At 38.3% G+C, this 72,089-nt stretch overlaps 3 protein-coding genes and 2 long non-coding RNA genes across 8 annotated transcripts in view; 3 read left to right on the top strand and 2 right to left on the bottom strand.

The window, feature by feature from the left end:
- Positions 1-2,121, top strand: part of LOC132126776 (uncharacterized) — a 7,792-nt gene extending 5,671 nt beyond the window's left edge. Inside the window, exons 2-3 of the long non-coding RNA XR_009427453.1 lie at positions 1-205; positions 1,788-2,121. The exon at positions 1-205 is cut by the window's left edge and continues 208 nt beyond it. This is a non-coding gene — a long non-coding RNA (uncharacterized LOC132126776). The remainder of the gene's footprint in view (positions 206-1,787) is intronic.
- Positions 2,122-34,935: 32,814 nt separating this feature from the next.
- Positions 34,936-36,527, top strand: LOC132126199 (proline rich transmembrane protein 1B-like). Its single transcript, XM_059537333.1, has 2 exons — positions 34,936-35,334; positions 36,124-36,527. The coding sequence occupies exons 1-2, from the start codon at positions 34,936-34,938 to the stop codon at positions 36,259-36,261; spliced, it is 537 nt and encodes a 178-aa protein (XP_059393316.1). The 3' UTR covers positions 36,262-36,527.
- Positions 36,528-36,839: 312 nt separating this feature from the next.
- On the bottom strand, positions 36,840-47,301 carry LOC132126763 (uncharacterized). Of its 3 annotated transcripts, none has more exons than XR_009427446.1 (4): positions 47,217-47,301; positions 43,374-43,432; positions 43,125-43,282; positions 42,873-42,963 (listed from the first exon to the last, which is right to left on the bottom strand). It is a non-coding gene; the product is annotated as an uncharacterized LOC132126763 (long non-coding RNA). The 3 variants fall into 3 exon arrangements; XR_009427448.1 differs by having other exon boundaries at positions 43,374-43,472; positions 47,217-47,253; XR_009427447.1 differs by lacking the exons at positions 42,873-42,963; positions 43,125-43,282; positions 43,374-43,432 and adding an exon at positions 36,840-37,572.
- A 740-nt stretch (positions 47,302-48,041) lies between these two features.
- Positions 48,042-56,230, bottom strand: ralbb (v-ral simian leukemia viral oncogene homolog Bb (ras related)). 2 transcript variants are annotated; one of them, XM_059537796.1, is made up of 5 exons: positions 56,092-56,230; positions 55,235-55,380; positions 50,618-50,826; positions 48,940-49,117; positions 48,042-48,858 (listed from the first exon to the last, which is right to left on the bottom strand). In XM_059537796.1, exons 2-5 carry the CDS (start codon positions 55,346-55,348, stop codon positions 48,739-48,741), a joined length of 621 nt encoding a protein of 206 aa, XP_059393779.1. In that variant the 5' UTR covers positions 55,349-55,380; positions 56,092-56,230; the 3' UTR covers positions 48,042-48,738. The 2 variants fall into 2 exon arrangements, with proteins under 2 accessions (XP_059393779.1, XP_059393780.1); XM_059537797.1 differs by lacking the exon at positions 56,092-56,230 and adding an exon at positions 55,671-55,793.
- A 1,072-nt stretch (positions 56,231-57,302) lies between these two features.
- On the top strand, positions 57,303-67,294 carry LOC132126676 (inhibin beta B chain). Its single transcript, XM_059538099.1, has 2 exons — positions 57,303-58,357; positions 66,144-67,294. The coding sequence occupies exons 1-2, from the start codon at positions 57,973-57,975 to the stop codon at positions 66,917-66,919; spliced, it is 1,161 nt and encodes a 386-aa protein (XP_059394082.1). The 5' UTR covers positions 57,303-57,972; the 3' UTR covers positions 66,920-67,294.
- Positions 67,295-72,089: the final 4,795 nt, after the last annotated feature.

Genomic DNA, 72,089 nt, shown 5'->3' with positions numbered 1-72,089 from the left:
TGCTGTATCAGTGTTTCAGCCTGCTGTAACAGTGTTTCAGCCTGCTGTAACAGTCGTTCAGCCCGCTGTACCATTGGTTCAGCCAACTGTGGTCATGACTCAAATGCCAGTTGCTAATGTACCACATTACATGTGCTACTCCATCTTTACCATGCTGTGCTGCTGTTTCCCTCTGGGCATCGTTGCTATCATCTTCTCATGCAATGTAAGTCTTCATTCATTTTCAGTTTCATATCTGTGTACCTCATTCAAACAATCCTATAAATCAAGCAATTCAACTGTCTGTTGCATGAAAGAATTACAATATTTATTGAATTGGCCACATGCATTTAGTCTAAAACCCTGATGCAATTTTATATATTTATTTAACTTTCTTTCCTGACTATATATATGTATATATATATATATGCAGTGGGTAAAACAAGTATTGAGCACATCACCATTATTCTCAGTAAATATATTTCTAAAGTTGCTGTTGATTTGAAATTTTCACCAAATATCAAAATGCTAAATGTTAACTATTTTACCAACATAGGAGGGATTGTACAAATTCATGTTATTATGAATCCCTTGTTTGTCCTGAACAGTTGAACTGCCTGCTGTTCTTCAGAAAAATCCTTCAGATCTTACAAATTCCGTGGTTTTACAGCATTTTTGTGTATTTTAACCCTTTCCTAGAGAAGTTCTAAGCGGTCATGCATTATCATTTTTTTCCTTCTTGTTTTCTCGTTATAACGACTTAATTTTCTCGATATCTCGACATAACGAGAGTTGTTTTCTCATTATAATGACTTAATTACCTCGTGATTTCGACATAACGAGAGTTGTTCTCTAAGAAGTTACAAAACTGCGCCAACCGGTGGAATATAACTGATGGGGTGTTGTATACCATCCACCTTTTTGTACACTTTGGAATAGAATATGACCTTCCTCGTGATCGCTATAATTTGTGCAGTATATAATGACTACTAAAAATGACAAATTATATATAATTTTATTTCAAATAAAGGGAAAATTAAAAATGAATTTTTAATCCAAGCAGCTCTGAAAGATCTTAGAATAGTTCTGCATTCTTCTGAATGCGCTCCGCCTCTGTTTGTGGTGTTGCTTTGATCATTTAAACATGTTAATTACAAAAACAAGTTTAGTGCACTGTCTCTGGAAATATCAACAGTGACTGATCAGCCTTTATTTATGTATTGTAGACGTATTACTAGGCGAAGCAAAATTTACCGAAATATAGGCTACAGTTAGTGCGCCCGGTTGTCCATCTGATGTGTGTCAAAGTTGAGTTTGTTACTATAGCAACAGTAGATAAATTAATCATTGTAAAAAAAAAAATCATTGCGTTATGTCGAGATAACGAAAAAATTAATTTGTTATAATGAAAAAACAACTTTTGTTATAATGAGATGAGAAAATTAAATCGTTATAATGAGAAAAAACCATGCCTTAAGAGACTTATAACACTTCACCACAATTTAGCACTTAAAACATATAAAATGTATTGAAAATAATATTTTCTAACTGGATGTTTCATAAAATGAACTACCGTATGTAAGCCAAATTCAATGATGAAAGATTTGGTTAAATCTAATTTACTTTTATTACATTTAATTTGCTAAATGTTAAAATTGGCAGCTATTTAATTTCTTTAACATTTCATTTTATAATAGGCTATAATTACATGGAATGAAATCTGTTAAACCAGCTTTTGGATAGGAGTTTTTTTTTTTCAAGGTTTTTTCAAAATCACTTTAATAAGCTTGACATTTGTGTTTTCACAGGCTCGAGATGCTAAATTTTCTGGACAGCGAGACTTAGCGATGAGCCACTCCAGAGTGGCATTTATCCTGAACAATGTGTCTGTCGGTATCGGCCTCGCAATCATTACAGCGATCCTTATCATTTATTTTAAATATATGTGATAATAACATCTTTGAACAGATGTTTTATTCTGCTTCAAATGCATCTACTCATTCTGGCAATGATACTGTCAACTCAAGTCAATGATTTTGCAGAAGAAATGAAAAATATTTTCCAGACCCTCTGAGGGAATGATCTAATGAACGCTTATGTTTTATTTCTTTTTGTATTTAATGCTGGCAGACTGATCTGTTTGATTAGAAAGGAAATGCTTCACTGCTTTTTTTTTTTTTTTTTGTAAATTACACCGTAAAATACAGCATTGCACTAATTACATTAATTGTTCTGGTCAGGGGCTTTCACACTGGAGGAACCTTCTCATAGTTCCTAGAACTATTGGCGGAAAAATTATTATATTTAGGTGTATTACAACCTTGTTGTTTTAGGATCTCTGTTTTGGGGAGTTAAATAAGGGTCTCACCGCTTCCGGTTCAAGCTTTTTGCATGTGCTTTTTTAAATATGAAGTTTTTTTACTCAAGATTCCTTCAAAAGTAGATAAAAATAAATGTCCATCACATGTAAGGATTTATTTCAAAAAGTTGTTTAGTTTTATTCTTTTGACTAACAATTAAATATACAAATGTAATAAAATGTTGACAATAACTATATAAAACTGATTACCTTAAAAATCGATAGATTTAGCCATTATTTAATACAGCTGTTAACACGTTTTCTGAGACCTATGGCTTGACCGGTGCGTAAGGATGAAAGAAACTCAGATAGACTTAGATCTACATTTATTCATTTAGCTGATGCATTCATCCAAAGCGACTTACAGTTGCTATATATATATGTCAGAGGTTGCACACCTCTAGAACAACTAGGGGTTAAGTGTCTTGCTCAGGGACACATTGGATTCGAACCCAGGTCTCTCACACCAAAGGCATGTGTCTTATCCACTGCGCCAACACCACCCCATTGGATCTACAGAGAAACAGACAATTCAAACATACACAGGCATTTTCAAGACATCCCACAGAGTGGAGGTGTAGGAGACCTCCTTCCCTTCTGTCCATTTGTTTCATTTTAAATCAATTCACCCATGCTTCCTTCTACTCAACCTGCTCAAAATGATTACATGAAAGTCAATGCAAGTGAACTAACACTCATGTCTGGTATCATTTGAAATGTCTCAGTGCAACTGTTAAAATGGTCTCAATCTTACAAAAGTAGACTTAAATATAATACAGATCCGAAGAGTTAAGAGATATTTTGAGAATGAGCCCACAGCATGAAGTACATCTTACTCTTAAATTCATCTTTGAGAATTTAATGTCTTGTATTGATTTGATATCCCTGAATTGGCTATGTAATTGGCATAATACATATTTACCTGACTGTTAATAAATTGCTACATTTGATTTAATCTGACTTCCTCTGAAATTATTTTCTCAAGTAGATTAAGTGAAGGTGTATGTTACCGAAAATCTGCGTTCAGTGCATTAACTGTGGGGGGCTAGACAAAATACTATTGAGTATTAGCATGATTTGGGCATACAGCATTTCATAGTACTAACCATAACCTCTGGTTATTGTCTCACTATATTCAAGTTGTTATATTAATTATAGGGGCTAGGTAAAACACAACTGGACTAGCATATTTCACAGTGCTAGCCATAACCTCTGATTATTGTTTGAGCTTTAACTAAGTTGTTACATAGGTGACTGTAGGGGCTAAACAGAACCACTATTTAAAGAATGACAAGCATGAGGTGGTCTATTAAATAGTCAAGTCAAGTCAAGTCACCTTTATTTATATAGCGCTTTAAACAAAATACATTGCGTCAAAGCAACTGAACAACATTCATTAGGAAAAGAGTGTGTAAATAATGCAAAATGATAGTTAAAGGCAGTTCATCATTGAATTCAGTGATGTCATCTCTGTTCAGTTTAAATAGTGTCTGTGCATTTATTTGCAATCAAGTCAACGATATCGCTGTAGATGAAGTGACCCCAACTAAGCAAGCCAGAGGCGACAGCGGCAAGGAACCGAAACTCCATCGGTGACAGAATGGAGAAAAAAACCTTGGGAGAAACCAGGCTCAGTTGGGGGGCCAGTTCTCCTCTGACCAGACGAAACCAGTAGTTCAATTCCAGGCTGCAGCAAAGTCAGATTGTGCAGAAGAATCATCTGTTTCCTGTGGTCTTGTCCTGGTGCTCCTCTGAGACAAGGTATTTACAGGGGATCTGTATCTGGGGCTCTAGTTGTCCTGGTCTCCGCTGTCTTTCAGGGATGTAGAGGTCCTTTCTAGGTGCTGATCCACCATCTGGTCTGGATACGTACTGGATCCGGGTGACTGCAGTGACCCTCTGATCTGGACACAGATTGGATCTGGTGGCTACGGTGACCTCGGAAAAAGAGAGAAACAGACTAATATTAGCGTAGATGCCATTCTTCTAGTGATGTAGCAAGTACATCGGGTGTTATGGGAAGTGTTCCCGGTTCAGGTTTACCTAATTAATGCAGCCTAAAAATCCTTTAACGGATTTGGATATTAAAAGCATATTAGTATGTTATGTGTATGCCAGGTTAAAGCGATGGGTCTTTAATCTAGATTTAAACTGCAAGACTGTGTCTGCCTCCCGAACAATGTTAGGTAGGTTATTCCAGAGTTTAGGCGCCAAATAGGAAAAGGATCTGCCGCCCGCAGTTGATTTTAATATTCTAGGTATTAACAAATTGCCAAAATTATCAAATTATCAAAATTGAGTTTTGAGAACGTAGCGGACGTAGAGGATTATAATGTAAAAGGAGCTCATTCAAATACTGAGGTGCTAAACCATTCAGGGCTTTATAAGTAATAAGCAATATTTTAAAATGTATATGATGTTTGATAGGGAGCCAGTGCAATGTTGACAGGACCGGGCTTATATGGTCATACTTCCTGGTTCTAGAAAGAACTCTTGCTGCTGCATTTTGGACTAGCTGTAGTTTGTTTACCAAGCGTGCAGAACAATCACCCAATAAAACATTACAACAATCTAACCTTGAGGTCATAAATGCATGGATTAACATTTCTGCATTTAACATTGAGAGCATAGGCCGTAATTTAGATATATTTTTGAGATGGAAAAATGCAGTTTTACAAATGCTAGAAACGTGGCTTTCTAAGGAAAGATTGCGATCAAATTGCACACCTAGGTTCCTAACAGATGACGAAGAATTAATCAGAGCAACCATCAAGTCTTAGACAGTGTTCTAGGTTATTACATGCAGAGTTTTTAGGTCCTATAATTAACACCTCTGTTTTTTTCCGAATTTAGCAGTAAGAAATTACTCGTCATCCAGTTTTTTATATCGACTATGCATTCCATTAGTTTTTCAAATTGGTGTGTTTCACCGGGCCGCGAAGAAATATAGAGCTGAGTATCATCAGCATAACAGTGAAAGCTAACACCATGTTTTCTGATGATATCTCCCAAGGGTAACATATAAAGCGTAAAGAGTAGCGGCCCTAGTACTGAGCCTTGAGGTACTCCATACTGCACTTGTGATCGATATGATACATCTTCATTCACTGCTACGAACTGATGGCGGTCATATAAGTAAGATTTAAACCATGCTAATGCACTTCCATTAATGCCAACAAAGTGTTCAAGTCTATGCAAAAGAATGTTGTGGTCAATTGTGTCAAACGCAGCACTAAGATCCAATAAAACTAATAGAGAGATTCAACCACGATCAGATGATAAGAGCAGATCATTTGTAACTCTAAGGAGAGCAGTCTCAGTACTATGATAAAGTCTAAATACTGACTGGAATTCCTCACATATACCATTTTTCTCTTAGAAGGAATATAATTGTGAGGATACCACCTTTTCTAGTATCTTGGACAGAAAAGGGAGATTCGGGATTGGTCTATAATTAACTAGTTCTTTGGGGTCAAGTTGTGGTTTTTTGATGAGAGGCTTAATAACAGCCAGTTTGAAGGTTTTGGGGACAAATCCTAATGACAATGAGGAATTAATAATAGTCAGAAGAGGATCTATGACTTCTGGAAGCACCTCTTTTAGTAGCTTAGATGGTATAGGGTCTAACATACATGTTGTTGGTTTAGATGATTTAACAAGTTTATACAATTCTTCCTCTCCTATAGTAGAGAATGAGTGGAACTGTTCCTCAGGGGGTCAATAGTGCACTGTCTGATGCGATACTGTAGCTGACGGCTGAATGGTTGCAATTTTATCTCTAATAGTATCGATTTTAGAAGTAAAGTAGTTCATAAAGTCATTACTGCTGTGGTGTTGGGAAATGTCAACACTGGTTGATGCTTTATTTGTCGATAATTTAGCCACTGTATTGAATAAATACCTGGGGTTATGTTTGTTTTCTTCTAAAAGAGAAGAAAAGTAATCAGTTCTAGCAGTTTTTAATGCTTTTCTGTAAGATAGGTTACTTTCCCGCCAAGCAATACGAAATAACTCTAGTTTTGTTTTCCTCCAGTGGCGCTCCATTTTTCGGGCTGCTCTCTTTAGGGTGCGAGTATGCTCATTATACCATGGTGTCATACTGGTTTCCTTAACCTTCCTTAAGCGTTAAGGAGCAACTTTATTTAAGATGTTAGAAAAGAGAAGAGTCCATAGTTTCTGTTACATCATCAAGTTGTTCTGAGATTTGGATATGCTAAGGAATTTGGATACATCAAGAAGATAACTTAAAAGCAGTCTTTTGTGGTAGAAGTGATGGTTCTTCCATACTTGTAACAAGAAGTAGAATTTACAATTTTGGCTATATGAAGTTTGCACAAAACTAAATAATAATCTGAGATATCATCACTTGGCTGCATAATTTCAACACTATCAACATCAATTCCATGTGACAGTATTAAATCTAGAGTATTTCGACAATGAGTAGGTCCTGAAACGTGTTGTCTAATCCCAATAGAGTTCAGAATGTCTATAAATGCTGATCCCAATACATCTTTTTCATTATCACCATGGATATTAAAATCACCAACTATTAAAAAACCTTATCTGCAGCCAGAACTAACTCGGATGTAAAATCACCAAACTCTTTAATAAAGTCTGTATGGTGCCCTGGTGGCCTGTATACAGTAGCCAGTACAAACATAACAGGGGATTTATCATTAACATTAAATAGTTAGTCATAACCTCTGAGTAATGATCAGACTGGAGAGTTTGTGATCGTGGGGTACATGTACATCGGCTGGCATGATACACCCTGACCGACATAGATTCCTAATGAACAAGTAAATATAAAGTAACCTAACATAATCAAATGTCAGAAGAAGAAGAAGAAAAATCGAACAATTTGCCTTTCAAACTAAATTCGAGGTCATACTAAAATGGAGTCCGCTGAAAAGATCGAACACACAGGAAACCTTCAGTCAGCATTGGATACCATCCTTGGACCGAGTGTGCGGACCTTACAAATGGTAATTGGCGATGCGATTTCCTAACAGGTGAGTGACATATGTATTTGTATCGAACAGGAGGTTTGTCCGTCTCCTTCTCTTTCTCCAGCTGCTGTGGTAAGTCATTACATATTTGAATTTTAAGAATATTGAGGAAAAGACAGACGCATCCCATACAAACATATTTGTAGAATGAGACGGGATACTTGTATTGTTAGACTGGAGACCAGATCGGGTGGGTTTGAGAATTACATAATAGCAGCAGCGTAGACGAGGAATGACATTACTTGCTCTGAAATAGACATATCTCTTTGTTTGCCTAAGCAACAAGAGATGAAATTTAACATTGGAATACCATCATCCAAATTATATTCTGGTACTCAACAGAGAGTCACAAAACAGAACCTAAAGCTTTAATCAGCAAACTGCATTGTATATTGTTTTATTTGGTTCATTGCAACAAATGAGCAACATTTTAATGAGAATGAGCAAACAGAATTAAAATGCTAAATTATAAACAATTGGAAAACTTGTGATTGGATAAGGGAAGACAATTTAAGTTGATACATTTGAATATGAAAAGGAAGTTGATCAAAACAAAGTGATAAAATCACAACACAGATAAAAGAGCTTCAAAGAAAGCTTAATTGAGGCTGAAATGATACCTAAACTCTTGAGGACTAACTACTACAAAGCAAAAATTATCCTGACTGCAGTCAAACAATAGATGATAAAATTAAACAATCTGAATCTGATACAGAGATTGAAAGTGATGATTTTATAAAACAAATTACTTTGTTTCTGAGAGTGGATCAAAGCACTCACTCATGTTTCTCTCCCTGTTGAATGGGAGGTGTTTATGGCCAAATAGTAACACACAATTAAACATATTTACATTTGGCCGACGCTTTTATCTAAAGCGACTTACACTTGCTATATATGTCAGAGGTCACACACCTCTGGAGCAACTAGGGGTTAAGTGTCTTGCTCAGGGACAAATTGGTGTCTCACAGTGGATTCGAACCCGGGTCTCTCACACCAAAGGCATGTGTCTTATCCACTGAGCCAACACCACACCCTCATATCACACCTTATATCAAGCAAATGGCTACTGAGCCTTCATATAGTCTTTAAACAAACTGTAAACCTAAACTTGAGACCTAAAAACAATGATTTTGCATTGCATCAGCCCTGAGCTTGCCAGGCTCCTCAAAACCTTTTCATATTGAAATGAATTGACATGAGACTGCAATTTGTGACAACTTAGAACTTATTGCAGATGGAAAATTCCTGACAAGTTGTGATTTGACCATGTTCTTCAAGTATGCGTGCAGTCATTGGAGGTTAACAACTTCAGAGTCTCTCATTGGCTTTAAGAAGGACTAGTTGTTATACATACAATGTACATGTGCCTACAACTGTGAGTACAGGGCCAAATCACAAGGTCTTCTCCAAGATGAACAAATTGACAGTTATATTATTCCAAAGACTATCCAGAGATCAGAAATAATATTATTTTAATATGTGCTTTTTAAATATTTTATCATTTATTATAAATAAATGTATAATGTACATTATAAGCTTAGGCCGCGCCACAGGGGCCTATTGTGCACTACCCCAGCTCCTCAAAAAAAAAAAAAAAACATTTTTACTAAAGGCCATAGGCCATAATGACTATAATGTTATATTAAAATGTTCATGTTGAAAAATTTAGGATGCACTAGGCTACCTGTTTCAGCCGCATATATGCGGCTCATTGAAAATGAACGCATTTTAGTACAATGCAAAGAGATATGATGACTAGTTGCTATAAGTATTGTAATGAGGCATGTCATCAATAACCTTTAATGGAATGTAAATGTACATCCAAGCTTAGCTGCAGGAATCTGCGAGTGCAATGGACAAGAAAATTGGTGCAGGTTTAGTAACAATTACCCTTGTATGGTTGTCTATTTACAATAAACATTAGTGGTGTCAGAATTAATGAATTATCCAAGTGATTAATCAAAAAATAAAAATGAAAAATAGCTCATAATCCTGATACCTTCTTGATTGATACCTTCCTGTATTCGCTGCATACGTCTGCTATGTTCAGTGTGTGTGTGTGTGGGGGGGGGGGGGGGGGTAATGAGTTACAAAGTTGGTTAGTATAGCCTACTTTTCACCACTTTTTACGTTGTCAATTGCAAATGCTAATTTACTCAAATGTCTCGCTATTGAACTACCTACTGTAGCTTGGTTTGCGGAGGAAGAAGAGATGGCACCCATTTGATAAATGAGCCAGTAGTTGAGAAATAATAACTTTTAAGAAATATATTTTTTGATAAACACCTTTGGTTTTACAACATAGTACGAAAGAGTTAATATTTAATCTCATGTACTGCATCGAAACGAGAATGGCGCAGGGTGTCTGGGGTTGTTTGATTACTGATGAGGTCATATCAGTGTACTGTATTTCAAAAGGCTATAAAACATCTAAAGGTTTTCTGGGTTTGTAACTCATTTGCAAACTAATGAGTTTTGAGGGAACTGGCATTGCGAACTTTGGTGTTGTGTGTCAGTTATAGTTCAATGATCAAAAAAGATCATGTTCAGTGATCAAAGGGTATCAATTTAAAAACAATTTTATGATATACAGCTGTGAGTGTGCACTTTGCCAAAGTTTAGCCAAAATTAAATGACTGGTCAAAAGGATGTGAAACCTATTGAACCTTTTTATTGACAAACATCTGCTGTATTGTTAGATAAAGAGAGTGTATTTAACAAGACAGTCTATGCTGTAGGAATTTTTTTTTTTTTTTTTTTTTTAGTTAATTTTCCTTGGTTTTGATATTATTATTCACACCTATATTTTTCAAGCCTTAACACACAAGCATACACTGCAAATGCAAACAAGTACACAAGAACAAACATACAATCACAGACACAAACACACACACACACACACACACACACACACACAAACGTAAACATATAGAAATCAAACATACATGCAAACAAACACAAACATACAAATGCAAACATACTGTACAAACAAACATACGTAATAAAACTTACAAACCAACACAAATATACCCCCAAACTCACTCACTCACACACCCACAGATTCATCAGAATCAGAATCAGAATCAGAATGAGCTTTATTGCCAGGTATGTTCACACATACGAGGAATTTGTTTTCGTGACAGAGCTCCGCAGTGCAACTTAACAGCGACAGAACAAAAAACACAATAAGGAATAAAAAATACAAAAAAATACAAATAGGTGGGTAAGGATTGACAATATACAAATTGACAATGTATGGCAGGTATATTAAAAAGAGCATTTATGTATGTACATGTATATTATGTGGAAAAATTGTAACTGTACGCTAAGTATGTGTGTTTGGATAAATAAGTGTATGTGTATATAAATATAAATATAAGTAGTATAGTGTGTTCCATGTATGTACATGTATATTATGTGCAAAAGATTTACGTGTACGCTAAGTATGTGTGTTGGATAAAAAGTGTAGTGTATATAAATATAAATAGTGTAGTGTGTCCCACAGTTATTATCAGCTGTTCATAAGATGGATTGCCTGAGGGAAGAAACTGTTCCTGTGTCTGGTCGTTCTGGTACTCAGTGCTCTGTAGCGTCGACCAGATGGCAACAGTTCAAAGAGGGAGTGTGCTGGATGTGAGGGGTCCAGAGTGATTTTAACAGCCCTTTTGCTCACTCTGGATAAGTACAGTTCTTGAATAGATGGGAGGGTTGTACCGATAATTCGCTCAGCAGTCCGGACTACCCTCTGTAGTCTTCTGAGGTCCGATTTAGAAGCTGAGCTGAACCAGACAGTTACTGAAGTGCAGAGGATGGATTCGATGATGGTGGAGTAGAACTGTTTCAGCAGATCCTGTGGCAGGTTAAACTTCCTCAGCTGGCGAAGGAAGTACAACCTCTGCTGGGCCTTTTTCACAATGGAGTCAATGTGAATGTCCCACTTCAGGTCCTGAGAGATAGTGGTGCCCAGGAACCTGAATGACTCCACTGCAGTCACAGTGCTGTTCATGATGGTGAGTGGGGGGAGTGCAGGGGGGTTTCTCCTGAAGTCCACGATCATCTCCACTGTTTTGAGCGTGTTAAGCTCCAGGTTGTTGAGACTGCACCAGACAGCCAGCTCTTTAACCTCCTGTCTGTAAGCAGACTCGTCACCGTCCTGAATGAGGCCGATGAGTGTGGTGTCATCTGCAAACTTCAGGAGCTTGACAGAGGGGTCCTTAGATGTGCAGTCATTAGTGTACAGGGAGAAGAGCAGTGGGGAGAGAACACAGCCCTGGGGAGCTCCGGTGCTGATTGTACGGGTGCTGGATGTGTATTTTCCCAGCCTCACTAGCTGCTGCCTGTCTGTCAGGAAGCTGTTGATCCACTGACAGACGGAGGTGGGCACGGAGAGCTGAGTTAGTTTGGGCAGGAGGAGGTTTGGGATGATCGTGTTGAAGGCAGAGCTGAAGTCCACAAACAGGATCCTCACATAGGTCCCCGGTCTGTCTAGGTGTTGCAGAACATAATGCAGTCCGATGTTTACTGCATCGTCCACAGACCTGTTTGCTCTGTAGGCAAACTGAAGAGGATCCAGCAAGGGTCCAGTGATGTCCTTCAGGTGGGCCAGCACCAGTTTTTCAAATGACTTCATGACTACAGACGTTAGAGCCACAGGCCTGTAGTCATTTAGTCCTGTAATTTTGGATTTCTTTGGGATGGGGATGATGGTGGAGCGTTTGAAGCATGAAGGGACTTCGCACAGCTCCAGCGATCTGTTGAAGATCTGTGTGAAGATGGGGCCAGCTGGTCAGCACAGGATTTCAGACAGGCTGGTGTAACACAATCTGGGCCTGGTGCTTTTTTCCTTTTCTGCTTCCTGAAGACCTGGCGCACCGCATCCTCGCTGATCTGTAGGTGTGGGGGAGAGGGGGGATGCAGGAGGTGTGAATGGTGAGAGCGCTTGATTGGAGAGGTGTTCAGGGTTGGTTGCAGGAGTTGTTATTGGTGAGAGCGGTTGATTGGAGAGGTGATCAGGATGGGTTGCAGGAGCTGTTAATGGTGTGAACAGTTGTTTGGAGAGGCATTCAGGGTTGGTTGCAGGAGTTGTGAATGGTGAGAGCGGTTGATTGGAGAGGTGATCAGGATGGGTTGCAGGAGCTGTTAATGGTGTGAACGGTTGTGTGGAGAGGCATTCAGGGTTGGTTGCAGGAGCTGTGAATGGTGTGAACGTTTGTTTGGAGAGGCATTCAGGGTTGGTTGCAGGAGTTGTGAATGGTGTGAACGGTTGTGTGGAGAGGTGTTCAGGGCAGGTGATGGGTGTTCTTTCAAACCTGCAGTAAAACTCGTTCAGATCGTCTGCCAGTCGTTGATTTTCCACAGTGCTGGGGGGTGGTGTCTTGTAATTGGTGATCTTCTTTAGGCTTTTCCACACTGATGCGGAGTCGTTCGAAGTGAACTGAGTCCTTATTTTTTCAGAATAATTCCTCTTTGCCACTTTGATCTCCTTTTCCAGTGTGTATTTAGCCTGTTTATACAAGACATTGTCCCCCTTCCTGTAAGCATCTTCTTTGGCCTGACGGAGCTGTCTGAGTTTTGCAGTGAACCACGGTTTGTCATTGTTGTAATTTAGTTGAGTCTTGGTAGGAATACACATATCCTCACAGAAACTGATATATGATGTTACGGTCTCTGTGAGTTCGTCCAGATCGGTGGCAGCAGCTTCAAAAACACTCCAATCAGTGAGGTCAAAACAAGATTGTAAATCCTGCTCTGCTTCATTAGTCCATCTTTTTACAGTCCTTAATACAGGTTTAGCTGATTTTAGTTTCTGCCTGTAGGTCGGTATAAGATGAACCAGAAGGTGATCAGAATGTCCCAAAGCTGCTCGTGGAACAGAGTGAAATGCATCCTTTATTGTTGTGTAACAGTGATCCAATATATTACTGTCTCTTGTGGGACAAGTAACATGCTGTCTGTATTTTGGCAGTTCACGGGAGAGATTGGCTTTATTAAAGTCCCCAAGAATGATTAAAACAGAGTCCGGGTGTTGTTGTTCTGTCTCTGTGATCTGCTCAGCGAGTTTCTGTAAAGCTGAGCTCACGTGCGCTTGAGGAGGGATGTAAACACTAACCAGAATGAACGAATGAAACTCCCGCGGCGAATAGAACGGCTTGCAGTTAATGAAGAGCGTTTCGAGATTTGAGCAGCACGTCTTCTTTAACACAGTTACATCTGTACACCACCGTTCATTGATGTAAAAGCATGTCCCGCCGCCGCGCGATTTCCCCGTTGATTCTGCGTCGCGATCCGCTCTAAACAGCTGAAAGCCCGGCAGATGGAGCGCGCTGTCCGGTATGGTGTCATTCAGCCAAGTTTCCGTGAAACACAGAGCAGCAGAGTGGGAGAAATCTTTATTTGTCCGAGAGAGCAGAAGCAGTTCGTCCGTTTTGTTGGGTAGAGAGCGGAGATTTGCCAGATGGATGCTAGGCAACGGCGTTCGAAATCCGCGTTTTCTGAGTCTCACGAGCGCTCCCGCTCGCTTTCCCCGCCTGCGCGTCCTCTTGAAGCGTGTGATCAGGGCAGCCGCTCCGCCGACAAGAATGTCCAGCAAAACATCAGAATAGTCGAAAACCGGTGAAATATCGGGAGATGTGTGTTGCCGAATATCCAGCAATTCTGGTGAAACTGATTGCAGGAATATAACTAAAGACAGGACAAACTAACAAAAACACAAAAACAACTGCAGAGCACGTCACGGAGGCAGCCATCCTGTATCGGCGCCACTCAGAATCAGAATCAGAATCAGATTCATGATGTAGCCTAAATAGTTTACAATACATTGGGTGAGATAAATAAACAGATATCCTAGCTTAGATTTTTCAGTGTAAACCTCATCGCTTTCAAACACTCTTAAATATTGGTATATCTTCCCCGAAATGAAAGACAGTGTCTACACACCAGGATATGTAATAAAGACCAGAAAGTCTCTGATGTAGATCGTGACACTAATATCACCCCACGTTAAGTCGGATCGAGATCAAGTAAGTTATGGTGTTGTCAGAATTCAGCAGTTATACAGTATTACAGCAAGATGGTACTAATGAATTATCCAAGTGATTAATCAAAAAATAAAAATGAAAAATAGCTCATAATCCTGATACCTTCTTGATTGATACCTTCCTGTATTCGCTGCATACGTCTGCTATGTTCAGCGTGGGGGGGGGGGGGTAATGAGTTACAAAGTTGGTTAGTATAGCCTACTTTTCACCACTTTTTACGTTGTCAATTGCAAATGCTAATTTACTCAAATGTCTCGCTATTGAACTACCTACTGTAGCTTGGTTTACAGAGGAAGAAGAGATGGCACCCATTTGATAAATGAGCCAGTAGTTGAGAAATAATAACTTTTAAGAAATATATTTTTTGATAAACACCTTTGGTTTTACAACATAGTACGAAAGAGTTAATATTTAATCTCATGTACTGCATCGAAACGAGAATGGCGCAGGGTGTCTGGGGTTGTTTGATTACTGATGAGGTCATATCAGTGTACTGTATTTCAAAAGGCTATAAAACATCTAAAGGTTTTCTGGGTTTGTAACTCATTTGCAAACTAATGAGTTTTGAGGGAACTGGCATTGCGAACTTTGGTGTTGTGTGTCAGTTATAGTTCAATGATCAAAAAAGATCATGTTCAGTGATCAAAGGGTATCAATTTAAAAACAATTTTATGATATACAGCTGTGAGTGTGCACTTTGCCAAAGTTTAGCCAAAATTAAATGACTGGTCAAAAGGATGTGAAACCTATTGAACCTTTTTATTGACAAACATCTGCTGTATTGTTAGATAAAAAGAGTGTATTTAACAAGACAGTCTATGCTGTAGGAATTTTTTTTTTTTTTTAGTTAATTTTCCTTGGTTTTGATATTATTATTCACACCTATATTTTTCAAGCCTTAACACACAAGCATACACTGCAAATGCAAACAAGTACACAAGAACAAACATACAATCACAGACACAAACACACACACACACACACACACACAAACGTAAACATATAGAAATCAAACATACATGCAAACAAACACAAACATACAAATGCAAACATACTGTACAAACAAACATACGTAATAAAACTTACAAACCAACACAAATATACCCCCAAACTCACTCACTCACACACCCACAGATTCATGATGTAGCCTAAATAGTTTACAATACATTGGGTGAGATAAATAAACAGATATCCTAGCTTAGATTTTTCAGTGTAAACCTCATCGCTTTCAAACACTCTTAAATATTGGTATATCTTCCCCGAAATGAAAGACAGTGTCTACACACCAGGATATGTAATAAAGACCAGAAAGTCTCTGATGTAGATCGTGACACTAATATCACCCCACGTTAAGTCGGATCGAGATCAAGTAAGTTATGGTGTTGTCAGAATTCAGCAGTTATACAGTATTACAGCAAGATGGTACTAATGAATTATCCAAGTGATTAATCAAAAAATAAAAATGAAAAATAGCTCATAATCCTGATACCTTCTTGATTGATACCTTCCTGTATTCGCTGCATACGTCTGCTATGTTCAGCGTGGGGGGGGGGTAATGAGTTACAAAGTTGGTTAGTATAGCCTACTTTTCACCACTTTTTACGTTGTCAATTGCAAATGCTAATTTACTCAAATGTCTCGCTATTGAACTACCTACTGTAGCTTGGTTTACAGAGGAAGAAGAGATGGCACCCATTTGATAAATGAGCCAGTAGTTGAGAAATAATAACTTTTAAGAAATATATTTTTTGATAAACACCTTTGGTTTTACAACATAGTACGAAAGAGTTAATATTTAATCTCATGTACTGCATCGAAACGAGAATGGCGCAGGGTGTCTGGGGTTGTTTGATTACTGATGAGGTCATATCAGTGTACTGTATTTCAAAAGGCTATAAAACATCTAAAGGTTTTCTGGGTTTGTAACTCATTTGCAAACTAATGAGTTTTGAGGGAACTGGCATTGCGAACTTTGGTGTTGTGTGTCAGTTATAGTTCAATGATCAAAAAAGATCATGTTCAGTGATCAAAGGGTATCAATTTAAAAACAATTTTATGACATACAGCTGTGAGTGTGCACTTTGCCAAAGTTTAGCCAAAAGTTAAATGACTGGTCAAAAGGATGTGAAACCTATTGAACCTTTTTATTGACAAACATCTGCTGTATTGTTAGATAAAAAGAGTGTATTTAACAAGACAGTCTATGCTGTAGGAATTTTTTTTTTTTTTTAGTTAATTTTCCTTGGTTTTGATATTATTATTCACACCTATATTTTTCAAGCCTTAACACACAAGCATACACTGCAAATGCAAACAAGTACACAAGAACAAACATACAATCACAGACACAAACACACACACACACACACACACACACACACACACACACACAAACGTAAACATATAGAAATCAAACATACATGCAAACAAACACAAACATACAAATGCAAACATACTGTACAAACAAACATACGTAATAAAACTTACAAACCAACACAAATATACCCCCAAACTCACTCACTCACACACCCACAGATTCATGATGTAGCCTAAATAGTTTACAATACATTGGGTGAGATAAATAAACAGATATCCTAGCTTAGATTTTTCAGTGTAAACCTCATCGCTTTCAAACACTCTTAAATATTGGTATATCTTCCCCGAAATGAAAGACAGTGTCTACACACCAGGATATGTAATAAAGACCAGACAGTCTCTGATGTAGATCGTGACACTAATATCACCCCACGTTAAGTCGGATCGAGATCAAGTAAGTTATGGTGTTGTCAGAATTCAGCAGTTATACAGTATTACAGCAAGATGGTAATTCCAGAATAATACATTTTACTGTAATTTCCTATGTAAGAGTGGTTCAGTAAAAGCAAGACGGTTAAACAGATACCAAGAATGACAGGTAGAGGTAGGAAAAACATAAAGTTACATTCATATGCAGAATTACACACATTTAAAGTTTGATTAACACACAATAAAATTGCAGATACTAAAATTGATATGGGAAGACATCTAAGCACAAAAAGGATATACAGTTTAATACATTTACAATACATTTACTTTCCTTTTTCCTTACAAGAATTCCTAGCGAGATGGGCTTTTTCTGTTTCTCCCAGTTGGGTCATAAAGTTTTATGACCTGGTCAGAGGTAGGGTTACAAAATCATGACTCTATTTGAGAACATTAATTAGGAGAAACATTTCCAAGTTACAAATCAGAAAATCATAACCATCGCATAACAAACAATGTTATCAATGCAGCACAAGCTGCTGCATTGAAGACCAAACATGCAATTGAAGCTCAGGAGGATGATTTGAGACAGAAAAAGGAAAAATTGGAATTGGATGCTCAAATAGCAGCTTCAACCGCAAAGATCGCTGTGTTGCAAAGGTCTGATAAAGGGACATGACCTTCAGCCAAGTATAATGACCCATACTCAGAATTCCTGCTCTCCATTTAACTCATCCAAAGTGCACACACACAGCAGTGAACACACACACACCGTAAACACACACCCAGAGCATTTATGCTGCAGCGACCAGGGAGCAGTTGGGGGTTCGGTGCATTGCTCAAGGGCACATTAGTTGTGGTATTTCCAGCCCAGGATTAGAACCCACAACCCTAGGGTTAGGAGTCAAACTCTCTAACCACTAGTCCACGACTTCCCCATAATCAAAGCAAATGTTCTCGGCCAAGGGGTCTGAATCCCAATGCAAATAAATACGTACCAGTGAATTCAGTGTCAATGAATATACCTGGAGCAGATGATGTCTCTGCATCGCGAGTCATAACAGCGAATCAAAGGAAAGGATGGAGAAATCTACAAATATTCCACGCAGCTCAACAGTCTGATTTCCAATATTCTGCTCAAGTGCAACAAAGCAATATGGGAGTCGATCAAATGTCACATGTTCTTCCTCCTCATCGTGAGCCACTGCTTGAAGTCTTAAAAAGACAAGAGGAATTAACATCTTACTTCATCTCAGCAAGGAAATCCTCGTATCCTACCAAAAAGAGAGATCCCAGTTTTTGATCGTGACCCATTGCAGTATATTGCATTTATCAGAGCGTTTGAACATGGCATTAAAGAAAAAACTGATAATAAAAAGGATTTTTTTGTATATTCTTGAGCAGTTTACAAGAGGACAGCCTAAAGATCTGGTCCACAGTTGCCAGCATATGGCCCCAGACAGAGGCTATGCATTGGCCAAAAGATTACTAAAAGAACATTTTGGTGATGAATTCAAGGTATCTACAGCCTATCTGAAGAAAGACTTGGGCTGGCCCACTTTAAAGGCAGAGGATGTGCAGGAATTACAGGCTTATGCTTTGTTTTCGCGTACATGTTGCAATACCATCAATGAACTTTCATACATGCAAGAACTTAACATGCCTAGCAACATGAAGATTGTTGTAACAAAGTTACCTTGCAAGCTGAGAGAGCAACGGAGGGCTCAGGCTTGTGAGATTATGGAGTCCAGTCAAGGCAGAGCAAAGTTCTCTCACATTGTTGAGTTTATTGAACAACAGGTTAAGGTGATCTGATCCTGTGTTTGGAGATATCCAGGACAAACAGGGCACAGGTAAATTCAAATCCCAAGTGTGCAAGACTTTTAGAGGGAATAGTTTTTCCACTGATGTTGTTGTTTCAATTCCAACTAAGACTGACATTAGGTCAATACAGCAAAGACACTGCTCTGTATCTAAGTCTAATGGAAACTGTTTGTTCTGTGCAAATCAACATCCATTGGAAAGATGTTTTTCTTTGAAGAGGAAGACTCACCGAGACAAGATTGAATTCTTGAAAGCCAAAGAAATTTGTTTTGATTGTCTAAAGACAGGACATATAAGTAAGGAATTTGACAATCGTTTGATTTGTGAGGTTTGTGGAGAAGTGCATCCAACTATCCTGCACATATATCGCAAGGAGGTAACTGGGAAAGAGTTGGAGGAAATGTCTTAAGTAGTGTCTGCTAAAACTTGTGTTCATACAGGGGCGGGTAATGAGAGGAGTTTAATGCCAATCATACCAGTTCAGGTGAAAGCTATAAAAGGTGAAAACGTGATGCATACCTATGCTTTTCTTGACCCGGGAAGCTCAGCTACTTTTTTGTTCAGAACATCTAATGAAAGTGTTAAAGTTGAGTGGATAGAGGGTCAACATTCTTCTTCGTTACTGTTAATAGAACTTCTGTTGTTAAGTTGGAGGAGTTGCTCAACAATCAGTTCAATTATGATTTCAGCGAAAGGACTGCTGATAAAGTAGAAATGTCAAGGGAAGATCTTCGGTTTGTTGACATAATGAACCACACAGTCATGCTTCAGGATGGACATTATAGCCTACAGTTGCCATTCAAGACTGGTAATGTCATGTTACCTGACAACTTCTGTGTTGCTAGGCAATGATTAAATGGCCTGAAAAGGAAACTGGAAAGAAACAAAGGGTTTCATGTAAAGTAATCTCATTTTCTTGCTGATGTTGTACTTAAAGGTACCATCTCACCAACTAGATCATGTGGATGGCTAAGTTTGGTACATTCCTCATCACGGGGTGTTTCATCCCAAGAAGGTAACATTTGTGTTTGATTGTGGAGCAACATATAAAGGAACCTCAATTAATAGCCAATTGTTGCAAGGCCCTAACCTTACCAATTCTTTGGTAAGTGTGCTGATGAGATTCAGGTAAGAGCCAGTAGCCTTCATGGCTGACATTTCAGTAATGTTCATCAAGTTAAAGTAGCCAAAGAAGAGGTAGATTTTCTTCGGTTCTTGTGGTGGCCTGATGGAAAATTGAGACAGCAGACTTTCCAGCTGAGGTAATTGACACCATCAACAATAACTTTTATGTGGATGACTGTCTGAAGAGTGTCTCTTCTGAGGAAGTGGCCATCTCTATGGTTACAAATCGAACTGTTCTCTGTCAAAAGGGAGGTTTTCTGTTCAACAAAATGGATCAGCAACAGTCGCAGAGTGTTGCAGTCAGTTCCTGGGGAACACCGAACTAAGGATATACAGCAGCTAGAACTGGATCGAGATAAATTGCCTGTTGAGAGAGCTTTAGGTCTTCAGTGGAGTGTGGAGACCGATACCTTTCAATTCAAGTGATGTCTGGCTCTCCTAATTCCTCCTGGAATAAGCACAGAGGGTAAAACTTTAAATTCAGAGACTAAAAGTAGTAATTTCTATTTACTGCCAATAGAGTGGGGGAACAATAACGTCAGAACCCGGAAGAATAATTTGTCATGGTTTCCTTCTAGATTTTCCTGTAATGGGGTTTTTCAATTAAAATAAAGCCTGTGGTAAATGTAACTTGAGGATACTTTTAAGTTTTGTTGCACAACATACTGTAAGTTATACACATTGTAGGAAATCCAGTTAATAATATGGAAGATCAATTTTCTGATCAATTCCATACTGGACCAATTTCTATAGGGAACAGAGACCGTGAAGCAAATAAAATACATGTTGACTTTGGTGATCTCATCTTTAAAAAACTGCAAGTGGAAGATAGCCAAAAAGTCAAAAAGCAAGCGAAAGTCGTGAGGCATCGCCGGAAAAATAAGAAACCCGGAATACCCAGCAGAAAATGAATTTCAAATTGAGAAATGTAATAAAGCTGATGCGAACAGAAAACTCTGAATAGGAGAATAATGAAACTGGTAAGAGAGATGGCTGAATATAATAGGATTAATCTTGAGCCGGAAGCATTAACAAGTGACTTTGAGTCATTAAAACTTAAAGCTCCAGCTCTAAAATTATATAAGTTTCAGATGATTTGATCACACCTTCTGTTTCCCATTTCTATAAGTATTAATCTTTGAGGTTTAAGTTGCTATGTGCTTTGTTTATTTAGAAGATGGAGAGAAAAGTGCATGCATCTCACAATAAACTTGTTAGAACCTCTACCTAGCTGTGCTAATTTTACACTATCTATATACAGTACAAGTGTGAATTTTCTGGTTGAGACGATGTAAATTATAACTATGCTTTAGAGGTGTTATGGATATTTTTCTGAGCTGTTGCATGCTTAACTAATAGACCCTGCAATTCTTCCATTCATACTTTTGACACTCTGTATTAAGTCAAAGTCAAAGTCACCTTTATTTATATAGCGCTTTAAACAAAATACATTGCGTCAAAGCAACTGAACAACATTCATTAGGAAAACAGTGTCAATAATGCAAAAATTATAGTTAAAGGCAGTTCATCATTGGATTCAGTTATGTCATCTCTGTTCAGTTAAATAGTGTCTGTGCATTTATTTGCAATCAAGTCAACGATATCGCTGTAGATGAAGTGTCCCCAACTAAGCAAGCCAGAGGCGACAGCGGCAAGGAACCGAAACTCCATCGGTGACAGAATGGAGAAAAAAACCTTGGGAGAAACCAGGCTCAGTTGGGGGGCCAGTTCTCCTCTGACCAGACGAAACCAGTAGTTCAATTCCAGGCTGCAGCAAAGTCAGATTGTGCAGAAGAATCATCTGTTTCCTGTGGTCTTGTCCTGGTGCTCCTCTGAGACAAGGTCTTTACAGGGGATCTGTATCTGGGGCTCTAGTTGTCCTGGTCTCCACTGTCTTTAAGGGATGTAGAGGTCCTTTCTAGGTGCTGATCCACCATCTGGTCTGGATACGTACTGGATCCGGGTGACTGCAGTGACCCTCTGATCTGGACACAGACTGGATCTGGTGGCCACGGTGACCTCGGAACAAGAGAGAAACAGACAAATATTAGCGTAGATGCCATTCTTCTAATGATGTAGCAAGTACATCGGGTGTTATGGGAAGTGTTTCCGGTTCCGGTTTACCTAATTAATGCAGCCTAAAAATCCTTTAACGGATTTGGATAATAAAAGCATATTAGTATGTTATGTGTATGCCAGGTTAAAGAGATGGGTCTTTAATCTAGATTTAAACTGCAAGAGTGTGTCTGCCTCCCGAACAATGTTAGGTAGGTTATTCCAGAGTTTAGGCGCCAAATAGGAAAAGGATCTGCCGCCTGCAGTTGATTTTGATATTCTAAGTATTATCAAATTGCCTGAGTTTTGAGAACATAGCGGACGTAGAGGATTATAATGTAAAAGGAGCTCATTCAAATACTGAGGTGCTAAACCATTCAGGGCTTTATAAGTAATAAGCAATATTTTAAAATCTATGCGATGCTTGATAGGGAGCCAGTGCAGTGTTGACAGGACCGGGCTAATATGGTCATACTTCCTGGTTCTAGTAAGAACTCTTGCTGCTGCATTTTGGACTAGTTTGTTTACTAAGCGTGCAAAACAACCACCCAATAAAGCATTACAATAATCTAACCTTGAGGTCATAAATGCATGGATTAACATTTCTGCATTTGACATTGAGAGCATAGGCCGTAATTTAGATATATTTTTGAGATGGAAAAATGCAGTTTTACAAATGCTAGAAACGTGGCCCTCAAACAAAACACAAGTAACATTCATCCACAACACAAGAAAATAGGATACACTTCTCTGTTATAGTTCAGGCCACCCTGCCGACTACGCCAAAATGTAGCAGCGGCAGTAATGTAATTCGACTACGCCACCCCGAGATCTAACCCGGGGAACTGTAAGTAACCACCAAGGTTTCTATAAACTTAGGCCATCAGGTTCGGGCATTGAACAAACAGAGAAGTGGTTCCATACAAAAAAATACCAATTTTATTAATCAAATTTACAGCAAATTCACAGCAAAAAGTAGTAAACACTCTGAAAGCTGACGTCAGCACATTCCTAAAACACTATACTCTGGAGGAGAATTAATAGTAGGTCTATATCACAACATATCTAAATTCACAATCCAATGGATTTAACAATTCATCTTCATCAATAAAACACAATAATAAGTAGCACATACGATGGGTGAGTCAGTGTACTGACAAGGAGTCTCTCACACACGCACACTCACAAGACCAAGCTTGAGGCTTACTGGTGGGCGTCCAGCGACTCGGGCCGTCGGGCAGAAGTATCCAAATAACCCACCCCAACGCATGTGCACGATCACACAAACAGCACAGCAATAATCACACTGTGAGGGTACCCACACTACCCACCAAAGAGAGAGCCCACCACCTCGAGCGCGCCGTCCCCACCGTCAGCACTCAGCTCCTCAAACATATAACAGGGACAGAATAAACAAAAGAACAAATGAAATAATTTCACAAAAACAAAATACTGATAAATGAATAAACAAAAAACAAAACAAATGAAATAACGTTGCAAAAACAGTAAGACTGATAAATGAAATAAGCAAACAAACGAGACAAACGGAATAATCGTTTAAGAAACAAGGATGCACAACCCACTCAAACGATCACAATTAAATCACGTAACAAACACATTCATCCGTGAATAACTGAATGAGGGCAGATACTCAGTCGGCCACACAAGTGGCCAATGAGGCGATATCTTTGTTTGAAAGATGAACTCAGTCCATTAACTCGGACTCGGCGAAGCGAAATTCCGCACTTAGAAGAGACGTGCATTCATAGCGCAAAACAAAGCAGCAGTTGCCCCAAGGCAGGCCGCAAACGCTTCCTTGCGATGGTAGCTATCCCTAAAAACACACAATAATAGTTCTATTAAACTACCACCCAAATAAGGCAACCACATAGCCCGAACGTAAAACTACTTACCTGAGCAACAGCACGCTGACACATGAATCTCACAGGAATGCGCCGTGTGCGAGTCAACAATAACATGTTATTCCGTTCAATCCGGTGGAAAACGGGGTAGGCGCTAGCCTAGAAATCTAGACGCACCCTAGCGGCAGCAAAATGAGTACAATGAGTACAGCCTAGAGTACAGTCTAGCAACTCTCAATACACCTTCTAGCAGCAAAAACCCAGATTGGGTCAGGCCAATCACGTCGTGTATAGAGCAGGCGGGGCGGGCTTAACATATGACGACAGAGAGTTGCGACGGCTGCCACTTGAAAACAAAGAATGGCGGCTGCAGCTGTCGAACAACGATCTTTTGAATCGGCTTTGGCCGCGACTCTGGAGGACTTGGAGTTAAGTTTCTCTTTAAGAAAAGAGCAAAGAACGGCACTTAAGTCATTTTTAAAAAAGGAAGATGTGTTTGGAGTTTTGCCGACTGGATACGTTGCTCTGATTGGTTGTAGCGCTATCCTATTGCGTGCAGAGGGATTTTGAGAGACAGCCGTTTATCCCGCCCCTCGGAGTAAGCCTCGTCTATGGAGAGTTTCCAGACTAAACATCTTGATGTAAGTCTGGCTGGCCAGGCTAGGTAGCCGCAACAAAGCAAGGAATTCTGCGACACCACCAAAAACTGGGTGAACCCAAACAACACGCGCCTTCAGCGTCACGCACTACCCGGGGTTACGTTCGAGCTATAACATGCTCCTCCTGACCTGATTGGCCACCACGAGCCAATCGTAAACTGGCTAGAACGGATAAAGCCAATCTAACTAAATGGGGAGGAGGGACTGAATCCAACCACAATCCATCCTGCCACATATGCATATCATATGGCAGGCTGCAATCTATTGAGTTCAAATAAATACAACATTTTCTAAAATACTTAAGTGTTTTTATTCTTCAATCAGTTAATATAAACATCTTATATATAAAAGATGTTATTGGACGTAATAGCGTTATAGAACATAAAAAATAACGTCACAGTTACTTTGCTGAGTAACTAATTACTTTTACAATGTGGTAACTGAATTAGTAACTCAATTACATTTTGGGAGAAGAAATTTGTAACTGTAACTAATTACTTTTTTCTAGTAAGATGACCAACACTGGGGCCAACGGCCAGGGTTTTTTGGCCCGACGAAAACCTTGGGCCAAAGCGGGCCAGCTGGGGCTAGAGGAGGGGTTATGAACAAAGGCAGAGATTCTCCACGTCTGGAGCATCAGCGCCGCGGATCATTTCATAAAGCTAACAGCTAAAACACCAGCATTAAAAACTTTTTAAAATAAGTTGAGCTCAAAACTCACTTTCAGTCAGCAGTGAGTGTTTGATATAATTTGATCCAATGTGGATTATAATTTCCATACAAGGCAGAAATATTTTTAAGCATACAAAAGTTGCACGCTAGGCATTAACGTTACCATAGTAAACAAGGTAAATGTGACCGGTTGAAGAAATCAGACATCTGCTTATTCTCTATCACAATCATGTATTTATTCAGTAACATTTTATCTGTCATAAATCTCGTCTCGAAAGCTCCACATAGCCTATGTCTTAAAAATATAATAGTGTTTTTTGTTCGGGAGCTTTTATAAAAATATAGAAATGATCATTCTTTCTAAATGTGATGTACGTATACAGGCTACTGTGACTACAGATAAACAGAAACAGACTGGACTAAATGCAGGCTATGTTCATAACAATTAAGCGTTAAAAATAAAGAAATAATAAATAAAATAGAAATAAATTTATTTCAGTGTGGCTAATTTTCAATCCTTATAAATTAATTCATTATGGTCAATGTATCACTTATTATAGTAAAATATTGATGCTTTTTTATTTAAAATATTTAACAAAGCATGCAAACAAATATGGAAGCGTATGGGTATGCAATATTCAATTTGGGATGTAATATGCAAAATGACAATGTAATATGTAAAATGACAATTCATTTCTGTATTGACATTTACATTCTCCAATACATTTGTGCAACGTTTGGTGCAAAATGAAAATGAAAATGAAATGACATAATTTTCATTTGCCATTTCATACACCAGTTTAAATATGTAAAATGAAAACTAATTTAAACGCTTTATAAGTTGCAAAATTAAAATGAAATGTATACAGAAATGATTAGATATGTATAACATGTTCAAGAAAAAACTGTGGCAAAATTATCATTTAAATGGTATTTTTCTTAAATGCATTAACACTCACAGTCAAGACACTTACGATTGCATTTTCATTCAGTGTCCCGCAATGAATGTAGCAAAATTCAATGTGCACATTGAAAATGCATTCCGAGCCGATCACGTGTCCGCCCCCTCCCGACATGTCATCAGATCTGACCAACGGAACTCATTTTTGCAACACAGATTGCTACAGATTAGACTCTGTCCATCTCCCGGACATGAGCACTGAACACACACCTCCACAATTGCATCATCACCTCATCTAGACCAGGGGTTTTCAACCTTTTAGGATATGCGCCCCCCAAAGTTTGTCTAATTACATTCGCGCCCCCCACCCTCCCAAAGTGCGTGCAAACGAACATCATTGCTATACAAGAGTCATTCTACGAAACGGGTGCCATTTCCACTTTGCAATTTTCAAAATTTTCATTAAGAACAAACTTATTTTTGAAAAATGGTTCAGTGTTGTGAATAGGTTCAGTGTTGGGAAGGAAGAAAGGGTCGGCGTGACTGGGACTCGCACGTTTTATTTACAAAACTCAAATCAACAAACAAAAGTCGCGCCAACAGCGCATTCACCGTAGCCTTGCTACAGCATACAAAATAATCTCACAATAAAACTTTTTCCACTCGTCACCTGTATTATGTGCTGCATATAGCGTGCATAAAAATAGTTATATTGAAACAGTACATATCTAGCTTACCTAATGTGATGGCTGAGCCTGTTTCTGAGAGCACAACATACCAATCCGTGGTTTGATACCCGACACGGCTATCCGCAAATCATCGTCCACTGTCAATAAGCGTGAGCGATACTTGCTTTTGATGTAAGTTAATATAGAAAATGTTGCTTCGCAGAGCCAAGTTGAGGCAAAAGGCAAAAGTATATCAATTGCAAGTCTCGCAAGTTCAGAGTACTCTGTCTCCACTGACAGCCAGAATTCCGGCAGTGTGTTCGAGTCAAACAGTGTCTTCAAAGTTCGGTCACTTGAAAGGTCCAGAAGGGCATCCTGCTGATTTGATGACAGACTCACTGCGCATTCGATGAAGGGGTTACGAACCCAATCGTACTGGTTCCAACTATGCTGCTCAGGAAAATACTTATTGAAATGTGCAGACAGGGCTTGTAGATGGAGAGTTATTTCTTTTTTTGTATCATCCCAATTAAGCTTTCCATTTTCCGTTAAGATTTGCTATCTTAAATTCACGTTTCACTTAAGCCTCTGAATTCACAGTTTCTTGCGCCCCCCTTAACAGGTGTTGGCGCCCCCCCCACAGGTTGAAAACCCCTGATCTAGACTATCCAGTCTGAACACTACACATCGCAGAAGACAATGATGGCTTAGATTACAAACGTTGTATTCCACTAAAGATCTATTGTCCATCTTCACATTGACAGAACCACATATCCTCACACATACACAGGACAATAGAATTAAACCCATAATGACAGTACTCACAGTTAAAAATGTAAAAAAAATTCACCTGTAAAAATGAATTCAGAATTTCCATTCTGAAAAAAATTAATACAAATTAAAAGAGAAGACAGCACACAACTGTACACTTTTACTATCAGCTGACCATGTATTTTGGAACCACCCATCATTTCTGCCAGACTGTGAAAAGCAGAAACACATGAGAATGGAAGGCACTCATTTACTTTAAAAACAGTTTTTGGCTTGTCAAAGTAAAATTTTAGCATAACAGATGTAATGGTTGTTACACCAAAATAAATTTATCCAGGTCTAAAAATATTGGGACCCTAAGGACTTTTGACAAGTCTCAGATTGGTACGGTCTGAGGATGAGTAGGGTTAAATCTCCGGGTACCTTTCAAGAACTTAAAAATCAGATCATTTCTACCGATCAAATGGCAAGCTTCGAGGGAATGATCCGCTGCAATAGCTGCCACATACACTTTGAGTGTGGAAGGGGCATGCCCATTGACCATAGGCCAGAAAATCTCGATGCATTGAGAAATAAGTTGGGCAGTGAGAGCTGTCATCTGAGGCGAAGAGGTATACCTCTGCCTTCCTAAAGACAGACCAGATTTCTTGAACCATATGAGGATGTATGGTCCATTCTCCTGGAGCCACATTGCCTTTGTGCCCAGAATAGGAGGCGTCAAGCCAACCTGTAAAGGGAGTTGCTTTCAAAAATGGAAGACCAGAATAAAAATCTCCGGCTGCATAAACTGTTTAGAGTAGTCTTAAAATTTTGTGATCTAATATTTTTTTCTTCAAGTCTGGTCATAACTTTTTTATTTTTTGGTAGATTGCTTTTATTAATGGTAACAAGACACAATCTAAAGATTGTGGCTGAGTTTATGCAACTGGCCCGTGAATTCATCCAGCTAAAATGTTGAACCATGTGAATGACATCTGTGGCATATTTCCTGTGACATATTTTCCACACAACTTTTCCAAGCTCATATCTGCATGAGCGTTTATTAAATGAGAGGTAAAATACTGTATAGCGACTGATTGGGCATGATCTCTGACATCACCAACAAAAGATACGGGAAATGTTTTCTCCTCCCTTGCATGTTTTTCTATATTAAGTGATTTACATGGAACCTGTCCTTATCTGTCATTAGGTAGAAGCTCATGCAAATGTCAGCACAGGCAGGTTGTTTGACACCCTTATTTTTAAAATCCACAGATACAATTACAAAACCACTTCCTGTTAGATTCCTATGTTGACAAAGTTCATAAAAGCACAAGACAGATAAACCAGATAAACCAGTATCCAGCAAGGAACATCTCAGTTGGGCACGAAACGAAAGAGAAGAACCATTAAGATCATTTAGTACACTTACAGGAGAACAAGAGAAGAAATGAACAATCAAGGACCACCAGTCGGAAGAATAAACCCTGCGTTCACTGACCCTCAGGATGAACAGGATCATCTGGAGAAGTCAAGGATGGGTCAGTCTGTGCCACCTCCGTACTATCCCAACGCAGGATACCAGATTCCAAGAGTCAATCCCAATCCTTCTGGATATCCAAACCAACCGTACGAATCTCCAGGAGGCCATCAGGGCCAGTATGTCTATCCAGGAATGCCTGTGTATCCCCAAGTAGCATATGATGGTCAAACTGGGGTCACAGTTCAGCCCACTGTGGTCATGACTACAGTTGTAATGGCTGCTCCGGATTATTTGGGCTACTCCATCTTTACCATGCTGTGCTGCTGTTTACCTCTGGGCATCGCTGCTGTTGTCTACTCGTGCTACGTAAGTATTCATTCTAGAAGAATTTTTTGTGCTTCAAGTGTATATCTCAATCAAACAATCTCCTAAATCAAGAATCCAAATGGCTCATCATGTTTTAATGAAGAATAAACTGCCCTGCACACTTTCCCTCTGTACATGCAAGAATTACAATATTTATTGAGATACATACATTAGGTCTAATACACTGATGCAATTTTATATATTTAGTACGTTTTTTTTTTTCTGACTATATATATATAAATGAGACACTCTAACATAACGTAAAAATCACTTTAAAATCACATCAAATGTATTGAAAACAAACATAAAATGACCTAAATAAAAGATTTTATTACATTTATTAAAATTCATACACTAAATATTAAAACTGGAAGCTGTTTGAATTTTACTTTAATGTTTAATCTCACAATGGGATATAAATACATGGGCTGAAATGTAGTAAACTTCTTGTAGCTTCTGGATAGGAGTTTTTCTCCTTGGGCTTTTAAAACTCACTTCAGTATGCTTGACATCTGTTTTCACAGACTCGAGATGCTAACTTGGCTGGACAGCGAGAGTTAGCGATGAGCCACTCCAGAGTGGCGTTTATCCTGAACAATGTGGCTCTCGGTGTCGGCCTTGCAATAACTGCAGTGATCATTATGCTCATATTTACAGTGGCAATAAGGCATTAACCATGTCTTGAACATTTGGGGATGACCAACTTGTGTTGTGTTTTCTTTTGTAAAACTGTTGACTAATGTTTGTAATGACTTATTTGCAACTTCTAGCTCTCTTTTAGCTTCAAACTTAATGCTACAGTAGATGATTTCTGTGAACAGTAAACCCGTCTACTTTGATTTGATTGGCCATCCCAATTATTTTGTCATTGATGAAAGTGTTGGACCACTGCTAGACCAGATTGAAAAATTTAACTTTTAAAGCTTTTTTTCTTCAGTAGAAAATCAGTGAAAGGATTTCAAATATTGGGACGGATAGTTATGAACAGATTCTGCTTCGAATGCAGCTATTCATACTGTTACCAAGACATTGATTTTGTGGAAGAAAAGACAATTATTTTCCAGACCCTTTGAGGGAATAATCTTATGTACATTTATATTTTATTTCTTGTTATATTTAATGCAGGAAAAACTGCTTTTCACTTAGTGCTGATTTAAAACGTTCCCATTTCTTTTTTAAATTACACAATCAAATAAAGTGTTAAAATTAAAAGGAAATAGATTTGTTCTGGTTTTAAAGTTTTATATGTATAAACACATAATCTAAAAGCAAAAGTTCTGTTGCATTAAATGCATACACTTTTTTTCTGGTTATCTACAAGGTATGTTTTCTGATTGTGATCTTGTTAAATGTAATATGCACATATCAATGCAAAGATTTTATAACACTGTAAAAAGTAATTTGTTTAGTTTACTTAAAATTGTACTAATCTGTTGCCTTGATGAATAAAAAAAACCCACTATACTAAATACACATGCCTCCTCATGTTTACACCCCCTCAGCTCTTAATGTGTCGTGTTACCTTCTTGAGCATCAGTAAAAAAAAAGAAAATCACCTTTTTTAATAGTGACACACAGTATTAAGAACCAAGGGTATGTAAACTTTTTAATGGTGTAAATTTTATAGATTCAGTTATTATTTTGTCCTATGGAGAACATATAAACATCTGTTATGTGAAATAGCTTATTCAGGACATTATTAAACAATAACATGCAGTTTTGCAAGTGTATTGCATGTAAATTTATGACTACAATTGTATATCTGACAAGAATCTGACATGAATGTGTCAAGTACTTGGGTATTATAATAATAATAATAATAATTCTTCCTTTAACAGAACAAAGCGTACACTTTCACTTACTAAATTAGTCTACATTACATTTTCATATATTTACATATGCAAACAATACACATTGTGTATTGCATACTACATGCAAACATTGTGTGTTGCGAAGGCAAGAAAAGTGAAAGAAGTGGAAGACAAATGCAGGGGATCCCTTAAAGGGATAGCTCATCCAAAAAATTTTAATTTAAGTTGATCTGCTTACCCCCAGGGCATCCAAGATGTAGGTGACTTTGTTTCTTCAGCAGAATACAAACAAATATTTTTAACACAAACATTGGCAGTGTGTCAGTCTTACAATGGAAGTGGATGGGAATCACGGCTAAAACATACAATAAAAAAAGCGTCTTCTTCTTCTTGCTTTATGGTGGATCACAGACTTTTAAGTGCATTACCTATCTCTCAAGTGGACCATTGACACTCCTAATTGAGATTGTAGATAGAGTGTCAATCGTCCACTTGAGAGATAGGTGGCAGTAATGCACTTATAAGTCTGCAATCAGCCATAAAGCAAGAAGAAGAAGACACATCATGCACCTGCTGCTGAAAATACCCAACAGATCATTATTATAACAGCTGGAAAATGAGATTTTGGGGGTGTGTCTTAAAAAAGTGTGTATCGTTTTAAATGCAAATGAGTTGCATTGCCCCCCTCCTATCTCCTGAAGAGGGTGTCGCATATACATCTTTCTGCATTGCAAATCTACAGCAATACACAGCTGGTAGAAGCAACATAACTGGGGGTGAGAGAACCGGTGTTTAGCCGTACATATGGGAAGCCAAATGGCACTGAAAGTGAGATGAAACAGCAAAATGGTACAGAGCTCGCGCCACGCTGACCTATTATCTGGGCTGATTAATGGACTGAGCCACATGACCACGCTACCAAACGAATCTTACACTACGAATGGCGCATACGAATCTGAAAAACGCTGATCATTTAAAAAATACTTAATGTATGCACACAAATATGGTTAAAACGTCAAACTGAGAAAATGGAGGACAGCAAATAATCGCTGAGGGCAGAAACTATAGCAATGCAGTGCTATCAATCAACCCGTTTGGCCCCGCCCTGTATAATGTGATGTCACACTGAATAAGAATGGCAGGCCTAGTGAGACTGACTTGTTTTTTAAAGGGGATTAAAAAAATTAGTATTGGGTGGATTTTTATTATTGCAGGGTGTTTGTTCTCACACACTGGTAACACACATTTATGTCCAAACAACAAATAAAAGTGGATTTTGCATAAAAGGTACCCTTTAAAAGAACCCCTCTTTGACCACCTACCTGTCCCCAAATGCCGCTAAGACAGTCTTTCCAGGCCACCCCATGGTTATCAGCAAAGTAGGGCAAAATTACCATGCATTTATGAAATAACCATGCCTGTTGATTTGAGTATTGGAACTGTGGCATAGCCAAATGATAACGCAGTCTAACAGTCTGTCAGGCCAAAGACTGCACAGGGAATGACCCAGGTACCTAGTATATTCACTTTTCCATGAAATGTGTTGTGCAAGATACTTATTTTAGACTGAATGCAGCATATGCCTTATATTCTTAATGCTGGAGCGATGCATGCAAATTTGTGCTTTGCTACGATGTGTGACATTTGATTGGTGAAGTCACTATCAGCAGATGCTTTTGGAGAACTACAAACTGAGTATAGTGATATGTTGACATCTCTAGACCCATTAGCTGATTTCCATGCTGATTTCATATAATAATATATGGTTAATTTAACTGACATAGACTGATATAGACAGTGCTTTAAGTGGGCCGGTACGCACCGGTACTCCGTACCGCCACTTCCAAATATAGCTCTTGAGCGTACCGCCACATCTCCGTGCGCCCAGAACGTGCTTTTAGCGTACCGGTACATTCATTTGGACATCTGTTTTAATAGAGGTTTTAATCCTTTGCCTGCGCTGCCTCTTTTCAGAGCGCCCTTCACAATGCACGCTTCCTAATTCGTCCCACCGAGAGCAGAGACTACATTACCCATACACCCTTGAGTTTTACAAGTGACAAGCGCATGCGTCGCTTTTGCCGCTGTCAGTGTCAACAACTCAACGTGGCCGGAGAGGGTGTGTGAAACACGTACACTCAGACGCAAGCTAATGAATTAAAGCAGTAGCTCTTTCTTAGGGTATTTTTTCAAAATCCTTTTGCACATTTTATTTATGTTCAGTAGTTTTTTCTAGCTCAAGCAAATCCACAAACTAATAAATGGACTTATTATTAAGGTCGCCTGTTGACTGCTGTATATAAAACCAATTCAATATAGTTGTTTTTACCTCAGGGGATGAGGGGAGTCATCAAAAAAATTGGCTATAATAGAGTACCGGCACCTCTTTTGGGCCACTTAAAGCACTGGCTGTACACTCACATACACTCTTAAAAATAAAGGTGCTTCATGATGCCATAGAAAAACCTTTTTGTCTAAATGATTCCTTAAAAACCGTTAACATCTGAAGACCTTTCTGTTTCACAAAAGTTACTTTGTGGCGAAAGAAGGTCCTTCAGATTATAAAAAGGTAAGAAAGAGATAGTTTTTTAAAGAATATTTGACTGAAAGGTTCTTTGTGGAACCAAAAATGGTTCTTCAATGGCATCACTGTGACAAACCTTTTAATCACCTTTATCTTTAAGAGTGTACTTGAATATGAATGGGAGGAGGAAGGGCAAGGCTTGGCAGAATAAGTCTTACCTTCTAAATAAAAGTCTCTGCAGCTGTTTTTACAAGCTCCAGTTATAGTGTATAAAAAATATCTGTGGGGTATTTTGAGCTACCTGTAGAACTTCACATATACACTCTGGGGATATCAGAGACATATTTGACATAAAAAAGGATCTAATAGGTCACCTTTAAATGACAGGTAAAATACTTTAGACCTGACTCTGACATCAACAATTCAAATGTGAAAAGTTTTCTCTTCCTCTACTGTACATGTTTTACTACACTGTAAAACATAAAATCTGTGACATTTACAGTAAAATACCGGCACCTGTGGTTGCCAGAACCTCACCCTAAAAAAATATTAAATTCACATTAAAATACCATCCTTCATTAACTGATGTAATATTAATAAACAAACATATTGAAGTATTGATATCTGTTTTGAATCATTGTAATGCACTAATAACCTCCAAAAACTGGTGGAGATGAGTCACATGATGAACCAAAGCTCATCATAGCTTTTTTTACGAGCTGAGGAGAGCAATACTTATAAAGAACACTGTATATAGCGCAAAATGTATGGAAACTTACTATTTACTAATTGACAGGTTTTTACTGTAGCATTTGTACAGTCTTTTACTGTTAAAATCACAATCATTTTTACAGTGTATATTAAGTGAATCTAGGTTGCATGACACCCTCATCTTCAAAAACCATAAACAAAATTGCAAGCTACGACACCACTTCCCGTCAGATTCACATAAATCCACACATGATCACCATAAAAGGACGAAGTTCATAAAAGCACAAGACTGACTGCAAATTAACCAGTGTCCAGCGAGGAGCATCTAGTTGCACACGAAACGAAAGAGAGCAACCATTAAGATCATTTAGTACACTTACAGGAGAACAAGAGAAGAAATGAACAATCAAGGACCATCAGTCGGAAGACTAAACCCTGCGTTCACTGACCCTCAGGATGAACAGGATCATCTGGAGAAGTCAAGGATGGGTCAGTCTGTGCAACAACCGTACTATCCCAACGCAGGATACCAGATTCCAAGAGTCAATCCCAATCCTTCTGGATATCCAAACCAACCGTACGAATCTCCAGCAGCCCCTCAGGGCCAGTATGTCTATCCAGGAATGCCTGTGTATCCCCAAGTAGCATATGATGGTCAAACTGGGGTCACAGTTCAGCCCACTGTGGTCATGGCTCCACTGCTAATGGCTGCTCCGGATTATTTGGGCTACTCCCTCTTCACCATGCTGTTCTGCTGCTTACCTCTGGGCATCGCTGCTGTTGTCTACTCGTGCTACGTAAGTATTCATTCTAGCAGGACTTTTCTGCATCATGTGTATATCTCATTCAAACAATCTCCTAAATTAAGAAATGGCTAATCAAGTTTTAATTAATCTGAGTCTTGCTCACTGTCTGCTGTTACATGCATTTGGTCTAAAACCCTGATGCAATTTTATATATTTAGTAAGTTTCTTTTCTGATTTATACACACACACACACACACACATAGAGAGAGAGAGAGATGGTATTTCATAAAACTACCTATAGAAGTTTGATTATAAAAAAATCTATTTATCTATCCTAATTTTATAGCCCTGTTAATTTTCTTAAGACCTATTATACGGTATTTAACTTTTAGCTTAAGACGGGACTTATAACACAATTTAAAGTTGAAAGTTTTATCAAGTAAATTAGGTGACTATCTATTAATCAAATGCCAGAAAACCAGACACATTGCAACTGAAACTTTACAGTTCTTGTAAAACTTCATTATATAACTCAATTATCCCATCTTGCTTCACCAGAGATTACAGCATGATTAGGGTCATAATACTGGATAACTTTGAACTTTGGATTTTCATTTGAAGGCATCAAGTACAATCTATATGGAAAGTGCAGGACTATTAGCCTGTAAAGAAAACCTTGCGGGTGCTAAATATGAAAACTGAATGCTTTACAGCTTTTCGATTTCACCAATACTGTTATCTTATAATGGGCTATAATTAATGAAGCTCCTGGATTTACTTTTTTTATTTTTTCCAAAGGTTTTTCAAAATCACTTATGCTGAGCTTTTGTGTTTTCACAGACTCGAGATGCTAACTTGGCTGGACATCGAGAGATAGCGATGAGCAGCTCCAGAGCGGCCTTTATCCTCAACAATGTGGCTCTCGGTATCGGCCTCACAATCACTGCAGTGTCACTTATCATCATTTTTACATTATGAACAGACGTATTCTGCTTCAAATGCATCTACTCATGCTGTAACTCAAGACTTTGATTTTGTGGATGAAATGACAAATATTTTCCAGACCCTCTGAGGGAATAATCTAATATGGATGTGTTTTATTTCAAGTTGTATTTAATGCTGGCAGATTGAGCTGTAAATTGTACAATTACCTGTGCATTCTGGGCAGAAATGAAACAACATTTTTAGTTAGTAGGCTGATTTAAAATGTTTCTTTCAAATAAAGCATTAAAAATGAAATGGAACAGAGTGTTCTGGTTCTAATATAAATAAATAGAGAGAGAGAGAGAGAGAGAGAGAGAGAGAGAGATCGACATACACATTATTATTTTAAAACACACATTCTAATGTAAATTTTTATTGTGTTTGAATATTGATTTTGAATGTTACAAGTTGTGGAAAAATGTTATTGAAGCACATGGGGAACTGGGTTATTTAATGAGCATAAACTATTTACAGATTATTTTAAAATTATTTTTGGTTTGTCTTTATTATCATTATGTTTTCACATGTTTTCATTTACAGGCTATTCACAAGAGCTCGTTAAAAATAAAGGATTTACACAAACTCATTTTATGGCCATTTACAGTTTTCGCAAACTTTAGAAAACAGAAACATTGTGTTAGAATAATACTCAGATAAACTGAAGCATTATCATACACTGAAAAGATAAATAGCAGTTCAATGGGAGGTGGTTTGATGCTTGTAGGAGATACATTGAACTCCCATTGAACTGCTATTAATCTACACATCACCATTAGAGGACAAGGTTCAGTAAAGTCTGCAGATAAACCAGTGTTCAGCGAGGAGCATCTCAACAGAGACTGAAACGAAAGAGAACAAATATCAAGATCATTTAGTACACTTACAGAAGAACAAGAAAATGTATAATCAAGGACCACCAGTCGGAAGAATAAACCTTGCATTCACTGACCCTCAGGATGAACAGGATCATCTGGAGAAGTCAAGGATGGGTCAGTCTGTGCCACCTCCGTACTATCCCAACGCAGGATACCAGATTCCAAGAGTCAATCCCAATCCTTATGGGTATCCAAACCAACCGTATGGAGCTCCAGGAGGCCATCAGGGCCAGTATGTCCATCAGTCATATCCAGAGATGCCTGTGCATCCCCAAGCAGCGTATGTTGGTCAAACTGGGGTCACAGTTCAGCCCACTGTGTTCATGACCCCCACACCGCCAGCCACTCCAACACCAGATTACATGTGCTACTCCATCTTTACCTTGCTTTGCTGCTGTTTACCTCTGGGCATCGCTGCTACCATCTACTCCTGCAATGTAAGTCTTCATTCTAGACATTTTCTTAATTTTGAGAATATTTATTTGCATTATATGAATTACTAATACAAATTATAAAATGTATAGCTCCAATGATAAATATAGTATGCAACAATTAAAGGAAAATTAAATGTTTAAATTAAATTACTTACAATTTTAAACATTATAACAGACAAAGAAAGTCTTACCCCCGGTTTCACAGACAAGGCTTAAGCCTAGTCCTAGACTAAAATGTAAGTGTGAACTGTTTCAACAGAAAGAAACTTGCACTGACTGATCTTAAAATATATGAGTGTCTTTGTTTTGTCTCAAGATGCACACCAGTAATGTTTTATTCCTTAAGCATGTTTATAAAAATTGCTTTAATGTCCTAATTTAACTATGATCTAATCCTAATCTAAGCACTATCTGTGAAACCGGGCTTTAACGTGTTAAACTGTTTAAAGTCTTTAAATTTAAATACTTTTACCTGAAATACTTTAAATTTTAATTCAAATTTAACATTTAAATTTAATCATTTAGCAGACGATTTTATCCAAAGCGACTTACAAATGAGAAAAATAGAAGCAATCAGACCAACAAGAGAACAACAACAGTACCCAAGTGCCATGACAAGTCTCAGTTAGTCTAGTACAGAACACGAAGCCAAGAATATGATAGACAAGAAAAGAAAAGGTAAGTGCTAGTATTAGTTGGTTAAGTGCTGTCGAAAAAGATGAGTCTTTAGACGTTTGGAGATACAAGACTCCGCTGTTCGAATTGAGATTGGGAGGTCATTCCACCAGCTGGGCACAGTCCAGGAAAAGGTCCGTGAGAGTGATTTTGAACCTCTTTGGGATGGCACCACAAGGCATCGTTCACTTGCACAATGCAAACTTCTGGAGGGCACATAAGATGGAACTAGTGAGTTTAGTTAGGTATGTTGGTGCCATGCCAGTGGTCGTCTTGTAGGCAAGCATCCGTACCTTGAATTTGATGCGAGCGGCTACTGGTAGCCAGTGTAACCTGATGAGGAGAGGAGTAACGTGAGCTTTTTTTGGCTCATTGAAGACAACCCTCACTGCTGCATTCTGGATCAGTTGCAGAGGCTTGACAGTAAATGCAGGAAGGCCCGCCAGGAGAGCATTACAATAGTCCAGTCTGGAGAGAACAAGAGCTTGGACAAGAAGTTGGGTGGCTTGCTCTGAGAGGAATGGTCTAATCTTCCTAATGTTGTATAAGGCAAATCTGAAGGACCAGGTCGTTGTAGCAATATGGTCTGTGAAGCTAAACTGATGATCCATCACAACTCCTAGGTTTCTGGCTGTCCTGGAAAGAGTTATTGTTGATGAACCCAGCTGTATAGAGAAGATGTGATGAAACAATGGGTTAGCTGGAACCACCAGCAGTTCTGTCTCAGTAAGGTTGAGCTGAAGGTGTTGGTCATTCATCGAGCTAAAATGTCACTCAGCCTGGCTGCAATGAGAGCAGCTACCGTCGGGTCATCTGGTTGGAATGAGAAGTAGAGTTGAGTGTCATCAGAATAGCAGTTATAGGCAAAGCCATGCTTCTGAATGACAGATCCTAATGACGTCATGTAGATGGAGAAGAGAAGTGGTCAAAGTACTGAGCCCTGAGGAACCCCAGTAGCGAGTTGTTGTGACTTAAAAACATCACCCCTCCAAAATACACTGAAGGATCTACAGTATCTGAGAGGTAGGACTTAACCCACAGGAGTGCAGTTCCAGATATGCCCATCTTTCTGAGGGTGGACAGGAGAATCTGGTGATTAATGGTGTCAAAAGCAGCAGACAGGTCCAGTAAGATGAGTACTGGGGATTTTGAAGCTGCTCTTGCTAGTCGCAGGGCTTCAGTAACCGAGAGCAGAGCAGTCTCAGTTGAGTGGCCACTTTTGAAGCCAGATTGGTTGCTGTCCAGGAGGTTGTTCTGTACAAGAAACATAGAGAGCTGGTTGAACACCGCTTGCTCAAGTGTCTTTGCAATGAATGGAAGAAGGGATACTGGTCTGTAGTTTTCTAAAAGTGCTGGATTTAGAGATGGTTTCTTAAGCAGTGGGCTTACCCGAGCCTGCTTATATGCTGAGGAAAATGTTCCAGAGCGAAGAGAGGAGTTGATAATGTGAGTAAGTGAAGGTATGACTGAAGAAGAAATCACTTGAAGGAGGTGAGTGGGGATCGATCAAGTGGACAAGTGGTAGGATGACTGGACAGGATAAGTTTGGAAACATCCGTCTCTGAGAGTGGAGAGAAGGGGGAGAGAGAGTGTGCATTGGTCATTGTGAAGTTATCATCAGTCTGCGGTGTGAAGAATTGGTCACTGATGGTTCTTGTCTTATTTGTGAAGAAAACTGCAAAGTCGTCAGCTGTAAGAGTCGATGGAGGAGGAGGCAGATTAAGAAGAGATTTTTAGCTTAAATTATGTTTAAAGATAATATATATACATATATAATGTTTTAAATTGTACAGAAATGTATCATAACTTTCTCTTGGAAGTTTCATAAAGTGACCTATAGATATTTACATAGATTATAAAAGATTTTATACTACGGGGCCATTGAATGCTTGAATCTAATTGGCAGTCGAATGTTCTGAGGTGTGCAATTATTTTCTGAGAAACTCACGGCGAATGTAGTTCCAGGCAGCTCTCTTGACCGCATTACAGTTCCATACTTCGCATAGTTAACTGTAATAACGGTCACGCAGTTTGCATAAAAAGGTGTTGTCAGCACTGCCCTGACAATTTTAGCAGCATGTAATAATTGACTCCGGGCCGTTGAATTATTACACCGCATCACCACCCGAGGTGGGTGTGCATTATTTTTCTAATAATTGAATGGCCCGTCGTCAATTATTCCTTACTTAATGAGCATGTTAATGTGCTGTGATATTTGCATCATATCAAATCTGGTGACTATGTCCTCTATACTGAAGGCCAGGAAACCAGACAGTTATATTTTATATTTACAGTTCCTATAAATTAATGATGTCATAGTTATCTCGTCAGACAGCTCAATTATATGATTTACACCAGCGATTAAAGTATTATTAAGGTTATAACTTTGAACCTTGGATTTAGCCTACTGTACATTTGCAGTCATCAAAAGCAATGATCTACCAACTTCATTTTTAACCAAAGAGCGGCATTTGTAGTTTAATGAGTGAGGCCTGCTTTGTGTTCAGTTATTTTAATCTGTACAAAACAGCTCCTTATGCTGCTTATATTATGGTGACGTTTCTTATCGTGAATATTTGTTGTTGTTATGGTGCATTCAAGTCATGTTGGAAAGATCGTATTTGAGCAAGTTGCTCATGAACTCCACCACAAAAATGAATTGAATTGAAAGTCACACACAGGCATTCACAGACAGTTCACAAAATAAATCGGATAATATGATATTACAAAATGAAAATACAGGATTATTAGTTTGAAAGAGTGAAAAAACTAATATTAATACAAATGGTGCTTGATTTCACCAACACTTAATTTTATCATGTTGTAATTGCATGGACTGAAATCTATTACACAATATCTGAAGCTTCTGGATATAAAGGGGATTTCAAACTCACTTTTAAGATGCTTGGCATTTGTTTTCACAGACTCGAGATGCTAATGAGGCTGGAAACCGAGAGTCAGCAATGAGGAGCTCCAGATCGGCATTGATCCTGAACAATATCGCTTTATGCATAGGCCTCGTGCTCATCACGGCAGTCACTATCTTATTACTTTATATGAATGGTGTAATTTGATGAACAGATGTTGTATTCTGCTTCAAATGAATCTACTCTTATTGTAACTCATCAATGACTTTGTGGAAGAAATGACAAGTAGCCTACATTAAAAAAAAATGTTTTATTCATTGCTGTAGTTAATGCTGTTAGATTAATCTGTATGATTAACTGTATATTATCTGTGCAATTTACATCTACAGTAGCAGATATGAAATTAAAGTATGTTTCTTTATAGCAATATTTTAAATTAGACTTCAAAATAATGCATTTGAATAAAATTACAGCATATCTTTCTTTTACCGTAAGTAGCAGAGCCTATAATGTTATTTCCGTAAAAGAAACAGCTGATCATTTTATGGTTGCAAAGGAATGCGAATTAATGTGCAGCACATTTATGATTGATTTCATGACAATCTTATCTAATCTTATTTTACTGCACTCCTAAAAGCCAAACCAACACAACATTTATTTATTTTGTTTATTTGATTGTGGGTTGAAATAAAGTTTATAACCAAGGAGACTTTTTTTAACCTTTAGCCTTATAGTGTTTTTGATGCAAACTGGATGTCAGAGGTGTGTCTACAGATGAATGCTTCACTGCGCTCACAAGGCTTTTATTTGCATGCACTGGCACTAAGAGCCGTCTAACAATTTTACATTTTGTCTCTAAAGAGAAAGACATTTTCACTTTTATCAGGGTAAATTCAAGTAAATTGGGGGACTTTTCAGTTCAACAAAAAGAAAACCATTGATCAAAATGAATCAGGGCAGACACTTGAAAGACAAACTGTAGCCTATAGACACATATTCTGTTTGTGTACTATACAAGAATACTCTAGTTGTTGCGATGTTCACTAGGGGGCAACAATGTCACGTGACATACAGTATCCTCTGCAAAAGTTTTACGGTGCAGTTTTTTGTGTAGCCTAAAGTAAACACAAGTGTACTCCGATGCATCGCACCAATCCACCAGTGTCTGGTCATTTTCGTACACAGTGACATTCTGAAGAAAAAGACATATCAAAAGTTCATATAAGAATTTCTACATTGGTCTATTAAAAAACTGGTTATGTTTATGTTTTTTCGTTTCCTTTAGTTCTTCTCAGATTTTGCTGTTTTTTCATTCTGTTCAACAAAAAAAAGTGACATTGTTATGAAGGTTAGAAAAAAGTTGATTGTCTATTGTCAATAGTGCAATATATTTTTTTAAAGGTTTAGTTTTGGTATTTTCAGATCAGGGACACCTGTAATGCAACAGCACTGTATGTTGGCGCACTGCCCACAAAGAATATATATATATATATATATATATATATATATATATATCGGCACCGACACAAAAATAATTTTTAAATCAGTTTTCTGATAGTCATCAGCGAATTTGTGTGACCAACTAAACCGAGTGAAATCTGTGTGGCGAAATTCCCAATAGTGTGGATTTCATTACGAAATGACCGGATTTCTACTGTAAATAATTTGCTGAACAATGGTAAAGGTGACCGCAGTTGAGTTGAAAATGAAGACATCACTAGATCTCAAGATCCAGAACCAGATCACAGACTCACATCAACCAGAAAGCTGCACAAACCAGCAGCAGAACCACAGGAATCAGGAGAGACGACAGCGTTATGATTCCAGCGCTCTCATACGACACATCTGGAGAAATAAATAATCAATCAGATATGCACAATGACACATAGATCAAGTATGCTTCTCATGTTTTACTCACAGGTGACATCGAGGAGTGTTTCTGCAGATGGGAATGTTTCAAAGTGTTTCAGTGCACACGACTATCGTCCTGAATCCTCACGGCTCACTGCAGAAACATGCAGCTGATCCCCAGAATAACTGAGATCCAAACGAAGCCCGTTCTTGAACCAGATAAAGGTTTGTTTCAGAGGACAGCCGGTCTTACAGGTCAGTGTGACGTTCTGCCCTTCAGTCACACAATCAGAGTCCACAGACACCTGAACATCTAATAAAACACACATCGGTCTCTATATATCAGATTTATCTCTCTCTAGAATGTAAATGAAAGATGCATACCAAGTGAAAGTAATATTTACCTGTGACATGTACAGTGAATTCTGATGGACTATTTAAAGTAAATCAGGTGTTTCGTTCTCTTTAAACGAAGCTCATGTAATATGTGCCAGCGTCTGTCTCTTTTAGACCATGAATGTGTAGGTAACACCAGTGCAATAAACCTTTTATATACCTGTACCCAGAGTCCTTACTAAGATCCACTAGTTTCCTAAGTTTACTAAGATACATAGAGTTTCCATGACTGAAATATCCATCCAGTATATAAACATTTGGATCTCAGAGACACATTTGATCCTGCAGGAGCACAAACTGATCCAGGGTGAAAAACCACAGTGCCATTCTGAGCAAATAAACCTGAAACACTAATCAGAATGGGAGGCAAAAAGTATAAATGTACAATTTCCAGATCATAATTTTCTGCTAAATGAATTTAAGCAATATTTTATTATTATTATTTTATTCCGAGACTTCTTAATTTTTTAAAAGAGGTCTACAAAATATATTTTTTTACATAACTTACATAAGATCTGAATAAGAAAATATATGCAAATATAAAATTCTTGATTTTTTTTAACTCAAACGTAAAGGTATCGACTGAATAATTGATAGATACATCAAAACACCATGAAATAAATTTTCTTCAGACACAACAGATCAGAAATCAAATTCACTTATACATATTGGAAAATAAAATATATTAGTACTAGTGAAATAAAAAAAAATAATGAATTTTTTTTAAGTTGCGAGAACAGCGTAAAATAATATTTTTAAAAGAGTATATGAACAAATGAATAAACATACTAAAAGTGAGAAATCCAAAAGCTTTCTGACCCTCCACAGACAGCAAGAGTCCAGAAAGGTACCAAGAACATAGACAAAATAATCCATCTGGCATCAGTGATTCAATCGTAATTTTATGAAGCTACGAGAATACTTTTTGTTGTGCAAAAAAACTAAACTAAAGACTTTATTCAAAAATCATGGTGCATTGAGTATCATGGCGCTTTGGCATGCTTTGCTCAGAAAGTAAACACAGCACAGCGCATGTGTGTGCTACATCAGCATCAACCGAAAGAAAAGTAATTTACAAAATTAGATCAGATAAGCATAAATAAAAATCTGACCAAAACTGGGGAAACTGGCTGAACATCTCCCCTTTTTCCCACTTAAGCAGCTTTAAACAGGAAAATAGTGTGTTAATAATGGAAACAAAAATCAATTCTGCTGTAAAGCAGCTCTAAAACAAGGACAATAGTAAAGAGTTAATATTTTAGTTCAAGGCAGTTCATCCTTGATTCAGTGATGTCATCATCATCTAATAAACTTGTTGAAGTCTCTATTAAAATTACCCATACCTGTAAACTACAAATAGTACTTCCCTCATTTGCTCCTTTTGACTTCAGTCTGAAGAAACAATCAATCATTTATTTTGATTACTGTAAAGTGTTCTGGGTTGACTTATCCAATTGTGTTAAAAATATTTTTATGTCCAAACTTCTGTATATCCCCCCAAAATTAGTTTTTGGTTACTCCTTCAATCTAGACCCTTCTCTCTTTAAATCTGTTATTAATTTCTTGCCAAATTTTCATTCATAAAATGTACATTAAAAAAAAATCCTTCCTTTTTTGTTTTCAAGAAAGATGTTGATGCGCATGTACACTTTTTAAGAAACTCTTATAATTCTATTGCATGCAGGACACTTTCATAGTAATTTGAATCCAAATGCTGGATTGAATGTACAGTCAAACCAAAATGTATTCAGACGCCTTCAACATTTCTCACGTTATCACAGTTTATTCGCTTTTATTTATAATATAGTAATAAAATATGACAAGAATTCATAGTTAAACTGTGTCAGAACAAAATCCATCTTTATAATGTCAGATAACTTTGATAGAAAGGTATTTAATGAATTTGGTTGAATAGCTGCAATTAGATGATAATGCCAATGTAAGTCAATCAATTACCAAGCAATGCTTAATTTAGTTCAGCATGTGGTGTTAAAAGATCACATTAGCAATTAACGAAAAAAACATTAAAGCAAAACATGGTCATATCAAAGTGTTACGTTTTGAATCAATTTTACTGGTAGTCCACTGTATGAAGACTTTTTGGATATAATATGTCAGTTTATTTTATTTTGCTATACTCACCAACATTAATTAACTATATAGGGTCCTGCACCCACTAGTACAAATAAATATCAAAAATCATATATTTCTTGGTTTGACTGTACATATTCACATACTGTATAAAGTGCCTTTCACAGCTGATTCCTAACTGTAGACCTCCTGTCACAGTTTTAGGCAACTGTTGGCTAATTTATGATGAGGCTGACAAGCAATGACAAGAATCTCAAGGCAAAGCTCTTGTCTACGGTGAAGAGATGCATTTAAACTTGGCATCCAGATTTCTTTGGAGACCATTAGCAGGTAAAGAAGTTGACCTTATCCTTCGCTCTTTCTCCTCTCGGGTCGCCCATGAGTTCCTGATGGTTTGCCTGGCCCATCTGAAGAAGGAGGGCTAGCTTCTGGCCTAAATACACCTGTTCTGTGACAGGTAGCATCACATGTCCACACCTGCACTGGTTCCAGACTCATGTTCTTCTGTTGTTTCAGCTGTGGCTTCCAAGTGAGCTTCCGAGAGGATTTAAATGACCTTTTGCTGGTCATCATTCCTCAAGGATGCCTCATTGAAAGTCTGCAGGAGTACTTCATAAGTGAGTGACATCACTGACAACATCATTTTCTGATCGGCTGATGTCTGTGTTGTTTGTTTTCTCCAGACATCTTCGTTTGAATGCTCTTGCACAGCGAGTGTGCCAGCAATGTGGCTTTGAGGGTGCTGGAACTAATCAGTCTTTCAGCTGTTGATTAGTTGGTATAAACATAAGCTAGTCTATAACTTGAGATGATTTGAATCTCTATACAGGGTGCTGGTGATTCTGGTCATGTGCTTTGACATCACATCCTCGATGCAGAAGCTGAAGAATCGACTGGAAGTTCCTGAAGTTACAAGTGTGGGTCAGTCCATCACACGCCTGCCCTCTGCTGGACACATATGGAACAATCACAAACAACAAAGTACTCTGAAATACAGCCCCAGGGGGACATTTGCTCCTAAAAACTGCTTTTCTAAGATGTTTATGCATTGAAGATTTACCGAAGTGTTATTTATTTATTCAGTTTTTGATGTATCATCTACAACAGAGAGAAGAGAGATTATAGTCTTAAAGAGAAAAGGCCCAAAGCAACAGCAAGTGAGAAGGAAGGAGAGGTTTGAGACAAAGCACAAAAGGAAAGATATAGACAGCAATTCATAGATGGACTGATAGATAAGGACTAATATATAGTCTGACAGAGAGATAGATAAAATATTAAAGGGAATATTATAGAGAATGATAGACAGAATGATAAAACTTATGATAGATTAATAGAACCATAGATAGACACAGCATTATACAGAATGATAGATTTTAAATTAAAGATAGAACCAGATTAATAGAAGTAACAAACAAAAAACAATCAATAGATAGATAGATAGTTTGAATTAAATGCACTTTGTGTAACATTTTAAGTGAAAAACTTTTGCCTTGTGAAACATAGGCTTCAATTAATCTTGAGAAATATATATATTTTTTCAATTCTGAACATAATTTAATTTAACATTTCCACATCTTTTCGTAATTCTCTTTACACCATACATGTTTTAAAATGAATGCAGGTCTAGATAGATAGATAGGACATAAGCATAACATTTGACATGTCAAGTACCAAATTACATTGATGAAAAAGTAAAGTTACACGTTATTTATCAAACGATTTAAAAATAAACCCTATAATATTCATAACCCTGCACTTACGTTATATGTACATCCAATCGTCACCGTCAGATTTACCTCAGCGGGAAATAAACAGAGTAACGGTAAACGTCCCACTTAAGATTTTGGCGGGAGGAAATTGATAATGTGATTCAAACGTGTTTTCCGTTGGAGCGTTTCTGCTGGTGAGCTGAACTCACACTGACCTCTGCTGGCCGAGAGCGGAACTGCAGGATGATAAAATCAGTATATGCTACACGACTATGTATTAGGCAAAATGAAAAACATTTACCTACTACACAATATTTTATTATTCACTACTAATACTATTTTTTGCTAAAACTAAGGATTTGGAAGTCTTCACATTATACACATTAAGTAAAAACGAATTTTTATTTTATCATAACAAAGGGCAACAATTTATTTTAAAAAATTCCTTATTTTTTAATCATTTTATTTTTCAAAACACAAAAAGATTGCATTGACTAACTCTGGAATTCTTAGATTAATATTGTTGTTTCGATTTATTGATTTATTTGGAGCCTGTCGTCCAGCTTGCTTGCATCCTGAATGTGGAAGCATCCTCAGACTTGTGCATGTGTAAGTGACGCCCATCACAAGTGTCTTTACAGTGGGGTGTTAAATGCTGAATAGACGGTTTCTCACATTCAAAGTCAAGGTGACAGATTACCTCCGGACACATTTTACTGCTCTCATAAACTCTTATGGGCCTCCTGCCGTCCTTTGTCAAAACTCCGGAGGTCATCAAACTCAGAAACAAGAGTGTAATGCAAAAATGCCAGCGTTTTCTCGTTGAAACTTTCTAGCACTGACACACAAAACGTAACAAATATGGAGTCCCAGAGATTTCATAACAAATTCAGAGAAGGTTTATTTGGTCTATAATCCCCAGGCAGAGAAATCAATAAAGGGGCTGGATTACAAAAATATCATAATTTCAATTGTGTGTTTGTATTATAATAAAAGCCACACATTCGGTGAGCTTGCATAGTGAAATCAGTGAACACATTCACCTTCCTCAGCTGCACAATAATGCAAAAAAAAAAAAAACATTGCATATGTCTGTTGCCCTATTCCTTAGGGAAAGGCAGATCGAGTATTTAGCATAAAAAGATATACATGTATGTGAAAAATAGTGAAAAAAGAAATTCATGAAACATCAGCAGAATTCATTTCTAAATAGTTTGTTGCAAATTGTCCGATTTAATTCAATGCAACAATTTACTTAAAAATTGATTCTATTTCTGTTTCATGAATGAGGCCCAGATATGCAGCATAATGAAAATTCCTCGTGTTTAAGAGTAAAAAAGAAAAAAAAAAGAAAATACTTTCGGAAAGTTATAAAGCATACACATTTCACAGATTAGAGTTTCGCTACTGATTTGATATTACCGCAACATGGAAAACCTATAAAAAGTAATTTGGTTTGATTGTATTTGGCAAGAAATACTCTGCAGGAGGAAGATCTGGTCTCCTCATCATCAGAAGAAGGGCTCAGTCCAGGACAGGAAAGCTTGAGGTGGGAATCAAGCGTTTGTGTGGCTCAAAGCAGCGTGCATCTCTCTTTCAAACTCTTCTTATTCTTGCCGCTCTTCTTCCCGTTCTTCTCCTTGTTCTCGGACATCTTCTTCGTCCGCACCTCCCTCATCAAATCAAAGAAGACCTTCGAAGAACAAAACACACTATAGATTAAATATGGCAAGAGCATGCATTCTGAAAGCATCAGGATATTTAATGCACAAACCTTATCCACATTGGCTCTGGTTTTGGCTGACGTTTCCACATACTGGACTGACCACTCATCCGCTTTGGTTCGTGCCTCGTCCGCAGAAACCTGCCTCCTGTCCTCCAAATCAGACTTATTCCCCACCAATAACAGAGGGATTTTATCATCCTCCGCTTTCACTCTCAGGATCTGCTCCCTGTGTGGACCAGCAGCACAAACACAATAATTACAACTTGTAAGGCTGCACTTACTTGATTAAAAATACAGGGAAAATTGTGTTATATTATTGCAATTTAAAATAACAGTTTTCTATGTGAATATCTTTTAAAATGTAATTTATTTCTGTGTTGCGCAGCTGAATTTTCAGTATCATTACTCCAGTCTTCAGTGTCACATGATCTTCAGAAATCTGTATAATATTCTGATTTACTGCTCAAGAAACATTTCTGATTATTATCAATGTTGAATAATATTTTTTATTTATTTATTTTTTGTGGAAACCGTGATACACTTCCATTCTAATGTTTGGGGTGAGTACTTGCATTAAATTGATAAGAAATGGCAATAAATATATTTATAAAGATTTATATTTGTATTCATAAAAAAATAAATATATATATATATATATATATATATATATATACACACACACACATATATATATATATATATATATATATTATATTTTTTTCACTTAAATTCCCCCAAAATATTTTAGAGCTTGAAAAATGAATATACAATAAAAAAGCTTTTAAGATTCCGTCAAATACCCAACAAGCTGATCAGTTATTTTTTATTTTTCAGAAACTACGAGTGGCAGTATATTACAATATAGTAAACAACTCCAAGAATGATAAGAGTTTCACTTTTTATTACCAATGAATTTATGACTTTTCTAGATGTTTGTGATTACAGTTTTTATATATATATATATAATTCATTTGCTCAGAAATAGCTTTTTCTAGCCAATGAAACATGTTTGAGCTTGACATAACTAGTAACGGAATGTTAATTCTAAATTGTTCATAATTTTTTTTTTTTTAATGATTTTATTGATTGGCATGACTTTTCCAGGTCTTGATATCAGACATTTAAAATTCCCTTATATATCCAACAAAATATTTCTGTAATGACAAAGCTGTTTATTTTCAAAGTTTTCAACGAGTGGCAATAAAGATGAAATATGAAATGACTTTTAAATATTAAAATATTTAATTACTTTTCCACTCGTATTCCATTACAAAGTTTTTATTACTTTAGTCATTAACACAACTAGAAAAGTATTCATTATAAACATCACCAATATTTGTTTTGTTGTTTAAGATTTTAAGAATTTCCATGACTTTTCCTGGTTTGGAAATCACACTTTTGGAATTCTCTCATTTATTGGGGTTTTCCAGTCATTATTTATTTGTTTACGATTTGATTAATTTCTATGACTTCTCCAGATCTAGAAATAACACTTAAAAGTTCCTCTCATATATTGATGTTTATCCCATTTTGACTCATAAATAACATACCAGTTGTTAGAAAAAAGAATTAAAGAAAGAAATATAAATCTCAGTTTTCACTCATTTTAAAGCTGGTTTTGTCTCAACACTTGGTCTGTATCCGAGAGCTTCAGAGTTTAGTTTTGGGCTGTAATGATAACATCATTTTGAGAACATACAGTGCAGTAACCTCGTGGAGATCTGACCTGAAGTCTGACGAGGCGCTGAAGGACTCGGGCTCTGTGATGGAGAAAACCAGAAGGAAACCCTCTCCGCTGCGGAAGTAGTTGTCCCTGATGGCAGCGTAGTCTTCCTGCCCTGCCGTATCCAAAATATCAATCTGCACCTCCTCTCCATCCAGCACCACCTTCTTTCGGTAACTGTCTGCTTTTGTGGGCTCATAGTCCTCCACAAACTGAGCCGAGCAAAGCATTAGTTACAACAGTGAGAATTCTTCCTTCAGGATCAGTGCTGTAATTGTTAACTAAAACCAACACTTTTAAACATCGTATTATTTATTAACAATAAAGGTTATATAAAATAAAATGTAAACATTAGATTGCAAATATAGGTAGATTTAGATTTATTTTATTTCAGTTTAAGTTTTGGTCATTTTAGCAGTAAGGTTAACTGAAATAAAAGTATTAAAAATAACGAAAACTGAAATAAAATAAATGGGGTGGAACAGAAATATATATATTCAACAAGTCAACAGCGCAAACAAAATTACTAAAACTTTAAAATAATAAATAAAAAAATTTGTTAAAACTATAATACATAAAAAAGAACAGTAATTGGAATACAAAAAGTTGTGACAGGTGTGTAAATGAAGATATTTTGAAAGAACTATTCCTGTAGCTTGAGTGTAAGTGCAGGGTTGTCCTGTGTGTGTGGGTAGCGGGTGTGTGTCGCGTAGAAGATTACGTCACGGCAGTTTCCTGCAGCGTCGCTATGACAACCAGGTACTATTGTGGAGGTACTATCTGCAATGGAAAACGGAGCGAAAAGCGAGCCGAGTCGAGTCGAGCTGGTACTGGTGCTGCGATTGGTGAGCTGGGCCAGTGTGGGTTGCAATTGGTGAGCTGGGCCAGTGTGTGCTGCGATTGGTGAGCTGGGCCAGTGTGTGCTGCGATTGGTGAGATGGGCCAGTGTCTGGGCCAGTGTGTGCTGCGATTGGTGAGATGGGCCAGTGTGTGCTGCGATTGGTGAGCTGGGCCAGTGTGGGTTGCAATTGGTGAGCTGGGCCAGTGTGTGTTGCGATTGGTGAGCTGGGCCAGTGTGTGCTGCGATTGGTGAGCTGGGCCAGTGTGTGCTGCGATTGGTGAGATGGGCCAGTGTCTGGGCCAGTGTGTGCTGCGATTGGTGAGCTGGGCCAGTGTGGGTTGCGATTGGTGAGCTGGGCCAGTGTGTGTTGCGATTGGTGAGCTGGGCCAGTGTGTGTTGCGATTGGTGAGCTGGGCCAGTGTGTGTTGCGATTGGTGAGCTGGGCCAGTGTGTGTTGCGATTGGTGAGATGGGCCAGTGTGTGTTGCGATTGGTGAGATGGGCCAGTGTGTGTTGCGATTGGTGAGCTGGGCCAGTGTGTGCTGCGATTGGTGAGCTGGTCCAGTGTGTGCTGTGATTGGTGAGCTGGGCCAGTGTGTGTTGCGATTGGTGAGCTGGGCCAGTGTCTGGGCCAGTGTGGGTTGCAATTGGTGAGCTGGGCCAGTGTGTGTTGCGATTGGTGAGCTGGGCCAGTGTGTGTTGCGATTGGTGAGCTGGGCCAGTGTGTGTTGCGATTGGTGAGCTGGGCCAGTGTGTGCTGCGATTGGTGAGATGGGCCAGTGTCTGGGCCAGTGTGTGCTGCGATTGGTGAGCTGGGCCAGTGTGGGTTGCAATTGGTGAGCTGGGCCAGTGTGTGTTGCGATTGGTGAGCTGGGCCAGTGTGTGTTGCGATTGGTGAGCTGGGCCAGTGTGTGCTGCGATTGGTGAGCTGGGCCAGTGTGTGCTGCGATTGGTGAGATGGGCCAGTGTCTGGGCCAGTGTGTGCTGCGATTGGTGAGCTGGGCCAGTGTGTGCTGCGATTGGTGAGCTGGGCCAGTGTGTGTTGCGATTGGTGAGCTGGGCCAGTGTGTGTTGCGATTGGTGAGCTGGGCCAGTGTGTGTTGCGATTGGTGAGCTGGGCCAGTGTGTGTTGCGATTGGTGAGCTGGGCCAGTGTGTGTTGCGATTGGTGAGCTGGGCCAGTGTGTGTTGCGATTGGTGAGCTGGGCCAGTGTGTGTTGCGATTGGTGAGATGGGCCAGTGTGTGTTGCGATTGGTGAGCTGGGCCAGTGTGTGCTGCGATTGGTGAGCTGGGCCAGTGTGTGCTGCGATTGGTGAGCTGGGCCAGTGTGTGCTGCGATTGGTGAGCTGGGCCAGTGTGTGTTGCGATTGCTGAGCTGGGCCAGTGTGTGCTGCGATTGGTGAGCTGGGCCAGTGTCTGGGCCAGTGTGTGCTGCGATTGGTGAGCTGGGCCAGTGTGTGTTGCGATTGCTGAGCTGGGCCAGTGTGTGCTGCGATTGGTGAGCTGGGCCACTGTCTGGGCCAGTGTGTGCTGCCATTGCTGAGCTGGGCCAGTGTGTGCTGCGATTGGTGAGCTGGGCCAGTGTGTGCTGCGATTGGTGAGCTGGCCCAGTGTGGGTTGCGATTGCTGAGCTGGGCCAGTGTGTGCTGCGATTGGTGAGCTGGGCCAGTGTGTGCTGCGATTGGTGAGCTGGTCCAGTGTGTGCTGCGATTGGTGAGCTGGGCCAGTGTGTGTTGCGATTGGTGAGCTGAGCCAGTGTGTGCTGCGATTGGTGAGCTGGGCCAGTGTGTGCTGCGATTGGTGAGCTGGGCCAGTGTGTGTTGCGATTGCTGAGCTGGGCCAGTGTGTGCTGCGATTGGTGAGCTGGGCCAGTGTCTGGGCCAGTGTGTGCTGCGATTGGTGAGCTGGGCCAGTGTGTGTTGCGATTGCTGAGCTGGGCCAGTGTGTGCTGTGATTGGTGAGCTGGGCCAGTGTCTGGGCCAGTGTGTGCTGTGATTGGTGAGCTGGGCCAGTGTGTGTTGCGATTGTTGAGCTGGGCCAGTGTCTGGGCCAGTGTGTGTTCCGATTGGTGAGCTGGGCCAGTGTGTGTTGCGATTGGTGAGCTGGGCCAGTGTGTGTTGCGATTGGTGAGCTGGGCCAGTGTGTGTTGCGATTGGTGAGCTGGGCCAGTGTGTGTTGCGATTGGTGAGCTGGGCCAGTGTTTGCTGCGATTGGTGAGCTGGGCCAGTGTGTGTTGCGATTGGTGAGCTGGCCCAGTGTTTGCTGCGATTGGTGAGCTGGCCCAGTGTTTGCTGCGATTGGTGAGCTGGGCCAGTGTGCTGTGACTGTTGAGCTGCGCCAGTGTTTGCTGTGATTGGTGAGCTGGGCCAGTGTCTGGGCCAGTGTGTACTGCGATTGGTTAGCTGGGCCAGTGTGTGTTGCGATTGGTTAGCTGGGTCAGTGTGTGTTGCGATTGGTGAGCTGGGCCAGTGTGTGCTGCGATTGGTGAGCTGGGCCAGTGTGTGTTGCGATTGGTGAGCTGGACCAGTGTGTGCTGCGATTGCTGAGCTGGGCCAGTGTGTGCTGCGATTGCTGAGCTGGGCCAGTGTGTGTTGCGATTGGTGAGCTGGGCCAGTGTCTGGGCCAGTGTGTGCTGTGATTGGTGAGCTGGGCCAGTGTGTGTTGCGATTGTTGAGCTGGGCCAGTGTCTGGGCCAGTGTGTGTTCCGATTGGTGAGCTGGGCCAGTGTGTGTTGCGATTGGTGAGCTGGGCCAGTGTGTGCTGCGATTGGTGAGCTGGGCCAGTGTTTGCTGTGATTGGTGAGCTGGGCCAGTGTCTGGGCCAGTGTGTGCTGCGATTGGTGAGCTGGGCCAGTGTGTGTTGCGATTGGTGAGCTGGGCCAGTGTGTGCTGCGATTGGTGAGCTGGGCCAGTGTGTGCTGTGACTGTTGAGCTGCCAGTGTTTGCTGTGATTGGTGAGCTGGGCCAGTGTCTGGGCCAGTGTGTGCTGCGATTGGTGAGCTGGGCCAGTGTGTGTTGCGATTGGTGAGCTGGGCCAGTGTGTGCTGTGACTGTTGAGCTGTGCCAGTGTTTGCTGTGATTGGTGAGCTGCCAGTGTTTGCTGTGATTGGTGAGCTGGGCCAGTGTGTGTTGCGATTGGTGAGCTGGGCCAGTGTGTGTTGCGATTGGTGAGCTGGGCCAGTGTGTGTTGCGATTGGTGAGCTGGGCCAGTGTGTGCTGTGACTGTTGAGCTGTGCCAGTGTGTGCTGTGCCAGTGTGTGCTGTGACTGTTGAGCTGTGCCAGTGTGTGCTGTGACTGTTGAGCTGCCAGTGTTTGCTGTGATTGGTGAGCTGGGCCAGTGTCTGGGCCAGTGTGTGCTGCGATTGGTGAGCTGGGCCAGTGTGTGTTGCGATTGGTGAGCTGGGCCAGTGTGTGCTGCGATTGGTGAGCTGGGCCAGTGTGTGCTGTGACTGTTGAGCTGTGCCAGTGTTTGCTGTGATTGGTGAGCTGGGCCAGTGTCTGGGCCAGTGTGTGTTGCGATTGTCAAATCCTGGAAAATATGCGTTGTAGTCCAAACGAGTCGTTCGTTGTAGTTTTTAAGAAGTGATTTCTATTAAACAAAATATCTCCTTTTGAATTGTACTTTAGGCTTTGTAACTTTGCAGGTCTTTTTTATGCTCAAACAGCAACATTACAGACTAACTAAAGTTGAAAAAGTGAAAAAGCATAATAGGACCCCTTTAAATAAAGAGTATGAGTTCTGCAGGAGCATGTGTGTCGGTGAGAGTGTTTTGAGCTCACCTCGTCATACATGAACTGCAGCGTCAGAGCGGATTTCCCCACGCCGCCGCTGCCCACCATGATCACCTTGTGCAGTACCAGCGAACTCTGGGTTTTGCTCTTATTAGCTGCCATGACTTTAGTGTTCTAGAAGAAGCAGAACCAGACTGCAAACATGCAAAAGAAAAATTATTAATAAAAAAATAAAATAAAACATATATGCATATAAAATAATTTATATTATTGATAGCCTACATACAACATATCCAGTGACACACACCTCAAAATTACATTTAGTCATTTAGCAGACACTTTTATCCAATTTTCACAATTGTAAAGTGTATTTATACATTAAAGTACATGATTATATTTTTTAGTGCTGAAATAGCACGTTCTTAGTTTGCTACTGTATAAGAGTATAGCAATCATTGACTATTATGGTACATAGTAAAAGTACCATTGAACAACTTTAGTCACTGAATTTTACTTCGCAATGGAAACATCTTCAGCGAATATTGATCATCATTAAGAAACGGAAAATAATAATATATCACAAAAAAAGCAAGTTGTTTTAAAAAATGACAAAAGCTACTCTTTTAACTTTTTCATCCCGCGGAGACACCACCCCTTCCTCATTGTTTAGACAAGAGCCCGCCTCTTCTAGCTTTTGATTTGTTGAGCAGACAAACAATGAGGCGGGCCTCCTCAACTCGCGCTCTCATTGGCTTTCGTAACAGTCAATCACATAGTTTCTCCACAAAGACATAGGGGCTCTTCGCCCAAGGAAATACCTCAAAACTGCAAATTTGTTGTCTACGCAAACCGATTAAACTTTTTCAAACTGATCAAAACAACATGAACTCTCATAGACCACTCACCGTTAGTTTGATCTGTGACTACTCTTGGACTGTATTCGCACGTACGAACGATTAAAACATAATTCTGTCAACCGGGATCAGATCCACTACTCCAGTACAGCGAAGTCCCGCCCACCGGATATTCAAATCACAAGGATATGACGCCTCACACCATGCGTCGCGTTTACTTTTATTAACGGTATCAAAGTAATTAGACATAAAACATTTACATAATTTGTGTTTATATTTTTTATTTATGTATTTTTATTTTTTTGTTGTTGCTGCATTTATATTTTATAAACGTAAACACTACGCTGGGTCTATTCTGTGTGAAATATTATTTCGGCAAGTGGGAGCGCTGTTTCACAACTTTCAACTTCATCCGTAATTCGACATGCAGTTCTAAGGCACAAAAATATTTATTGAAATAAAACTAAAAGAAAATGTAACTTTGGTCCTATATATATATATATACCCTTTTTATATTTTCTCTATTTACAAATAACTAGATGTCAAGAAAGTCTTAAGTTTTTTTTTTTTTGAGAGAGATTAGTGATCTTTAGATGAGCTTCTGTGGCGCCTGCTTGACCAGTTTACGAGTTCACACGTTCATTCACTCAAACCAGTTAAACGTTTTGCTCATTTGCTTTCCATGTCTAAAACCTTCTGGTTATAAATGGTTACATTCAGAGGGGATCCTTCATATTTTCCAGGCACAAATTTCGTCCTTTGTTTCTGTAGACATGAATATTTGACCTTGATTTAACCCAGATGATACATAATCACTTGAAATTGTGTCTTTTGTAATAATTAGTAGCAAATTTAAAAAGGGTCTTTTCTCGTTTAATACCAATCTGGTCTAAATAAATGCATCAACTAAAATGTGGGCCATTGCACACTACAAAATGAACACAGGCCTTAACTTCATAGATTATATTTATTAAATTTATTTTGCATGTAATTTTACTTTTAGGCGAATAAGAACTCAAATAAAATTCCATCAATAGCCTATTGTTGAAATGCACTTTTTTTTTTCTTTTTTCCATCCTGTTAAACAGTTTAGTGAAAATTCATTGAAATGTCGCGTTAGTCTTGACACAATTCCCCGGTGATCCCGAGGTTCCTCAACCCTTATAATCCCGGAGTTGGTGGCTCGTCCCACGTGGTTCTCCAGCCTCTTATAAAAACTTTCCAGAGGCTCAAAATCGGCACAATGTCTGTTCGCACGAGAAACGAGCCTAACACAGAGACACACATTCACACCGAGAGCTACGATGAAGAAGTATATTGGAAACGAACACTGGAAGTCAAAATGCCCAACAAAGGAGGGTAATATCTTCATTTGAAGAACTAAAGAGGCGAGTGATTATTTGGAAATACTGTAGTCTCCTTCTCTGACTGGTTTACACATCATCACCATGGATAGTTTGAACTCGAAAGAGTGAAGAAATCACCGGGACAAATCATAACAGCTCCTTTGTTTAGTCTGTGGGGTTTTACACGCGTAATACTGAGATACTTCCAGTCATGCCATGACGCATCAGACGCGTGCGTAAAAGTGGCATTCGCGGCTGTGCGTGGACAGATATCAAGAGCTCTGGTTACTTTATTATTTACACATCTCACATTTATCAACTTTGAGAAAATCTAACGGTGACGATCCGTGATATCAGTCACGAATTGTGTTGAAATCATTGACAGAGTGACAAAATAATCAACCGCAGGAACATAGTCTAGACGTTGAGAGGATTTATTGCGTTTGCGTTTAATTCAGATCAATCCGGATCTCCTTTAAGAGTGGATTTAACACTTCTGAGTCTCACTTTTTTGAGAGAAAGAAGGCGGATACGAACTTGGTCGCATTCATCTCCATCCACCCTGTTCTGTTTATTATCACGGAAGATGAAAAGCTTGATATTCGAAGTGCTTTGTTTTGTGTCCATCCTCATCTCCATCCGCTGCACACCGGCACCGGACACCGAACCCCCGAGCATCAGCCCGAGCTGCGGGTCCTGCGGGCTCAGCCAGACGGATGGAGGCACTCTGGTGGATGTGGATTTGTTGGAGGTGGTGAAGAGACACATTCTGAGCCGGTTACAGATGCGGGACAGACCCAACATCACCCACCCCATCCCGAAGGCGGCGATGGTGACCGCGCTCAAGAAGCTCCACGCCGGGAAGGTGCGCGAGGACGGGAGGGTGGAGATCCCGAACCTGGATGGACACTCCACGTCCGCGAACGAGGTGGAAGAGGAGACCTCGGAGATCATCAGCTTCGCCGAGACAGGTGTGTATAAGATTGGGTGCGCGTTTAGCCGAGCGCGCAGCGCGTGCACGCACAGGTAACCTATATGTTTCCATTAGCCTACCCTGTTTTTGTGCGCATTTTAAAGTACAGTATCGCATCAGAAACGAGTGATGGAAACGCCAAATTTCAAATAAAAATCCCTTAAATCGAAATATATATATATATATATATATATATATATATATATATATATATATATATATATATAGATATATAGATGTGCATCAAAAAAGTCACGTGACTTTGTGCTATTGACGGCAAAACCTGACTAAACAGCGGACTGATCTTGTTCCACAGCATCTGAAAAATAGTTATGGTCAGTTTGAAATGCCTGAGCAAAGTCTGTCATCAAAGTATCTCTGTTTAATTGCCACCCAGAACCCTTTTATTAAAGTATCAAAAGAGCATTTATAGTCATCAGGGTTCAGGAATCGCGCAGAAAACTCATGCAGCCAGAAACCTGTTAAAGAATCTAACTAGAGCCACTCGGTGCTTATAAATCAACAAATTCTAGAATCTGCTCTCGACTGATCAAAATGCATCAGCGACAAATTATCTGATAGCAGTGAAGCATGAAAACAGATACAGCTCAACTTTCAGTTGCTATTTTGTCCAAATGGCAGATCACAATGTTTCCTTTCAGTTTTAGTGTTTCTCACTCCAGACCCCGAGACTGATCTGATGAGTGAATCTGGTAAGGAGCAGGACTGAGAAACACTTAAAGTGAGATAAATGCTCTTAATAATGGAATCATTGATCCGAAAATAAACACATTTGGTGAAAATGTGCTCACTCCCAGGTCATCCAAGATGTAGATGAGTTTGTTTCTTCATCATATTTGGAGAAATGTAGCAATATGGATGCTCTGCAGTGAATGGGTGCCGTCAGAATGAGAGTCCAAACATCCACAAGTAACCCACAGCACTCTGGTCCACCAGTTAATGTCTTGAAAAGCCAAAAGCTGAAACAAATCCATCATTAACCTTTTCCATAATAAAGGATTTTTGATGTGGGAGACAACAGGAGATTCACTTTTCCACTGAAGGAAGTGTTATTTTTATGGATTGTATTTTGACCAGAAGCAAATGTTTAAAGTTAAAAACATGTAATGCTGGATTTGTTTCAGCTTTTGTCTTCTCCAGATGTTAACTGATGGAGTGCTGTGGATTATTGTGATGTTTTTATAAGCTGTTTAGACTCTCATTCTGACGGCACCCATTCACTACAGAGCAAATGATGCAATGCTAAATTTTTGGGTGAACTGTGCCTTTAAAGTTGCTGGATGACAACTGAACAAACAATCGTCCATAGAGCCTTATAATCATATTTCATGCGTTTTCACGAGTGAACATCTTTTACAAAAACAAAAGATGTTTGTCTTCATAATGTCTCAACAAAATGCAATAACTTCTCAAAAGTCATTTCATTGCAGTTGACATCAAATAGCTACGTAGTAATCTAATATCAGTTAATGCAATTAAAGGTAGCATCAATAAAATCAAATAAGGATATTTTTAGGATTGGGATCCATAAAGCTGCTTTAGAGAGTAAACTTGACCTTTAGCATCAAAAATCCTCCTCAAAAGTTTTGTGAGCATGTAGATACACAACTCATTCAGATCTGCCACCACCAATTTCCACTGGAAACAATCACGTCCCGTGCTGCATCTTTCCCTCTTGAATATCCTGTTACATTCAAAAATCTGTCACATTATGCAAGTAAAATGGGATGCAAAGAGCGTTTCGTGTTGACTTCACGAGCAGAATTGAGTTTTTTCAGCTTTAGCTTTTCAATGTATTGAATTTGCTAAACAAATTGAGCAGCATGCAGAAAGAGTTCAAGGTTAAAATAACTTCGGAAGCAAAGAGCTCACGCTTGCACCCAAAAACAACGTCACAGCACGCAGGATTGAATCTTACCAACGCACCGCGGGTCCGGTCGCGAACGCTGCCCTGTGAAGTCCACACGATTTCAAGCACCATTTAGAACAAGGCAGCAATTATCCAAACCCAGAGCAGATCTGGACCTTTGACCCTTTGTGTTGTGCTGCTCTGTGACTGCCAAGATGAGATCCAGGAGCTGTTTACTGAAATGATGGAGATGTTGATCATGAGCCATTCCTGACCGCGGCAGCTTAACCGGTCCAAACACAGCCTGCTATTGTCCAATGCTTTCACAGAAGACACAGAGTGGATGCAACCTATTTTTGTTTCACAGATTTGCTTCTAAAATGATGTCTGGTGGTTTAATAGTCACTATTTTGAGGGCTCTGCTTGAGAGAATCTGAGTTTTCAAAATGTTTTACTTCCGTAATGTGACATATTTAAAAATTAAACAGACATAAACATAAATTAAAGAATGGTTCTGACAAGATTGAGGACATCAACTGAAAAGTAAAAGTCATTTTAGAGATGGAACAAGTATTATATTGCAATGATAGATTATAAAGACTATACATTTCTTAGAATAACATGCACTGATTAATCATTCACAATAAGACCAGGAGTATTAATAATAATAATAATATTAATAATTATAATTTTAATATTATATAATGCATAATACTTAATGCTTAGTCTTTAAAAAATTGCATTACGAATAAACAAAAATGAAAATTAAATAAATAAAAAAAACAAACACAAGCAAGTAATAATAATAATAGTAATAACAACAACAAAATGCAGCTCTACGGGTCAAAATATAAAAAACAGCATTATTATAAAATAAAATAAACATAAGTAAAATAAAAAGGACAATAAAACAATAAGGAAATTATAAGAATTATTAAGAAATTATAATAATAAGTATACATATTTTACATATGCATTGTAAAATCCAGCTCAAAGTGTTTTGCAGCTCAGAATATAAAAAAATGTAAATATTTTATGAATAAAATAAATGAATAAAGGAAAAAGGAAGATAAAACAGAGAGGTTGCAATTTTTTAATAACTTTCACTAGTATGTCATTAAAAACATATAACGCTTAATGCTTTGTCTATAAATAATATATATATATTTTTTTTAACAAGGAAATAATAATAATAATAAAATTCTGTAAATATACATACATTTTAGTAGTAAAATGAATAAAATGCAAATTAAGTCTATAATACAATTTTCAGAGACTTAAATATCATATCCAAAATCCAACTTATAACAAAAATAAATATAATTTCTAAATCCAGATTCTTCTATTTTTTTAAAAATGCATGCATTTGTGATTGAATTCATGCCCAGTATCAGAAAGCCAGTCAGAAAGCGGTTTTGTGGTAAAGGCTTGCAGTCGCAGTGATCTGATGAAGTCGTCTCATTAGGATGCGGGGTGACCTCAGGACAACGAGCTCTGGAAGACGTCCAGGATCTTCTTGAGGATCTGGTTTTCTTAAGAATGGTGCTGCCCTGCGCTGGCAGAGGCCGGAGTCCCTCTAGGTTTCTGTGACATCTTAATGGTGTGTGGAGACTCAGGTGAGGACGGCTGCCAAGAGGGACAATTCGCTCGCGCTCTCTATTAGAGCCAGTGATGAATGTGCTCCGCACTTTGCAAAAGGCCTGAATCGAAACGGGAAGCCGTCCAACCTGTAATCATGCGTCACTGCTTGTTTTTAGCTGCGCTTTTACACTTTGATTTGGCCAACTGGAAGCGGCACTGACAGTAAACTCCATCCCTCCTGTGTTCAGGCACCACTAGTGCTCAAATACTGCAGGCTAGTGATCTGAACAAACTCTTCACACAGAGGAACCAGCGCTGTTTGTCAAACAAACATCAGTGATGTCTGGAAATCACTCGCTTAGTTAAACAGATCGGTAATAATCAGTGTTGGTATTGTTAACTAACCACTGAAAATGGTTTCTGGCAACTGAAATCATGTTGATGCACATTTAAAATATGCTACAATAAAATATAAAAATTAAAAGTCTAAAATAAAATACTAGATTGAAAACAAAATGTGGTATCTAAATGAAATTAAGCTTGAATTGAATCTAAAAATAACTAAAACTAGAGTAAACTAGACCAGAGTAGAGTGAAATAGAGTAAATAAAACAAATCATTTTTGATAAGTGAAATAGAGGTTATATAAAACATAATATAATAAAATGTACAATATCATACATAATAAAACATTAGATAAAAAATTCAAATGAAGAAGAACTAAAATACTAAACTACTAAAATGACTCAAACTGAAATAGATGTAAATTAGAACTATTTTTTGGTAACTGAAATAAATCTAATATAAATAAAATATATGTATAAAATAATTTCAAACTTGAAATGAGAATATATTATTCCAAAATAAGTTTAAACTGAATAACTACACACACAAAAAAAACAAAAAATCGAATATATATATATATATATATATATATATAGAGAGAGAGAGAGAGAGAGAGAGAGAGAGAGAGAGAGAGAGAGCATATTAGAAGTAAAAATTTCAATGAAAATGTATATATTTTTTTTATTTTTTTATTTTGGCACCTAACTAAAATGTTTTAATTGAAGAAATAAAGTTACTAAAATTAAAGCTGAAATGAAAGTGCATTAAGACTAATTGTTTTGGCATTTCAAATAAAGTTGATCTGAAATTAAACACAATAAAATATATAATATATACTAAAACATCTGATGTTATTTTTAAGTACTAAATATGAGTAAAACCAAAATAACAGTCAATTACAACTACATAGAATTCTATACAAAAATAAAAAACGTATAGGCTAAGTAATGTAAAATATGAATATATACTATAATAATATATAGATACTGGTGTTAATACTCTTCCAAACGGTCAGACTCTTTTCTGTTTCCACTTGTCAAGATTCTAAACAATCCACAGAAAGGAACCAGTATATAAAAGACACTGAGGATAGCAAACAAGCAACCAGTGCACCCTAGCAACCTCATAGCAACATGCTAAAAACATTCCAACTTTAGCGAAAGCCCAGCAACAGCCTGTTAGCCTCCAACAACTCACCGGCATCACGAGAGTCAGGAGAGCTTCTGCTGTCCCACTGACACTAACTGAAGAGTTATATCTGTCTATTACATTCTAATTAAACATGTTTGTTATGATTTCTCTTTGTAAATGGATCTGCATGGATTTACTGGGTGTGCTACTTATACAGTACATAGAATAACCTTCATTAGCATGTCATATATATATACACACACACATTTATATTTATTATTTATTTTTCTAGTAAAAAGTAGTCACTTTTGTGATGATATGATTTGTGAAGCATCATATAGTGTAATATTGTTAGTTTTGTTTTGTATTATATATCACTATTATTATCTATTAGTATTCTGTACATAAGTGTTATGCACATATTAGTAGTATTGTTCTACATTTATGCTAGATTTAAAGTGAATTTAAGGTTTAACATAAAATTAGGGATTAATTCACAGATTAACTCTTAATTTTTTTTTCTTTTTAATATATACTACTATTAATATGTATTATGTATATATTAGCAGTATTTTTGCTAAATTTAAGTTTCGTTTAATATTAAATAGAGTAAAATAGATGAATATCCATTATATTAATGTGCATTAAACAGGTATTTCAGTAGTATTTTTAGTATTTAAGTAGTATTAGTATGCTACATTTGTTCTAAATGAATGTTTAATAGAATCAAATAAATACATTTGCTTTGAATGTGAGAATACTTATTATTATTTTGTGTGCACATTTAAATTGAAAGCATTTTGTTTTATTTAACGTTAAATTGAACTAGTGCTGTCAAACGATTAATCACGATTAATCGCAATCAAAATAAAAGTACAATATACAATATATCTGTGTGTACTGTGTATTTTTATTATGTATACAGTATATAAATAAACACACATACAGTATATATCTTGAAAATAATTACATGTACATATTTATATCCATATAATTTATATAATATATAAATATATTTAATATTTAAGCGTAACTATTTTTCTTAAAAACATACATGCATGAGTGTGTTTATGTATATATACAGCACACACCCTTATACTACGTAAACAAACAAACAAAAAAATAAACAAACTTTTATTTTGGATGTGATTAATCACGATTAATCGCTTTACTGCACTAAATTAAACTTAAATTTAGCATCAGTGTAGCAAAATACTACTAAAACATACATAACACAAATGTATCATTAAAATGTAAAAAACTAAATATTTTTGGGTGAACTTTCCCTTTAATACACTCTTTTGAAACTAGGAAGAAAAAAGTATATTTGGGAAGAATCTGTGAATCATCATAGTGCCATATTATTTGTTATTGTTACTAATGAAAGTTTTCATAACATATTAACTCTAATTCAGCAGGACAGAGTTTAGATCTAAATGAGTTACAGAGCTGTGCTGAAACCAAATGTGATTATCCAATCAGAAGCCTGCGAGCCGCCCATGTGACTCTCTTTCTCTCTGCACAGCTGCACTCAGCATGTTACACAATTACACACATATCCAAAATATTTTTTGATTTATTTTTAAACATTTCAATTTTATGTGTGTTTTGTGGATACTTTTCAGCCAAACTCCAAAGGGCTTGGATTTATTATTCCATTACAGAGAGACAGAAATATAATATTTCTAGTTTTATGTAGAAGTCTCTTTGGTCACACGACCAACCCGAGAGAGAGAGAAACCTGAAGCATGTCGCATTAGTTTCTTTGCTAGGTCGGTCATGTGATCAGATGCGTGATAAAGCAGGTGTAACATCCTGAGAAGTGTGTATGTGTGGTGTGTATGGTTTGTAATCATAAGAGATGGGTTTTGGTGAATCTGGAGTGGTCTGTGGCTCCAGAAGCGGTCAGTATCGTGTAAATATGTTCTTTTGTGGATGTCAAAGGGATGTGCTTGATCGCGCTCTCACTGTACGGCTGTATGTCCACGGTTCCTGTGACCTCACGCGGCTCATTGTGTGTCTCTGCGGTTCACAGGAAGTCTTTGCTGGTTTGTGTTGTTCTCTCACAAGCTCTCTGACTCCTGTCATCTCAATCCAGACCCCCGGCAGCTCTGGACCGGACGCCTGAATAACGCCGCTGTCACGAGACCCTGAGAACACAGATTTAACCATACAATAATCATCAGCAAAACCTCCTGAGGAAACGTCTTGGCCATATTACACCCTAAAATCTGAAGAAAGAAATACAAAATATTTTTTTTGTAGAGGATTTATTATATTCTACACAAAATTAAGGTTATTTATTGAACGATTTTTGTTTTTATATTTGCATTGTGATTTTTTTTTCATGATTTGAATTGCAAAGTATTTATTTATTTCTTGCCTTTAATTTATGCTGAGTTTGAATTTAATCTCATGAAAACTTCTAAGAACAGATAAGAAATAAGAAATAAAATTTTGACACAAAGATCAAAAATTTGGTTTAATTATAGAAGCAAAAATATATTTTTGGATTAGATATAAAATAGTTTTTTTCTGCAAAAAAGCCTATTACAAGACAACAAAAATTATTAAAATTACAATAAGGTTAGTGTCAAAAAGGTACATTATTAAATTGTAAAGTTGAATCTCATGAGACTGAACACGATTTAATGTGTCTAGGTTGAAGTGGTCCAAGTTAAGGGGGCCATTCAAGAGGCCCTTAGAATTTCACTGCCCTCTCTGAATGTCTTTATCCTATAGACTTTGAGTTCACCAGGTTCATTGGGTTCACGGGGAGCATATCGCCCAAGTCAGCTGAGCAACAGCGGATGAAATGCACAGAATTGATCCTTTCTATCTTTTCTTGATCCCACAGACGAATCGCTGACCTCCAAAACCAGCCTGTTTTTCGTGATATCCAACGAGGGCAACCAGAACCTCCATGTGTCTCAAGCCAGTCTGTGGTTGTACTTCAAGATTCTCCCAAATGTTTTGGAGAAAGGCTCGAGGAGGAAGGTCACGGTGAAGGTTTACTCGCAGGAACCGGGACTTGGGAGCAAGTGGAACTTGGTGGAGAAGCGTGTGGATCTCAAACGCAGCGGATGGCACACTTTTCCATTGACGGAGGCCGTGCAAATGGTTTTTGCCAAAGGCAATCGACGGCAGAACCTGGATGTACGGTGTGAAGTGTGCGATAAGATGGGTGTCATGCCTATTTTGGTGAACACAGCCGACGAATCCCATCGTCCATTCCTTGTGGTCCAAGCTCGAGCGGCCGACAACAAACACCGCATCCGCAAACGAGGTCTTGAATGCGATGGAAGCAGCAGCTTGTGTTGCCGCCAACAGTTTTACATCGATTTCCGCCTCATCGGCTGGAACGATTGGATCATCGCCCCATCAGGGTACTTTGGGAATTATTGCGAAGGGAATTGTCCGGCGTACATGGCCGGAGTTCCCGGATCGGCTTCATCTTTCCACACGGCCGTCGTAAATCAATACCGCATGCGAGGAATGAGTCCGGGATCCATGAACTCCTGCTGCATCCCCACCAAACTCAGCACCATGTCCATGCTGTACTTTGACGACGAATACAACATCGTGAAACGGGATGTGCCCAACATGATCGTCGAGGAGTGCGGCTGTGCTTGAGACTTCCAAATTATCATAGTAAGAAACTAATATTTATGACTCACACGTGCTCACAAATCCCCAACTCTTCCACGCATCTTTGTACATATATTTATGTTCTTTAATCATCGAGCAATTTAGTTCCAGTCTACAGGTTTGTACGATTCTGTCACATCAAAGGGATGGGATCGCTTTTATCTCTGTTTACACTTTTATTGGCATCGATGGTCATCCATTAGACAAGAGGTTCTTTAGATCACTAAAATGTTTTTCACACTTGTCTTTTAAAGAGATAGTTCAGCCTAAAATTAAAATGTTCTGTTAATTTACTCACCTTCAGGCCATCCAAGATGTAGGTGACTTTTTTCCTCAGTAGAGGAGTGAAGAAGATTTTTAGCTGAAACCATCAGCATCTGCCAGCACGTAGAGAATTAAAAAAACATATACAGGCAAAACAGAATTAATACCTGTGACATCTGAAGATATATTGAGTTCTTATGAAGTGAAACAATCAGTCTGTGCAAGAAACTGAACATTTTTACAACCTTATTTCTGTCAATCCAGAGCCTCAGGCATACTCAGGGTAATCTGAGTCTTTTCCATTAAACAGGTTCTTTTCAATGAACTGATTCAATTCAATAGTTCATGTAATGATGTCAAGTATATAAAATTATATTATTAAAGCATCCAATAAAGATGTGCAACGTGGATGTTTTGCATGTATATTGCATATAAAGTGAAAAAACTAGTCTTAATCAGCTCAACTTTTTACATTAACAATGAGAAACCATATAAACATTCATTTCAGCGCTTCATTCAAGTGTTTGTTTCATGCATGCACATATCAGTGGCCTTTCGGTCTTTGGTCCTAATCAAGAGGAACTGGAGCACTGAATGATTCATTCATCATAGGATCAGACACAATGCTATTTTGGTTCATGACTGTCAGGTGTCCGAAAGAGAGTTCTTATTCAGTAAATGTATATCTGTGCTGGTTGACCCACAAACTGTTTCAGACCATTCAGTTCAATCTGATGAATTGATTTAACTAACTCACTAAAATGAACTGGTTCAAAAGAACCATTCATTCCTGAACTGGACATCTCTCTGGACCGTTTGCCTGAGAGCCTAAGTAATAATGTTGTAAATAATATTCACAGTCTGATTGGTTTGCTTCATAAGACCTCAATATATCATTAGGAGCCACAGGTATTCATTTTGCGTTCTTTGGTCTTCTTTTAATTCTCAAAAACAGGCAGCCGCTGATCTGCATTGTTTGATTCACCAAGGACCACGTTTCAAAACACATCTTCTTTACTGTTCCACTGAAGAACAAAGTCACCTACATCTAGGATGGTCTGAGGGGGAGTAAATTAACAGCACATTTTCATTTTTGGGTGAACTGTCCCTTTAAGAACTTGACTGAAAGATTTTTGGGGGAACCAAAAATGGTCCTTTTATGGCATCGCTAAGAAAGCCCTTCCTTCTTAAACCTTTATTTTTTAAGAGTGTAGTTAAGTTCTTGTCTTTAAAAATGGAAAGAGGAGGGTTGATCTTCTCAAAAGACTTTTATATCTGTGTACCTTCCCAATAAGCACTGACCATCTTCTCAAAGCAACGCCAGCACTTCCCACGTTGAGTCCATTGAGTGACAACCAATCCATTTGAGAGCATCCATCTTCAACGATCATCTGCAAAGAGCTACAACAATCCTTGGGTTTCTTGACAGACATGAGATCCATTTATAAATCATGAGGCATGTTTTGTTATGTCTCGGTTGTGAATATTCATGCAACAAGCCGAAGACATGCTTCTGAAACACAAGCGAATCCAGTGATCTCATAAATTCTTCAAACTCTTCAGTTACATCATGGTGCAGCATAGCACTTGCAAATAATATTGAAAATGCACAATATAAAGCACTTGCAGACTTAAAAATGCCTTTGAAGGTACCAAGTGGCACGCCTCATTCACGATTGCTCTGAAATAAGTGCCGCACAAGCTATGCAATGTATAGTAGTGACCTACACCGGATGACCCACTTGTTATGAAACGTTTTCAATACTTGAAATGTAAACTTTCGCTTCCTACTCTGAGCGGATGGTTGTTACAATGTTTGCACTGAAGTTGCATTATTAGTAAAGAAAAAATCTGCCATTGAAAAAAAAAAAAACAAGAAAAGATATTTTTATAAAAGCTGAAACTGAATTCTGCTCAAATGTATTATACCGAATTATGGAACCAAAGAGGCCAAGATTTTAGCTATTGTGAGATGGCAATGCCATCGGATTCTTTTGTAAAATACTTTTTTAATACGCAAGAGGCCTAAACAATGTATCAGGGTACAACAGAATGGATTCCATTTTCAAGTTGTTGTTTTGTACAGTAGATAAATGGAATATTTCATATTTTTCCATCCACTTAATTTTTTTTTCAGTTTTCTATTTAATACTTCTGTAGCGTCTATTCCAGAATCATTTAAAGTCAAATACATGCCATCACTGTACAGTTTATGTAAGATAAAAATGCTTTTAAATATTTTGTTCTTTGTAACTGTTATGAAATAAATTTCTTATACTGCATCAAAATTGACTTGTGTTACTTTTACATTCATGTTTATGCATTTAGCTGATGCTTTTATCCATTGCATTCAAGGTATGCACTTTATCAGTTCATGCATTCTCTGGGAATCAAACCCATGACCTTGGCGTTACTCGTGCCATGTTTGTAAGTTTGATTCCCAGGAAATGCATGAGCTGTTGTGTTAGATTTGGTTCTTTTGAACAAATGGGATAAAAACGGTCCTTTATTCACAAAAGTTTTATGCAAGTGTAAATTTTCTTGGTATTGAACCCATTAATATTACTAGTGCCAATGTCATGGGTTCGATTCCCAGGAAATGCATGAACTGTTGTGTTAGTATTTCTAAAAATACACTGCATTTGCTAAGGCAAGCTACAGTACAGTAGCTATGTTTGCATCCACTTACTTTACACTTACTACAATTTTAATCAAAATTACACCTTTTGAAAATGTAATGCATTCAAACTCATGACAACCAATTTCAGATGTAATAGCAAATATGCAAATATAATAATGCATTTTAACTTACAATTGTGTAGGAAAAGATATAATGCATTATCTTGTAAATTATGAATATACAATGCAAAATATTTTTTCCACCTTTTCCATTTCTTCTGCCAAGTTCCAGTTAGAATAAAACAACAGCGACAACATACAAGCATCAAAAAAAAAAAGTTTGCAGAACTTGTGCAATAAGTCTTCTCCAGTCTTACAAGGATCAGACCAAATTTTAAGTTGTAAAACAATTTCCCAGTCAGCTGCTAGTCTTAAATCTTGTTTGCGTCAGGTTTGATGTAAACGATGTTTGTTTGTGAGACACACAAGAACCAATGTTTGATGTCACTGTGATCACATATTTTGAGAGTTGCAATATAGTGCACTAGTCGTATGGACTATTTTTTTATTTTCTTTGGACAAATTGAAGGAAGTAAACCCCAAACTGTCTTTACGACAAGTCATGACAGACTTCTACTTCAGTCCAAACTGAACAACACTGACCATGTCACTTTAATAAAGCTCTGAACATCCCAGATCCGTCACCACTGCAATTATGGCATACGTGCACATTAGTGCATCTGTCGTGTGTGTTTGTCAGCAGAAGCCAAATTACATGTTTTGGAAAGACACACACAACCTCTCCATCACACAATGCTGAGTATTACTGTGAGGAAGTTTTGCTCACCAAGGCTGCATTTATTTGATCAAAAATACAGTAAAAAGTGACATATTATACACATTTTAAATAACTATTTTCTATGTGGATATATTGTAAAATGTAATTTATTTCTGTGATGCTCCGCTGTATTTTCAGCATCATTCCGCCAGTCTTCAGTGTCACATGATCTTCAGAAATCATTCTAATGTACTGATTTGCTGCTCAATAAATTATTATCAATGTTGAAAACAGTTGTTCTGCTCAATGTTTTTGTGGAGACTGGGATACATTCTTTTGTGAGATTAAAAATTAGCAATTACGTTGTTTTTTTGTTTGTTTGTTTTTTTGTGGTAGAAATGTGCAAAATGTTACTTGAGTACCAAGCCAACATGTAAAAATTATTTCTGAAGGATCATGTGACACTGAAACTGAATATTCAGCATTGCTCACAGAAATAAAAAAACATTTTAACATACATTACAATAAAAAGCTTTTTTTCTAAATCCGTAATAATATTTCTCTATTTTTACTGTATTTTTTTTATCAAATAAATGTAGCCTTGGTGAGCAGAAGAGACTTCTTTCCAAAACAATAAAGAACTCTTTTGATAAGTAATAAAGTGATGAAAGTCCAGCTAAACTGCTTAAACAATCTGAAAGCAGTACACTTCATCTCCTGATCTCTAAAAGAGCAACACCAGTGCAATAACACTGAATGATGTGGACAGAGTTTGACAATCTTGTTCCAGCACCCGCACAAAACAACACAGCCACTTTAATATTTGGAGTCTAATGCGATGCTCGTTTTCCTCCAAAGGCTGAGCTGAACTTTATTTTACAGACTTGTAGAGTTTATTTCCAGCAGACAGAATCGTCTCTCAGCCCAAATACACAAAAAAAGAAACAGTGTTGAGCAGATCATGTGAGAGCAAAAGCAAACTCCTAGACCATACCAAATATGGTGAGTGATCTGGATAGAAGTTCCTCAAGCCCGGGCATCTAAAACCCGTCAGAGTAATGAGTAACGGCTGTAAAACAATGAATTCACTTCACCTCAATAGATGCACAACTGTTTGATATTGCAATAAACTTCTGCTGCTAATAAATGTCTCGTGTATCTGTAGCCTGCATATAGCTTGTTTGTCATCAGGCGACTGTAAAACGCTCCAGAATTTTTCATCCTCGTGAGTTCGCGGAAGGGAATTCCTGGAATGTTCCACTTCAGTAATCAAAATATGTTGATCACAGATATTTTTACCCACCGCATTCAGGAGACACTAATACTGAAAAAGGCCTGATTCCAGCTCAAGCAGGTCTCAGTGCTTTAAAGGACAAGTTAAAGGGGTCATATGGTGTGATTTTAAGTTTTTCTTTCTCTTTGGACTGTTCCTGCATAGATAAGATCCCTAAAGTTGCAAAGATTAAAGTCTCAAACCCAAAGAGATATTCTTTA

The sequence above is a fragment of the Carassius carassius genome, chromosome 44 (assembly GCF_963082965.1).
Source record: "Carassius carassius chromosome 44, fCarCar2.1, whole genome shotgun sequence".
Classification (NCBI taxonomy): Eukaryota; Metazoa; Chordata; class Actinopteri; order Cypriniformes; family Cyprinidae; genus Carassius; species Carassius carassius.
The sequence above is the reverse complement of the archived record's forward strand: the minus strand, read 5'-3'. Positions and strand labels throughout refer to the sequence as shown.

What these genes read in the sequence shown, in the direction of transcription:
- LOC132126199 (XM_059537333.1), top strand. Translation starts at nt 34,936, where the DNA reads ATGAACAATCAAGGACCATCAGTCGGAAGACTAAACCCTGCGTTCACT. An exon ending in CTGTTGTCTACTCGTGCTAC is followed by an intron (nt 35,335 to 36,123) that starts GTAAGTATTCAT and finishes GTGTTTTCACAG; the next exon opens with ACTCGAGATGCTAACTTGGC.
- ralbb (XM_059537796.1), bottom strand. Translation starts at nt 55,348, where the DNA reads ATGGCAGCTAATAAGAGCAAAACCCAGAGTTCGCTGGTACTGCACAAG. An exon ending in AGCGCCTCGTCAGACTTCAG is followed by an intron (nt 49,118 to 50,617) that starts GTCAGATCTCCA and finishes TGGTCCACACAG; the next exon opens with GGAGCAGATCCTGAGAGTGA. An exon ending in CCAGAGCCAATGTGGATAAG is followed by an intron (nt 48,859 to 48,939) that starts GTTTGTGCATTA and finishes TGTTCTTCGAAG; the next exon opens with GTCTTCTTTGATTTGATGAG.
- LOC132126676 (XM_059538099.1), top strand. Translation starts at nt 57,973, where the DNA reads ATGAAAAGCTTGATATTCGAAGTGCTTTGTTTTGTGTCCATCCTCATC. An exon ending in CATCAGCTTCGCCGAGACAG is followed by an intron (nt 58,358 to 66,143) that starts GTGTGTATAAGA and finishes TTGATCCCACAG; the next exon opens with ACGAATCGCTGACCTCCAAA.